Consider the following 72,089-nt stretch of genomic DNA (forward strand, 5'->3'; position numbering starts at 1 on the left):
TCCGGGCGAGGGGACCAAAGTCAAAGCCCAAAGGCTTCAGGGGGCCTGTATCCTGAGCTCCGAAGTCTAGATGTGTTTTTGTTTTATTTCAGGTTAGCTCATGTGCATTAGTTACTCCAAAGTGTTAACAAAATGGGGAGGGAGCAAACAAGAACGCCCATCTCTTTTGCAGTGAAAAACAAAGCCCTTGCTATGATAAGTTATGATGCTCAGACAGTCACTAATGGTTATTGCTCGTGCTTTTGGAAACAGGCTTGTAACCTTCTGTTGTCTTACCCTTCAACCGAGGTTAATCATTTCTGCATCAGTGTTGTTTATAAGGCAACAAGTCCAGAAGCATTCTTATTGATTGCCGCTCTAATGACTACGGGTGCAATCTTGTGGTTTTGAATCTTATAATGATTATGGTAATTAAAAAGTTGTGTTCTGTGGAAACAAAGTCAAGTTGGAGTAAATGGGGAAATGCTTATTATGTTGCACACAGATTTGTGCACATTGGTGCCCTTCATTTGAATACCCCTAAACTTTGGATACAGAGTTGGACAGACATAGGATCTCTGTAGCCCAGGCCTGTCTCCAATTTCAGCAACCAATTTGGAGGGACTACTTTCCTTCAGACTGCACAAACGTGCAGCGCTTACATTCTTGCAAACCCACAGTTTATGCAGAGATTATTTAATGTTTAGCTATCACTCTCTAGCAACTGGGGCCCAGCCAGCCACAGATCTATATAAACAACAGATTTTACACATTAGATAGTTCTTATGGAGCTCATTTAGCGCACGGTGCAGTGTAAATCTACCAATTGAGATCTAACCCCACCCCGATGACAATTTTTTTTTTTTTGCCAACAAAAGCAATGGGGTAACATTTAAACCAAAAAAATAGTGAAATCAAATCAGACGTGTATTCCTGTAAAGGAGGAGTCCTTAATATTATAAATGACTACCAGATGTGAAACAGCAAAATGCTTATTCTTCCACAAATAATAATTTGATTAATAATGCACTTTTTTTTTTTACTATGGAGTCCAGCTCTCTGTCACAGGGTACATACTTCAATTCTAATACGTAACACAGGGAAAAGTATGCAAATTTGAAAGTAGTATTGTTTGTTGTACATCAAAGGACGGGGGAAAGTCTTTGCATCCTAGGACATTGGGCCTCCATGTAATAAGCATTAGACAACTGTAGCTTGCCTTTCTTCTGGCAGAAAATAAACAGTAGTTTATTATATTGGTTTAAAAAATTGGACCAATTCATGGCCAGTCTGCCAGTATATCTTTGCCTTTAATCATTTCTTATATTCCAAGAGGCATCCTGGCAGAACATATATACATAAAGGAACATTATAAATTGTTTTAAGGATATTCATAATCACTTCACCCAGTATTAAATTTTTAGAGAAAAGTTTATATTTAAGAACAATCCAAAATAGAAATCATCCAGGGAGCCTGTTTACTGACATATAGCCAGGCACTTCCATGCTTGTGAACTGAAAACATATCAACTTGTAGCACTGTGTGTGGTTAAAACAATAATTAAAAATAGATAATCAAACACCATAAAAGATAACCATAAGAGTCTAATCAGCACAGTTTCTACAAAGGAAAATCATGCCTCTTAGAAGGAAGACATGGGTAGTGAGCGATCAGCTGTTGTGACCTGCTCAGAATATGCCATGTTTGTCTTTCTCCCAGAGGACAGAAGCAACTTCGTCTGTACGAAGTGCAAGCTGGTCTGCATATTGGAAGAGAAGGTTAGAGAACTGGAGAACCAGGTATCAACCCTGCATTGCATCGGAGAAAATGAAGATTTTCTGGATAGAAGTCAGTGTTTGGTTCTGGAAGCAAAACGTGCTATGGAATCAGAGAGTGTGGTGCAGAATGGGAAAGAGTATTAGCAGCAGGTGACCTCCAGAAGAAGAAGGAGGAGAACCTATGTACTCCCAATGCAGATGGAGGTGTGAAATCATTTTGAGACTCTCTCCACAGGTACTACTGTGGGGAAGGATTTGGAAGAGCCCTCTGAGTGAAAGGATCAGAAGGAGACCCCATCGGCCGAAAGGCATGGTATGCATTGTCCTAGGGATGGGGGTTCCATGACCACCACTCCCAAGAGGAGAAGACGGGTGGTGGAGGTCAAGGACTCCCTCCTAAGGGGGATGGAGTCATCCATCTGCCGACCAGACCGGGAGACTCAAGAAGTGTGCTGCTTGCCTGGAGCTAGAATCCAGGATGTGACTGAGTGTTTGCCAACACTGATCAAGACCCCGGACTGCTACCCCTTCCTACTTCTGCACGTGGGCACCAATGATACTGCCAAGAATGACCTTGAGCAGATCACTGCAGACTAGATGGCTCTGGGAAGAAGGATAAAGGAGTTTGAGGTGCAGGTCATGTTCTCATCCATCCTCCCTATTGAAGAAAAAGGCCCAGGTAGGGACCATCGAATTGTGGAGGTGAATGTGTGGTTACACACGTGGTGTCGGAGAGCAGGCTTTGGATTTTTCAACCATGGGATGTTATTCCGGGAAGAAGAATTGCTAGGAAGAGATGGGATCCACCTAAGGAAGAAAGGGAAGAGCATCTTCGCAGGAAGACTTGTTAACCTAGTGAGGAGGGCTTTAAACTAGGCTCGCCGGGGGATAGTGACCTAAGCCCAGAGGTAAGTGGGGGAGTGGGATACCGGGAAGAAACACAAGGAGGAGAGTACAAGACAGGAAGCCTCCTGATTCATACTGAGAAAGTAGGGCAATGGGCTAGTTATCCTAGGTGCATGTACACAAACACAAGAAGCCTGGGAAACAAGCAGGAAGAATTGGAAGTCCTGGCACAATCAAGGAACTATGATGTGATTGGAATAACAGAAACTTGGTGGGGCAGTTCACATGACTGGAACACTGTCATGGATGGTATAAACTGTTCAGGAAGGACATGTATCGGACGGAAGGTGGAGGAATTGCATTGTATGTAAGAGCAGTATGATTGCTCAAAGCTCCAGTTTGAAACTGGAGAAAAGCCTGTTGAGAGTCTTTGAGTTAAGTTTAGAGGTGAGAGCAACAAGGGTGATGTCATGGTGGGCGTGTGCTACAGACCATCAGATCAGAAGGAGGAGGTAGACAAAGCTTTCTTCAGACAACTAACTGAAATCTCCAGATCACAGGCCCTGGTTCTAACGGGGAACTTCAATCACCCTGACATCTGCTGGGAGAGCAATACAGCAGTGCACAGACAATCCAGGAAGTTTTTGGAGAGTGTTGCGGACAACTTCCTGGTACAAATGCTGGAGGAACTGACTAGGGGCCATGCTCCCCTCGACCTGCTGCTTGGAAACTGGGAAGAATTGGTAGGGGAAGTAGAAGTGGGTGGCAACCTAGGCAGTGACCATGAGATGGTTGAGTTCAGGATCCTGAAAAAAGGAAGAAAAGAGAGCAGCAAAATACGGATTCTGGATTTCAGAAAAGCAGACTTAGACTCCCTTAGGGAACTGATGGGCAGGATCCCCTGGGAGGCTTATATGAGGGGGAAAGGAGTCCAGGAGAGCTGGCTGCATTTTAAAGAAGCCTTATTGTGGGCGCAGGAGCAAACCATCAGAATAGCAAGTATGGCAGGTGACAAGCTTGGCTTACCAGTGAAATCTTTGGTGAGCTTAAACTCAAAAAAGAAGCTTACAAGAAGTGGAAATTTGGACAGATGACTAGGGAGGAGTATAAAAATATTGCTAGAGCATGCAGGGGTGTAATCAGGAAGGCCAAGGCACAATTGGAGTTACAGCTAGCAAGGAATATGAAGGGTAACAAAAAGGGTTTCTACACATGTTAGCAACAAGAAGAAGGTCGGGGAAAGTGTGGGACCCTTACTGAATGGGGGAGGCAACATAGTGACAGATGATGTGGAAAAAGCTGAAATACTCAATGCTTTTTTTGCCTCGATCTTCACAGACAGGCAGCTCCCAGACTGCTGCACTGGGCAACACAGCATGGGGAGTAGGTGAGCAGCCCTCAGTGGTGAAAGAACAGGTTAAGGACTATTTAGAAAAGCTGGACATGCACAAGTCCATGGGTCCAGATCTAAGGCATCCAAGAGTGCTGAGCGAGTTGGCTGACGTGATTGCAGAGCCATTGGCTATTATCTTTGAAAATTTGTGGCGATCGGGGGAGGTCCCGGACAATTGGAAAAAGGCAAATATAGTGCCCATATTTAAAAAGGGGAAAAAAGAAAACCCGGGAAACTACAGACCGGTCAGCCTCACTTCAGTCCCTGGCAAAATCATGGAGCAGGTCCTCAAGGAATCCATTTTGAAGCACTTGGAGGAGAGAAAGGTGATCAGGAACAGTCAACATGGATTCACCAAGAGCAAGTCATGCCTGACCAACCTGATTGCCTTCTGTGATGAGATTACTGACTCTGTGGATATGGGGAAAGCAGTGGATGTGATATATCTTGACTTTAGCAAAGCTTTTGATACAGTATCCCACAGTATTCTTGCCAACATGTTAAAAAAGTATGGATTGAATGAATGGACTATAAGGTGGATAGAAAGCTGGCTAGATTGTCGGGCTCAGCAGGTAGTGATCAACGGCTCAATGTCTAGTTGGCAGCCGGTATCAAGCAGAGTGCCACAGGTGTTGGTCCTGGGGCCAGTTTTGTTCAACATCTTTATTAATGATCTGGATGATGGGATTAATTGCACCCACAGCAAGTTTGCAGATGACACTAAGCTGGGGGGGAAGGTAGATACGATGGAGGGTAGGGATAGGGTCCAGAGTGACCTAGACAAATTGGAGGATTGGGCCAAAAGAAATCTGATGATGTTCAACAAGGACAAGTGAAGAGTTCTGCACTTAGGAAGGAAGAATCCCATGCACTGCTACAGGCTGGGGACTGACTGGCTAAGCAGCAGTTCTGTAGAAAAGGATCTGGGGATTACAGTGGATGAGAAGCTGGATATGAGTAATCAGTGTGTCCTTGTTGCCAAGAAGGCCAATGGTGTATTAGGCTGTATTAGTAGGAGCATTGCCAGCAGATCGAGGGAAGTGATTATTCCCCTCTATTTGGTACTGGTGAGGCCAGTTTTGGTCCTCCCACTACAGAAGGGATGTAGACAAATTGGAAAGAGTCCAGCGGAGGGCAACGAAAATGATTAGGGGGCTGGGGCACATGACTTACGAGGAGAGGCTGAGGGAACTGGGGTTATTTATTCTGCAGAAGAGAAGATTGAAGAGGGATTTGATAGCAGCCTTCAACAATCTGAAGGGGGTTCCAAAAAGGATGGAGCTAGGGAATTCTCAGTGGTGGCAGATGACAGAACAAGAAGCAATGGTCTCAAGGTGCAGTGGGATAGTAGGATACAAGGCTGGATACTAGGAAACACTATTTCACTAGGAGGGTGCTGAAGCACTGGAATGGGTTACCGAGGGAGGTGGTAGAATCTCCATCCTTAGAGGTTTTTAAGGCCTGGCTTGAGACAAAGCCTTGGCTGGAATGATTTAGTTGGTGTTGGTCCTGCTTTGAGCAGGGTATTGGACTAGATGACCTCCTGAGGTCTCTTCCAACCCTAGTATTCTATGATTCTATGAATATATATTAGTATATTTTGAATGAGTTTATAAAGTAGTGGATAAAGGAGAATTGGCTGATATAATTTATATAGACTTTCAAAAGGATTTTGAAAAGGACCATCCAAAGAAGCGACCGAAGAAAGTAGGTAGTCATAAAATGAGAGGCAATGTATTGTTCTGAATCAAAATGTCACAAAGAGTTGCGGGCAGGGAGGAAAGAGAAGGAATGAATGTTTAATTTTCATCATGGCATAATGTTAACAGCAGGGTGCCACAAGGTTCTGTGCTAGGACTGGAGTTTAATATATTTTGCAAGATGTGGTGAAGGAGATGAGCAGAGAGTTGGCAAAATTTGCAGATTATATTACATTACATAAATTAGTCAAATCCAGACAAGACTGTCAAGAATTGCAGAGGAACCTATCAAGGTAGGTTCAGGGATTGACACTCAGCATGCAGAAACTCAGGAAGAGAGAGAGAAAATATTGGGATTGTTTACTTTAGTGAGTAGAGAAATAAGAGAGTACATGATTAAAGTATGGAAAATAATGTAATGGTGTAGGCTGGGATGATAGATTGGGAACTTCTGTTTTCCCTGTCTCATAATGCAAGAGAACAAGAGAACAGTCACTGTAACTGAAAGGTGATGAATTCAAAATAATAATAATTTCACACAAACATGTAATTAGACTAGCTAACTTGTAGCCACAGCATGTCAAAGAGGCCAAGAATTTAGTAAGATTCAAAGAGGGATTTTACATTTATCTATATAAGAATATGGAATATCTGGAATATAATACCTTGAATGGATATAAAAGCATATGTATCAAGTTCTAAGCCAAAGCCTAAGTATTAGGGGCTAGGAGGAGATTTTCCTTGGGGATGGATTATACTAGATCTGCCTACTGTGGGGTTTATTGTACCTTTCTCTGAAATGTTTGAGCTGGCCACTCTCAGGAGACTGCACTAGATAGACCATAAGTCTGACCCAGTCTGGCAATTCCTTTGTAAATTTTCCTATGCTGTTATATCAACCTTCCACACGAAAATGAGTGAATGTGGAATAGAAGGCATCAAGACCAATCCTAAATTCTTATTCTGTCCTGCAGAAATAAATTAAGGTACAACAAACCGTGGATGGAGAGGATAATGGTGTTTCATAACTTGCTGTTTGCAGATGCAATATACATAAATATTTCAAAGGTTGTTGAAGCTTACAGGGGCCATGCAATTTTCTGTATGTCCCTGGATGCAATGGACTTTATCCTGAAAGCCTTAAAATGCCTCCTTATCCATTTTCTGAGTGTCTTTCACTGGGGTGCACACTTCCTAATAGGTTCGAACCTGCATTACTTGTTCTGGTCTCTCATATCAAAGTTTGGATTTACCTTAATTCCTGTAGATAATGGGGAATTCAGACCATCAGGGTTCTACCATTGCTGGGATGCCGGATAACATTAACAGTTCAGCTAGACTCAATAGTTAACTAGTATGCTAAGATCACCAGTTGATGATTTGGGGATTCATGAAAAGTTTCACCATTTTAGTGGCTTGCTTTCTATATTACTGTTACCTTCGGAGGTCAAATGATGTCAGGATGTGCCACATTTCTTAATAGTTTCTTATGAAAAGAGAGGGCCATGATAATCAAAGACTTGCCCTGGGACTCATCAGAGAGGGAATGTGGATTACATATTCTCCAATACCATACTAAATGTAGTGGTATTTCCTCTCCAATACCACACTAGCTGCTACAATTAGTCCTGAGAAGTCAGTTGCTAGCTGGTAGGCTGTATCCAGTGGCTGGAAAAGATCTGTGCCTACCTTCTGGAAGGTGTAACTGGCAGGGCAGATAGAAATAGTACTCATTTGAACAGAGATGTCACCTTTCTCAACCTGTTGGTTAATTGTTTGCTGGGTCTGAGCCACCAGATCAACTCTCTGGCTCATTTCCCTCACTGGGTAATGCTTTGGTGGTCCTGCCATTTGTAAAGGGCTTCATGCAGCAATGATTAATTCTGCAATAATTAACTCCTTCAGTCAATGATCTTGTGTGAAGAGTTCTGCTACAATTGCCAAAAATAATTTCACAGAGGTCTCAGGCTTTCCTTATTCCACCCAAGTGCTAAAAGCAGGTGACAATGTGCTGCCGCCCACCCCCCCCATTATAGTCTTGTGTTGCTGTGTGTGTGACAAAGGAAGTGTCATTGAGGGTTTGAATGCATGAGAATAACTGCCGACATTTTTGTTAATGTAACATTAAATGAATATGAACAATACTTCTAAAAGTATATGTAGAAATTGTGTTTCCAAACCAAAGCCATGTTGTCGCCGGCCTGGAGTGTGGCATGCTGCCACTGGTCTACACTGGGGCTATGTGCAAAGACTGTATGTATATCTAGCCCTCTTGTGGGACACATAGGAGTAGGGAGAAGGGCGTGGAAGATTCTTTGAACCCTGCTTTGTCTCTGACCCAGCTGTGCAAAGGTTAAAATGGTCCCTTAAGATGTTATTAGTTATACAGTGTCAGATATGCCCAACAAACAATTAAAAAAATGCAATCCCCTGCCCCTGCATAACTATTTAAATTACACATAATGTGGCCGGGAATGACAATATGTATGGGAGGAGTCTATTTCTTCTGGTAACCTATGGTTATGGCTATTTCAATGGCAAAGAGACATTACCCATATGTGCTTTGTTAAAATCAAGACCACTGTGAGTGTTCCTTTTTAATGGCATGTGATGGTAGGGCCAGTCAGAGGGGAGGCATGGAGGGCCATTTGGCCTGGGCCTCAAGCTCAAAGGGGGCCTCAAATTTAGACACTTGTTATTTTTTTGGCATTTGTGAAGTTTTGAAACTTGTTTTTATGTGCATCCCTATCGGACCAAAATGTGACACTCTCTCAGCTTAGAGCTTCAAATTTAAGCAAATAAGAGATGTGATTTGATAAAAGAAGTATTATTTTTTGTTAACTGATATAGATTTTGTCATATTAAAGTGTTAAAAATGTTCATAAATATTAATAAAAACATATTGGTTCTGATGGCACAAGATTAGACCATGTGTCATCATTTTTTATTTTTATTATGGCTAGGGGCCTCAAAAGCTGAAAGTGGCCTGCGCCTCTCTGGATCTCTGAGAGGGCCTGTGTGATGGTAGTACAGCCACAAAGTGAGGTAAGAAAGAATTGAGACTGCAGAGACTATCTGTATGGTGACAAAAAAATCAACTCCCTACTCAGACCTTCGGAGATCTGTGTATCTGGTTTCTATTCACTCTTCACCCCCATGTCTTTGTGTAGGTGTTCTTTCTTTTTATACTTACAGCACTGTATTAACAAATGACTGTAATGTAGTCTTCCTGTGCACTAATGAAATGGAGTACTTTGAATATTTAATATTTAATTACACCCAGTTATTTAATATTCCCTGTATGTGATTTTTTGATTGATGATGATAATAAAACTTTGCTCTTACATGATGCCCTTTGTCCAAGGACACAGCAGCCAGCCCAAGTAGCAAGTTGTATAATGTGCATCTCAGCATGAAGCCATAAGATAACAGTCCTCTTACCTCCAAATCATGCTGTGGCTTTGGATTCCTTCCACAGAGACTACATCAGTCTAACAACCCCAGCATATCTCATCTGGGGGCTGGGGGTTATGGACCCTGTAGTCCTGGCATTCCCTTGCTATGATCCCACCAAATCCCCAAGCACTGTTGCATACAGAGACCCGGAATGCTGGATTTTACATTGGCCAGTGGGTGCACCTCCCTTGTGTGGCCTCCCAAATCCATGGTCTCCCTTGCACAGTAGAACCATCCTAGTTCTGCCTTCCTTGCCTGTCACCCCACATCCTGGGGATTCCCTCTGCCTGTGGATTTTGAGTGTGGGTTTGCCTCTGACAACACTCATATGAATACATTTATTATCCAAGTCATTTTACAGATAGACTCTGTGTCTCCGTTTAACTGACTTGTCCAAGGTCATGTAAAGAATCAGTGTCAGAGTTGGGAAATGATCCCAGGAACTTGACTTTCGTTCAACATTGTAATTATTAGACCACTATCCTTGACACCTTCCTACTTCTAACAAGGGGAAATGGGCAGCCGCTGATTATAGTAGATCACTTCAGTATTCACTGTTTATCTCACTCTAGCAATTATGCTGGTCTTCCATGTGTTCTAATTATCCAAAGAACCTCCTGATCCAGTGTAAATTAAGAAATTGCTCATGAAAGAGGCTGTTGTTTTGGCAAAGCATTTCAGTGATTTAAAAAAAATATTCCAGTATGCTTAATGCATTACAACCTTTATGTGTGTTCCAACTTCTAAAAAACAGGAGAATTTTATTATGGCACTTTTTGTTTTGTTTTTTAAAGCTTGCTCATCTTTTCTTTGTCTTCAAAATATGTGCTTGTCACTTCTTCAGTGCGACGTTAATATGGGTATACTGTACAATGCCCATAAAAGATGCCTAAGTTTAGAATAGCATTTTGTAGTACTTCAGAAAAGCAATTGAAATTTAATATCCCACAGCATGAATCACATAGTGTTCTTATAGTTGGGTTGTACTGTATCAATAAGTCAGTCACAAAATGCATCGGTGACTTTCTTTATCTCATTAGGCTGTGCTACTCTGTATAGGCTGGAGGTGGGAAGTTTGTGAGATCTATCTTCCAGAATTAATTTTAGGACCAGTTTTGTTCATAAACAATGCAATCTATGTGGAAAAAACTGTTTTCTCTACAATTCAGTCTCTATTCTATATATTTTTACATTGATTCAGAATTTTTCTCATATTCTTGTTCCAAAAAACTCACTCAATAACACTATAAGAACATGACATGTCTGGCAATATTGAGTTACTTTCACCTGCTCCAAGACTAGTGGAAGACAGTAGAGTATATTTTAAAATATGGTGTAAAAAAATCCAAACTTCACCATTATATTGTTTTTGTTGGCCCATTTTTCCACTCTGTAAACACTATTCATTGTGCTTTCTAGTTCAGTAGAAAACAGATACTAGCATAATAATAATAATTCTGTAGTTTGGAAGGGTCAGGTTCTGACTTACACATCCTAGTTTCCTATTACCTGTGTAATGGATCAATATTATGGTTAAAGCATTAGGCTGAGACTCAGAAAATGTGGATTTGATTTCCAGCTCCGCCACAGACTTCTGTCACAATGGGCAAAATGCTTACTGTCTCTGTGCCTCAGTTCCCTAATGCTTCTGCTTTTCACCCTTTGACTGTTTTTTTTATTTACATTGTAAGCTCTTCAGAGCAGGGACTGTTTCTTATTATGCGTTTGTACTTAGTACAAAGGGTTCCTGGTCTCTGCTGAGGCCTGTAGAAAAAGAATGGCCAAAAAAAAGGCAAAAATTGTTTTGTGAAAATTTTCTCTAAAATTATATTTTTTTCAAAGAAATTCAAAATTGGTTAACCAGCTCTACTCTAAGTGCTATTGAAATACAGACAACAAATAGTTAAAACAATAACTTGTTAACCTCACGTATTAAGTCTCTTACTTAAAATGATGTAGAACTGTTTGTTTTTATGCTCTGTTCCTGGTCCTTCTAATCACTCTTGCATATTCGATTGTCTCATTGAAGCACTTGAAGATGTAACTGTAGAGCTATTTTCAATCAGTACCATGTTCTGGGTTTTCTTGAAAGCTCATTCCTGACCAGCTTTAACCTGCCTTGATAGTTTTAATTTATTAAAAGTTAATTGAACCGTAAAATATGGTGATAAAAGTTAGTATATCAGCTGGAACTCTGTTAAAGTGACTGATTGCCATGCAGGAAAAAGGCAATGTTATCCTAACAGGAGACAGAAGTGCCCTTTCATCACCTGCTTATTTTTAGTTGCTACATCAAAGAAGATGATGTTGTAGTCAATACCTGGATTTTCAATCTTTCTTTTATTAATTTGGCTATAAAATTGCCGTCCAACTGGCTTTGCTGCTGCCTCACACAAACACTGAAAAGCTCCCACCATAAGTTATAATAGAATTATAAAAATTAATGCCTTTTCTGTGGAACAGAATTTCAGGAATCCTCCCTGGGTCACCAAAAGGAAGAGAGAGAGACAATATTTTAGGATGGTTGGTGGGGCTAATGTCATATCAGTAGGAACATCTGGGGCCCACATGAAACTGTCGTGTTCCTTTCTGTTTGAAGTCAATGCTTTCAAACATATTAGCTATCCCAAACCTCTAACTTCTTCTCCTTCCCAGTCCCTAAAATGTATGATGTGAAGGCTCTTCTTACCTCTCCTTTTATTGTTGTTTAGTGGTCTCTCTTTACTCTCTTGGATCCTGTTTCTATAGAAGACAAAATAAGTTTTCAAACTGATGTGAATGGTAGGAAGAATGGATACAAAATATATAGGATGGAGAAGGTAAAAAATGCCAATTGTTATACATGAGAAATCTTGAAAAGAAGTTTTTTTCCTCAAAATTTCCTTTTTTTTCCAGTTTTCAAAGAAAAATGGAGACCAAAACAAAGCAAAATCCGCACTCCCGCTTCCTCTCCGTTATTCCCTAGAGGTCAATGGAGTGAATTATGGTCATGTTTACCATCAACATACATATTTGTTTTGTTTGTTTTTAAATTGAGAAAAGAAGTTGAGCTTGAGGGTCCTGGAGGCTCCCATGAAAGCCAAAGGGGCATGGTGTTTCAGGTTAATACTTGGGAGGGGTGCATCTATTCCAAATATTTATAGAAAAATGGAACTTAATATTGCAATCTAATGCATATGATCTCACCAACAGCACAAATCAGTGTCCTCTGCACATTACAAAATTCAAACCGTAACTATTGCTACTGATTGAAGTTTAATAGCAGATAAACTACCAAAAAGAAATGCCACTTATGTATTGGCACACTGGCCCCATGTTTCTTGGCATAGTACCCAAACTTTTCTCAGTTGGATGAGCAATATGATTTCAAAAGAAACCCAAGACCATTCCAAGTGGTCCCTAATATGGAAATACTGTACAGTGTCTAGCACAATGGGTAATATTAGCTAGTACTTAAGATAGCAGTAGAAAGCGGGTCCCAGCTAACATCCACACCAGTGCTCAATGGCCACAGGGGGACACAGTTTGGCACCTAGAGGGCACGACTAGGTCATCAGCTGATTATTACAAACAGCCCATGAGAGTGTGAACTAGTTAGTGGCACAAATTGCACCCAATTTAAACAGCAAACATAGCCCTCCTACCCTACATCAAGAGGGCATCTCTAGTGCTATGCATGTGGCTAGCACTGCTCTCCTCTTTCCTGCACTTGTAACTGCATGGGCACATGTCTTAAGGGCAGTATTTCAACCAAAATATGAGGAGAAGTCACTGTCTTCTCACTTCTCCTTTCCTGCCTTTTGGAAGCTTCTCCCACTCACAACATGTTTCCTATAAATGCCATTGCTCTAATTGGTTTGATGTGATTTTTTTCCTTCAACATGGTTCAGATGATTATTTTTTTTAATTTTGAGACCAGAGATTGCAGAGGGAACTTCAGCTGATCATTTTGGAAAGGAATTTAAATAATAAAGTATCAAAAGTATAGCTGTTTAAAGTATGCAAATACTTAAGTGTTCTAAATAGAAACTGCAATGTTAGGATACTAAAGAAGAAAAGGTAATAAACATACTATTATACACTTTACATATTATTCAACCTCCCCACTCCCATCCCAGCCTCCAAAACAGTATAAAAAATTATTGAGAAAGAAGACATTTTTTCAACACAACTCTTATGTCATTTGCAAATACTACTATATTCTATAAAAAGCGACAAAGAGTCCTGTGGCACCTTATAGTCTTAGTCTATAAGGTGCCACAGGACTCTTTGTCACTTTTTGCAGATCCAGACTAACACGGCTACCCCCTGATACTATATTCTATGTGGTTTGTTTCTACTTTCCTTCTTTTGAGAATGTGCATATTTGCAGATACCATTGACACTAGTGAACGTGCTTCCCGCAAAACATGTGTAGAGATAGGAATGTGTTTTTTTTCAAGTTAGCCAGATCAAAGCGTTGAAAATAAATGCACTTTTAAAGAATTTATACTCCCCCCACCACACACACCCAAATAGCTTCAAAGGAACAGGGATACTATGATCTTACTCTTAGCAGAGAAAGGTACAGTAACTTCACGACTGAGAGCTTTAAAGAGTAGAAATCTTCTCATTCCCAAGCTTTTTCAGCAGCTCTGATATTCTTTTCAAGATGTATCACATTTGACCTTAGCCACAAAGATGAGGCCTGTCTAGAATCTTTAAAAAATAGGGTGAAGTCATGCAGAGATGTCTAAATACTTGCTTTGAACAAAGCTCTTTTCATATCCACCTAAAAGCCATGGACCATAGAAAATAAGCTGAGGACAGGACCACTCAAGCCCAAACTGCCTAAAGGGCAGCATTTAGGATGACCTTTTCCAATCCCTTATCAATGATCTCCATGGTTGAGTCAATTGTCTAAGACCATCCTTGTGTGGCTAATTGTGAATAGTGAGGATACACTGTTTCAATAGCATTTTAATCTTTTTCCTGTGCAGAAGGGATTCAGAGGGTCCCTTCAGATGTTTTATTAATATTGCCCAAGGTTCCAGAATCTCTTTTCATTAAAACACAAAGTTTACAAAACTTTAAGGGTAGTGAATTTAAGGAAATTAATCCACTTAGTGGTGACTATTCCAAACAATACCAATACTGACTAAATATTTAAACTATGTTGATAATTTCAAATTATTTGTTCTTGTTTCTGTGAATCTAGAAATATTTTATTTTTCATGACAGAGAAACATTTTCCCATGAAAAGCTGTGATTTTACAAAAATTGCATTTTCTGTCAGAAAATCATTCCATTGGAAGATTCCCAGCCAGATCCACTTAAAAACCCCTTTTGAAGAGGGAAGTTGAAGCATACTGCAAAGTTGTTGTTGTCTGTATTATGGCAGAGCTTTGGGGATCCAACTGGTACTGTACAAACACAGAGAGAGAATTCATACTCCAAAGTGTGTACAATTGAAACAGACAAGACAGACAAAGGATGGGATAAAGAGAATATTAATTGGGTATAATGAAATATGATGAGCTGAGATACAAAGATTTAAGGCCTGAACTATAGCCCATTAAAGTATTTCAGTTTACTTCTATGAGCTTTCGATCAGGTCCTAAGGGACATATCTGAGGAAGTCAGTGGCAAAGCTAGGAAATGAATCCAGATCTCCTGAGGTCCGTCCCAGTGATGTAGTTATAGGGCATCCATCCTTGTAGTTATTTAATAAAGACACTTTATTAAATAAACATGCAACACAATGTATAGTGGTTTGATAATAAAGTCTGAGTGGAAGAAGAAAGGCCCAGACATCTTTAATATTTGGGATTTCAACTCATTGATGGGAAAAGATGAGGCTGGTGCTAAACATCTGTTGCAAGTTATTGTGTCTTAAATATCCCTGGCCTTGCTCATGTTTCCCCAGAGCGGGTTTGCTCAAACTGTAGTCCATAGACCTCTGATCATAGACCTCACACGTACTGTTGATCAGTGGAAAACTTGCTAATCACATGAAGTTGGTTGTAATCACTTTTATTTAATAAAATGCATTAAAAAGTATTTAAATGAATTACCTTCCTAATATTTTTGAATGTAAGCTATCATTGGAAAGTTAGGTGACCATACATGATAGATACTGTTCTTCACAATCGTAAATGGGAAATCAGGAGGTGAAGTTGGTCCAGAAGACCATCTTTGTTGTGAAGAGGGTTTCCATGCTGTGGGAGGGGAAAAAAAGAAAGAAAACCCATGTCCCAACTAGAGGAACCATCAGAGCTAAAAGTGCAGTACCTCCTCCCACTGGGAGATTAAAGTAAAAGATCCAAATCATACAGTAAATTTTTTTATACAATAAAATTCAGTCAATCTGTGTACTCTTGTGTATTGGGGTGATAGTTTCAGAGTGGCTGCTTAATAAAAGCAATCTAAGAAATAGTTATGCCTGAGATCAATAAAACTGTTATCAGCAAGACTCCAATTTAAATGCATAAACAAGTGCTTATTAAGGATTTGTGCAACATCATTGCTGAGTTTGAAGATTCTGAGTTCAGGACCCTGAACTCAGTCAGAGCTCCTCATGGCTGTGCAATTAAATTAGAGTGAAGGGCTTTACTGCTCCATTCTTTAAGAAAAATGGCAAACCAAAGTGCTGTAAACTATCTTACACGGTGGTTGGGGTAAATAGTAGAACTGGGTTTCTCCTCTTTTGTATCATAGAATGTGAGATTTTTAAAGAAATACCCATCATTATTTTAAATCTGCACCCATTGAAGTTAATGACAAAACTCCATTGACATCAGTGGAAGCAGAGTTGGTCTAGTACTCACTATTTTTAAACTCTGCTCTAACTGTCCAGGTTAATCTCTGTCTGTCAATCATATCACTGTTTTACTGGCACTGCTATAATTCAGAATCACATGCATATGATGTGGTGTTGGGATTGCGTAACATTGTGTCACTTTCCAAACACATTCAGCATTTAAATTATTGCACTGGGCTTTGTAAAAACAAACAAAAACCTTTCAGTACCATAGACTGAGGCCCTGATCTGCCATCTAGGTGTATCCTCCTCCTCCTCCTCCTCCTTTCTGTATCTCCTTTTTCAAATGCCAAAACTGGGTAGGGCCAAAATTATAAGCAGATTCCATCCTCTTCTGTTCTGAGACAGCATTTGAACATGTTGGGTTGCCTGGATGGTTTTATATATTATATTATGTCCATGACCTCTGTCTCCATGTACTCTTCCATACAGACTAAATGTAGGCAGTCAGAACAGAGTCTTTCTAGCAACAGGGCAAAATCATTATAGCTGGCACATTTAGATGATTGTAGTCCATCCACTGCACTTTCAGGCCTGGTCTACACTATGAGGTTACGTCAAGTTTAGCCATGTTAGGTCGATTTTATAATTACATTATTTTATAATGAATGCGTCTACACAACCAATCCTGTTCTGCTGACCTAAAGGGCTCTTAAAATTGACTGCTGTACTCCTCCCCGATGAGGGGAGTAGCACTAAAATTGACCTTCCTGGGTTGAATTTGGGGTAGTGTAGATGCAACACTGAACAATTTGATGGTATTGGCCTTTGGGAGCTATTCCAGAGTGCTCCAATGTGACCACTTTGGACAGCACTTTCAACTCTGCTGCACTAGCCAGGTACACATGAAAAGCCCTGGGAACTTTTGAATTTCATTTCCTATTTTGTCAGCGTGGCAAGCTCAGGAGATTAGGTGACCATGCAGTCTCAGAATCACAAATGAGCTCTAGCATGGAGCGAATGGGAGACACTGGATCTGATTGCTGTATGGGGAGAAGAATCTGTGCAGGCAGAACTCCGAACCAGCAGAAGAAATGCTGATGTATATGCCAAATCGCATAGGCATGGCAGAGAGAGGCTACATCAGGGACGCACAGCAGTGCCACGTGAAAATTAAGAAGCTCAGGCAAGCCTACCAAAAGACAAAGGAGGCAAACCGTCGCTCCGGGTCAGAGCCCCAGACATGCCGCTTCTATGATCAGCTGCATGCCATTCTAGGGGGGGACCCTACCAGTACCCCAACACTCTCTGTGGACACCTGCCAAGGTGCCAGCTTCAGGAACACGGATGAGGATTTTATGGGTGAGAAAGAGGAGGAGGAGGAGGATAATGCACAGCAAGCAAGTGGAGAATCTGTTCTCCCCAGCAGCCAGGACCTTTTCCTCACCCTGGAGCCAATACCCTCCCAGGGACTATTGTTCCCAGACCCTGATGGTGGAGAAGGCACCTCTGGTGAGTGCACATTTGTAATGACACTAAGGGGTTAAAAGCAACTGTGTTTAATGTTTGATTTGTCCTGAACAATTGGGATGCATTCACGGCCAGTACAGCTAATGGAAAAGTCTGTTTACCTGTCTGGGGATGGAGTGAGAATCTTCCAAGGACATCACCATGAAGCTCTCCTGGAGGTACTCTGAAAGCCTTTGCAGAAGGTTTCTAGGGAGGGCTAACTTATTTCGTCCTCCATGGTAGGACACTTTACCATGCCAAGCGAGTAGCAAGTAGTCTGGAATCATTGCAGCACAAAGCATGGCAGAGAATCGTTCTGGGTTTTGGTCACATTCATGCAACATTCAATCTTTATCTTTCTGGGTCAGCCTCAGGAGAGTGATATCATTCATGGTTACCTGGTTGAAACAGGGGAAGTTTTGTAAGGGAACAATAATCCCCTTTGTTTGGTGAGCCCCAACACATTAGATCCCAGGCATGCTGGGCTGTTTGCGCTTGGCTAAAAGGGCTCATCCCAGAGAATAGCCACGCTGTGACAGGAGGTGTGTGTGTGTGGAAGCCACGCTGACAGTGCATGTGCTGCACATCCACCCCAAAACAGCAGCCCATCCTTTTAAATGACAAACACAACCGACATTGGTTGCTATGGGAAAGGAGGGCGCTGCAGTTTGAAACCATTCCCACATGTTATGAACGCGGAAGAAGCCAACCCCATGTACCCTTTGGCTTACCATGGCTGCCTGCAAATTGAATTCTGTTGCCCAGCCGTGTCTCTTGTGTCACCATACTGCCAGGCACTCAATATAAAATGCGACCTTGGACATAAAACACATGTGCTGTCTGCTGTGAATTGCTTGATTCACTGAGAAAGAGTCTCCTTTTTGTTCTCAGAAATGTATCTTCTGTAAAGTCTACTCTCCCTTTCCCCTCCCTGTTTCTATGCTCCACGCATCAACTCCAGCCTTGAGGTTATCGCAGATTAGAAGGCGAAAAAAACGCATTTGTGATTACATGTTTTCAGAGCTCATGCAGTCCTCCCGCACTGATAGAGCACAGCTGAATACATGGAGGCATTCGGTGGCAGGCCCAGGAAAGCATACAGTGAGCATGATCGTAACATGCAGGAAGAGATGCTGAGGCTAATGGGGGGAGCAAATGGACACGATGAGGCATCTGGTGGAGCTAGGAAAGGCAACTAGAGTACAGACCCCCTCTGCAGCCATTGTGTAACCACCTGCCCTCACCAGGGTCCATATCCTCCTCACCCAGATGCCCAAGAATGCGGGGCGGTGAGGGGAGGCTCTGGGCACCCTGCCACTGAACTCCAGGGGATGGCCCAAGAAACAGAAGGCTGTCATTCAAACAGCTTTGATTTGTAGCGTGGCTACGATAAACAAGGTGTCATTGTCTTTCTCTCCTCCCGCACCATGAAATGTACTGTGGAAAGCCATTATCAAACTCTTTGTATACCTGGGCTTCCTTTTACTAGTCAGCATTGCCAGTGCTCTCAAGTTTTTTAAAATAAATAAAGAATGAATGGATTCAGAACAATAGGAACTTTATTTCCTGTGCCATCAGTGGTCGAAGGGGGGAGGGGAAGTACATTCACCAAAGGGGTTGGATTTGCATCAAGGACAAACACACACAACTGTCGCACCGTAGCCTGATCAGTCATGAAACTGTTTTTCAAAGCCTCTCTGATGTGCAGTGTGCCTCAGTGTGTTCTTTTAATTGCCCTGATGTCTGGCTGTTCAAAATTGGCTGCCAGGCAATTTGCCTAAACCTCCCACCCCGCCATAAATGTCTCCCCCGTACTCTCACAGATATTATGAAGCACACAGCAAGCAGCAATAACAATGGGAATATTGCTTTCACTGAGGTCTTACCTACTCAACAAACTGCGCCAGCGCCCTTTTAAATGCCCAAAGGCACATTCTACCACCATTCTGCACTTGCTCAGCCTATAGTTGAACTGTTCCTTACTGCTGTCCAGTCTGCCTGTGTACGGCTTCATGAGCCATGGGAGCAAGGGGTAGGCTGAGTCCTCAAGGATAACTATTGGTATCTCAACCCCCAATGGTAATTTTCTGATCGGGGAAGAAATTCCCTTCTTGTAGCTTTCTGTATAGCCTAGAGTTCCAAAAGATGTGAATGTCATGCACCTTTCCCGACCATCCCACGTTGATGTCAGTGAAACGGCTCTTGTGATCCACCAGTGCTTGCAACACCATTGAGAAGTACCCCTTATGGTTTAAGTACTCTTTGGCAAGGTGGTCTGGTGCCAAGTTAGGGATATGTGTTCCGTCTATCACCCCACCACAGTTAGGGAACCCCATTGAAGCAAAGCCATCCACTATGCCCTGCACATTTCCTAGAGTCACTACTCTTCTTAGCAGGGTACTTGCTACTTATCACTATGCCCTGGCTACTTATCACAGCAGCCCCCACGGTAGATTTGCCCACTCCAAATTGATTCCCGACTGACCACTAGCAGTCAGACGTTGCAAGTTTCCACAGGGCTATCGACACTCGCTTCTCAACTGTCAAGGCAGGTCTCATCTTGGTATTCCTGTGCTTCAGGGCGGGGGAAAGCAACTCACAAAGTTCCATGAAAGTGGCCTTACGCATGCGAAAGTTTTGCAGCCACTGGGAATCATCCCATACCTGCAATACTATGTGATCCCACCAGTCTGTGCTTGTTTCCTGGGCCCAGAATCAACGTTCCACTGTATCAAATGCCCCAATGATGCCATGATATCCCAATTACCACATCCCGTGCTTTCAGGAATGTCTGTGTCCATGTCTTCCTCACAATCTTCCTCGTGCTGGCAGCTCCTAGCTAGGCTCTGCGCATACTGCAGGATAATGCGTGAGGTGTTTGCAATGCTCACAAAAGTGGCTCCATGCTTGCCATGCTATGGTGCCTGCATGGATTATCCAGGAAAAAAAGGCGTGAAATGATTGCTTGCTGTTGCTTTCAAGGAAGGAGGGAGGGAGGGAGGAAGGGAGAATGATGACATGTACCCAAAACTGCCCATGATAATGTTTTTGCCCCATCAGGCATTGGGAGCTTAATCCAGAATTCCAATGGGCAGCGGGGACTGTGGGATAGCTACCTACAGTGCACCACTCCGTGAGTCAATGCTAGCCATGGTATTGAGGACACACTCTGCCAACCTAATGCACTTAGTGGGGACATGCACGATCAACTGTATAAAATTGGTTGCTAAAGATCAACTTCTATAAAATCGACCTAATTTCATAGTATAGACATGCCCTCAGTCTTCTATAGATGTTGTGAATTCCTAGTCTATCTAGCTCCCATGCCTTAGACTTTGCACAGGCACCTCACTTCAAATATTTTCAGCAAAAGCTGCAATGAAAACTAATGGTAGCCCCAGTTAAATTATCAAGACATCTGGTCATGAATCTTAAAAGTGGTAACTATACAAGACTGGTTTCTTTATTGGGGTGGGCTGCATGGAAACCGTTTGTTCTCAATACAGATTTATTGTACTTTTTTATAATACTTTATAGCACATTACAATCCTCTTTAAAAGTCACATATTTGACACAGTACACATTAATATGCCGAAACTAATAGCAAATCCCACACACATAGGACCTCATTATATAGCAATTCCAAGAAATACAACTGCATTGCAAAGAAGGCATGTTCCTTTTACTGATCGCTATAAGTAAAACACAAGGTCAAATTCTAAACTCTGGTAGTTTTATTCAACTTAAGCATGTACAAGAAATTTATTTTATAACATACATTTCTTAGATGGGTTTATTTTAACTGTTTGTTAAAAGTCTGAAGGCCATTTCCCGTATGTAAGTCATACTAGGATCACTGGGATTTACATAGAATCCTATTGATCAGAGCTCAGAAATAGAAGAAAATTATTTATATAGACATGTCAACATTTTACATTAATCTGCTTTATCCATCCTCCTGCCTCTTTTATGTTCACTTCCTCTGATTATCTGACTGAGTTTTAACATAAATGTTTGTGGAAAGTAAATGTTAAGGTCACATACGGTAGAATTTTAAGAAACTAAAATATTAAATTTCCACATGGAAACACTCACGATAGAGGTGCTTTCATGCTTATTAAATTATGGAACAAACAATACCATGTGACTTATCTGGCCAAACCTAACTTACTGAGATAACTTGCTTTTTAAACATTTGTGATCAATACAGTTTATTTTAAAACCCTTGACATTTAATAAATGAATGTTAATAACAAATATTTTGAATAACTCACAACCTGCTTGTAGGTATTCCATAAGGCTAAATTTCTAGAATAAATTATTTATTAATTATTTGCTCAACTCTACTGTTGACTTACTATAGCTTTAGTCCTACCAACATTTAGATTTATTTCTAACTAAACTAATACAGTAAATGATATCTACTTCCTGGCTGTGAAAAAAGTTCTGAAAGACTGCAGTGGTTCTAACAAATCTGTGTTATATTGATATAGGGTATTTCTCACCAACCATAAAGTCTTTCTTCAAGAGTTTTACCATTGATTTCAATGGCAGATCCAGATCCCAGCATAGAAAACAATGGCAGATGGTCTAAACAAGTTCAGCAATAGTCTAGAATCTCCAAATTCTGGATTGGGTAGTGTACGTAGTTGTGTGGGACGTGAAGCAAGCCAATAGCTTTTCATCACTGGCAAATATTTGGTGCTATCTTAAGCCTTATATATTTAAAACTTAAAGTCTATATGAATTCAGAGTCTTTGCTATGCAATCCAGTCGCCTTTATCTCTGAACATCCATAGACACTGAAGTGATCAAATGTTCACATGTGAACTAGAGATAGGACCCAGTCAACCCCCCAAAGCCAAACACCTTGATTCTTTGGGATTGGACCTTTGCACCTAGCCTCTACTGTTATAATGGATTGAATCAACTCTGGAGCCTAATGGCCGTGAACTGTAGAGAAGTTCACATCTAATCTGAATTTTGCATTTTAGACATATCTTTAATTTGAACCAGAACTACTACCACCCCTATGAGGCATTTAAAATTAATGAGGTCTTGAACATAAACCTCTGGTGGTTTTGATCCAATCCATTTATTTACTCTTCCATTTCTCTATGGAAATGCTCTGGCACTCTGTTTTGAAACAGTAGTACATCAAAGCATGCTGCAGAACTTTTAGTGTGAGTTAGCAGGGTCCACACGGCCATTTAGTGCACAGCAGGGTAGTACACTGTAGATTTACATCCAGACTTGCTGTTTACAAAGTCTCTGTGTAGACTAGTCTTTATGCAAGGAAGAAATTAAGGAAAATGTCATCCTATGGAATCTGCTTTTGGAACAAATGCTCTTTTTGGTGCAGTGATGTCCTCTGGGACATAGCAAATCTCCTATTCTTAATCCATGGCAGCAGATCAGTGAACTGTTCTAGAATTAATAGTCATATTTACAATCTTTCAGGACCACTTTATGTAATTCATTTTTATTTTTACAACATTGACCAGTGTTACAGAAAGGAAACCTTAGTAGTATGTTTCCCAAAGATGTTAGCCAGCTGCATTATGACTGGTTTTACAAGCAACAAAAAGTTATACAATTATGACATACCACTGTTTTATTTTGAATCTTTTATATTAGGCACTTGGAAAGCATCCACAAGAGTAGGATTCTAAAAACTGGTTGTAGTTAGAACCAAGCCAAACTGAATCTACCACCATAATAGCACTTTTAGGTTAATCCATCTTTAATCCAAATACAAATTATCCAGTCTATACCCCCAAAGCTCTGTTTTCCGATAACTGTATCTTTTAAAATCCTCAGGGCATAGAATAGAAGTTGCCACATAGGTAAATCACAAAAACCTTAAAGATGAGCCATTTAAGATCAGAGTTCATGTCAGTAGTGTCAATGAACTGATTCAATTTGTTCTTTGCACATAATTCCTTCAGGCAAGGAAGCTACTATTTTGAGCTCATCAGGAGACTGAAGACACTGTTTTAATTAGTCTAACTGAAGAAGTAAATGCAATAATGGCTGGTTTGGTGACAAATACCCAGAGGTGAAGCTAGAATAATTAGCTGGGGAGGGGGAGGGAGTGAAGGAGTGGTGAGGACCATTATTGGGGGAGCAAGGATTTTACAGCACATACTTTACAGAATGGGGATAAATAATGTTGGTTACAATCTATTTACCTTATTGAAGCGGAATGTGCCTTTTGTTGTGAACAGCAGCAAATCTGTTGACAACTCCCTTCAGAGCAAGGGAAGGACGAGGACAAGTTGGCCATAGGTGACAAGGTGAAAACTAGCAAATCTACCCTAAAAGTACAGTGAGTAAAATAAGAAGAGTTAAGAATACTGGTATTAAAGAAACTTGAGGGCAGAAAGCCAGTGATCTGGCAAAAAATACTGTTCTTGTGGCACGTTACTGATGTTCAGCCTTTGAAACACAAACCATCCCTGATTTCAACATCTATCTTTTCTTAATTGGCAAAACTATTATTTTGGGGCACTAAATTGCTCTCACACACATAAGGCTGAACTTCAGCTGAGCTTTTGCTTTGGAATACTCAACATTTAAGAATTTCAGGTGGGATCATTTATTATTATTTGTCTAGCTCACGAGAACTAAACGTTTTTGATCAGCCACTCAAAAATTCTTTCTTCATCTGGGTGTGAGCGAATCCTCCTGATGATGATGATGATGACTGTTAGATATAGGATCTGACGTGATTTTAAAAAATAGATTCTTCAAGGATGTATTATTAGAGAAATATTTATCACAGTTGTGGGTCCAGATATTTTATTTGAGGGAGCTGTAGTGGGTCTCTGAATGTGGTGGGGTATAGTTGTGGAAATGAGCTGATGATAGGCCTTCCCTTGGCAGCTGAGTGTGCAGTCTGCTTCACAAAGAGCTTCATTGTGATGGACCTTGTGTAGGTGCACAAGGGAATGAAGAGAATGCAAGGAACCTTCCATCCAGCTTGTGTGCATGGGCCATCAATGGACAGCAGCATCCTTCTGCTCTCTCGTGTAGCAAGGTGCTAATTAGTGAAGGGAGGATAATTAGAATCTGGCTCAATGTCAGCTGTGAATATTACAATAAAATATACAATTTAGGAAGAGGGGGACATAGGAGAATTCTTGCCAAATAGATTGTTTCCAAGTAACTGAAGCACAATTAGAAAAAAGCCTAGCTAAGTATGACTGAGAAACCAAATTTGTGGGATCTTTCAAGATTTCATGAATGTGACAAAGAAGAACTGACAAAAGCTGATAATGCTCTTAGGCTCAAATCCCTCATCAAGGCTTGAGCTAGTCTTAAGCTACTAGTCAATCATCAGCTGCTGGTCATTAAGACAGAAGTGCTCTACTGCTCTGTTCTTTAAGCAAGATGCCAATTCATGATTCAATCCACTGTGTTAGTGTGTTGTCTGCCTTATTCCATTAAAAGTGGTTTGATTTTGCAGACACAGCCCTTTTCATTAAAATAAGTTTTCTGGCATCCTGATATTTTATGAAGGCCTTTTATTTTATTTTTTATTTTTGAAGAAAAAAAAATTTCATTCCATCTCTTACCCTATGATGCTTCTTCTTGCCTTTCTTACAGATAAGTTTGGCAAACTGTTCTCCACCTCAGCATGTGAAATGCAATTCAGAGTCAGAGAAGGAAAGGAAAATGTCAGCATTCCATGGTAAAACAGAGGTAAGGAGCTGATATGTTTTTGGAAGGATTGTTAGAAAAAGCCCTCTGCCAATGTACACTTGTAATTAATTTCAGGTAAACTCCAAAATCCAGTCAGGGAATCAAGTGTTGCTATCATGTCTTGGCTATGTGTCTGACACATCTTTGGAATCCAGATTAGTCTGATAGGACTTGATCCTGCACAACTGAAATCAATGGGAGTTTATGAAAAAACTTGGATGGGCACAGGATCAGACCCTTAATTCAGAAGAATCTGTAACCTGAATTCGATCTGGGTGTTTGATTCAGCTTGCACCGGCCCTGCTTTGTTTACATGCTCAAGATATTTAGGAGCCCTGAAGACTCTTATTACCCTTTCTCCCTGTACCACCACACTTTTTGATCTTCACACAGTTCTCCCACTTCTATGCTTTGTGATGGGGTATGTACCCCACACAGTCTCTGAAAGGGTTAATGTGAGCCCGAGGGGCCAGTTTTGCTACCTGGCTGTATCTGGAGGGTGAGCTAGGTGTCATTAAAGATGAGTCCCAACTGCAAGAAGAGCTGGCTGGGTGGTATTTAAAGAGAAGAATTTTTGGAGCAGAAGGGAGCTATGGGGAGGAACTCTGCTATCGCTCTCTAAGATTAGAGTGGGAAGACCAGGCAGGCCAAGGAGGAATCCCAGAGGGAGAGTTGGATCCTAGGGAAGTCTGGAAAGAGGCCAGGAGTGATACAAAACAGCCTCTGAGGTAGAGCAGATGAGACATGGGAGTCATTTAATAGAGGTACTATATAAGGGGAATTCAAGTGTGATGACAGGTCAAGCCTGAGGAAGGCAGAACTTGAGTTAAGTTGTAGTTTTGGTTTGAGATTTATTGGGAGATTCCAGGGCAAGCCCTGAGATTCCTTGCCTTGAATGGAGGGGTGAGTTTGTGAAGACATGGCCTGGCAAAAGGCTGTGTGATGGGAAGAAGCCCAGGAAGGTAACAGAGACGATCTGCACCTCCACACATGAGCATAGACTATATCATGAATCACTTTGTGAGGTGCACATCTTAGCAATTTAGTTTAGTGGGAACCATTTCCAGAAGACTCTACTTCTGCAAATTGACTGAGTCAAAGATAATAGCAAAAAGGAAAATTACTGGGAGGAACAATTATGAATAAGAAAGTTTCTCTTTTATTCTCACTCAAACCACACTAGCCACTGTGGGCTTAAGTTCAGAGGTGATTTGCTTAACTTACCTACTTAATTTTACTTACCAGAACTGATCTGAAGGAACCTGAAATTAGGATGCCATCCCAAAGTGGTGTATTGCATGTTAATCTCAATCATCCTTTTTTTAAATTGCAGTCCTCTTTAGGTTATGGAGTGATAGAAGAACCAAGCTAAGAATACAATGCTTGATTTTTTTTCATACTTTTTACTTCAAAAGTGGCAAAACAAGAGAATTATTAACAAGAAAATAAGGTAGTGGGGGGGAGGGGGCACTAATTTAGACATTTCTATTTCTCCTCATGGGATCATATTACATACAGAGACCAAGGGAGATGTCTATTTTCTGAGTTTAGCTTTCTTCTGAGATTATAATAGGGATTTTAAGATGGTTTTCTCAATATGGCATCCAAAAACCTCAGAAAATGATATGAGTACATTTGAAGGGCACCAAAATGCCTCTCTACAGGTATTGTGAGAGTACTCTTGGAACACCATTTTAAAGCAGTTTGGGCCTGTTTTTATTCTCACATACACATCAGTGTAAACCAGGCTTATCTCTATTGAATTCAGTGGAATTTCATTTGTCATGAAACTTTTATCATCCAACTTTGTCCCACACTTCATGAACTTGTTTGACAATCATCTTCCCCAGCTGGACTCATCTCTCAAATTAAGAAACACTGCTTTACTTGCCAAAAAAATTGAACTGTAACCAATACAAATCTCTTCCTGCAGTAATAGCTTATAGGTTCCATACTGATGCCTTTTAAAGTTAACATTCTATTTCTGTAGTTGCTCTGGCTCAGATTTTTAAAGGTACTTAGATGTTGCTCCAGCAGTGTAAAGCCTAAATCACTTTTCAAAATTAAGAAAAAAAAATTGGGCCTAACCCTCTAATACCGCACTGTAATAAGTTGTAGTGACTGCTGGATACAAGTGCTTGTATAAATCTACCACAGAGGCTGGATTCTCCACTGCCTTGTATAGTCATTTACACCCATGCAAAGTCTGAACAGCAGCACTTGACACCATTTTTTCACAAGTTTAAATGATGCCACATGGTGCAAGACAGTGAAGTATCAGGCCCAGAAAGTGCTGTTTGTCATTTTTTAAAGGTGACTTATAGATACACCTATGCTAGGATGCTACAGCTTCACAGAAGTGGTGTTGTTTTTTCTGTCGATGTAGTGAACCCACCTCTCTGAAAGGTGTTCACTATGTTGATGGAAGAATTCTTCCATCAACCTAGCTGTGTCTACAGTGGGCGTTAGGTTGACGTAGCTATGCCACAAAGGGCATACCTAAGTGTTGTACCTAGGTTGATCACATTTTTAGGCACCACCACTTTTGTCTGTATAATTTATGCTGCTCAGGGGTGAGAAAAAAACACCTCCCAAGCGACATAAGTTACACCACCAGAAGTGCCATTCATGGAGGTGGTTTTGTTATGTCAGTGGGAGAGCTCTCTCCGGCCAGCATAGAGGGGCTAGATAAGTGATCTTTCAGTGGCTCGGCTGCATCATTACAGCTGTGCCACGGTAAGCTAGCTAGTGTAGATATGGCCTTATTCAAGGGAAAAGTGTGTGAAATTCCCTGACACCATTTTTATGTCACTTTACCAGTTAATATGCCCTCTGGCTTGTAATTAAATTTAACTTTAACTTTAGTACTTAATAAGATGGTTCTACATATCCACCCCCTTTAATCTCAAGCATAGCAATTCAACATTTTCAAACAATACAGATATTAATGCTTGGTAAGACCATTGTAGACAAAAAAAAATCTGATTCTCAAGTAACTATTAGGGGCCAATCCATGGTGCAAAGGGACCCAATGGAAGTAGTTACCCATGCCACTTCATGGCACATGGGAAGGATACAGAGAGTCTGTGCTGCTGTATCTGCATTGCAATATACCCTGCAGCTCTTGTTCTACAGGGATCCATCCATGTGACTATTGAAACTAAGAAATATCAGTTGTTTTCATGGGTTTTTCTTCCCACCCTCAGAATTTAGATTTGAAAAAAAAAGCACATTTTACACCATTTTTGTGACTAGTGTTCTCATTTTTCAACCAACTTGACTGAGCACAGATGGGTATTTTGGTGGTGGGTTAGGGAGAAGGACTGAAACTTGCCAGTGGATCCACTAGCCATCTCACCCCTGAATGGTTTTGAGGGCTACTGCAGGCCTGAAGCTATAGTAGTGGTGATGGAAAGACACTCTTGCTGCCCTGCAGCTCAGTGACTGGCCTCTTCAGTGTGCAGCTCGGTTACTTAGGCTGTGTACAAAGACTTGCCCGATATTACAGTTAAATACATCTTCTCATGAAAACAATCTGTGAGGTGTTTCTAAAGCACCTGCTATCTTCAGCATTCAGATATCATGATAGTTTGGGCAAATTTTGGTGTACCAAATTGGAAAATTTTTAAGCTCCCAGAATGTGTCAGACAGACCCACCAACAGCAATTCCGGGTCCTAGGGCAGAATAGTAAATGGGTGCTCTTCCAGCATGGCCAGGGCTTCCACATGGTCACCCATCTGCCTTCGCCGCTGCCAGTACCACCCTGTGCATGCCTAGGAGCCCTGTGGCCTACCCTGCAGCCTGGGGCCCTTTTAAATTGCCCCCCCGCATCGCTGGGCCTAGTGTCAGACATGGTGGAGAGAGACTTTGATGGGTTTCTCTTGAGCCTTTACCCAGCTATGATTTATTAGGGTCATACTGAGCTTGCCCAAGATATCCTAGACCCCCTAATAATGACCTATTCACTATGCCAAGTTTGTTTCAGAAGATTTCATTTAAGAAAGTTCATTCTGTAATCAGATAAATTAGTACACTGCAGATTTATTCCCTAGCATGTCTGCATTTGATATACACAACACTTTAAGTTTTTATACACTTAGCAAAGCATTTACTCTATTATCATGTAATCATTTCCAGTCTAAATACAGAATCTAGAGATTAATGTATAATAAATTTCTTCTTGGAACATTTTTATTGCTGTATTAGCTATTAAGTTTGTGTCATATTTCCAAAATAGGAAAGACAGATAAAAGATTTGCTTGCATTTAAATTGTAGTGGATATCCTTTACTGTGTTTAAGATTACATGGCTAAAGTGTACTGTTGTAATTAGAGCTGGTCACATTTTATCAAAGATGAAATTTTCAAAGTAGAAAAAACACTTTGACAAAATTTTGTCATTTGCTTTTTCACCACCTGACCCTCAATACCCCATGATTTTTGACCAGCTATAAAACTTGTCATTTTTTTTTCAAATTTTGAAACTTTGAATTTAAAAAAAAGTGTGGGTGGGGGGGGGGGGAAGCACACATTCCCTCATTCCCTCACCCCCTTTCTTCCCTCAACAGCTCTAATAACACTACTAATGACACCAAGACTAATACAATATTTTACATTTATAAAGAGTTTTATCTAGAAGGGTTTCTAAACTCTTCAACTCAAAGGATCCTAAGCAATACATATGTGGTAGAGGAATCACTTACCTACCACTGGAGTGTACCCATATCTGTGTGGCACTGGGCATCTGTTTAACACTGTATATTGCTATATGGTAGTTTAGGATAGGAAGTGAAGAATAGCAGAAAATCTTGGTCTTGTAAAAGACAGCCTCTTCAAACAGTACAGCCCCTATTAATCCATGGGTTCAGCAAGACCTATAAGGGAGAGTACCACCAGTTGACTCACTGTCACGGCTTAGTTCAGAAAATGGTTTCTCCAAGTAATCACTTAGACCTATTTGTACTTGGCTTAGGAGTGGATGAGGACTCAGCTCAGACTGTATGCATGCCTCGGGGAGATAAAACATATAAACCAGTATGAATGCTTGACTATTTTCCAACACTGTATTTTCTTGCCATGCAACAAATCTTTTATCTGTCGTTCCTCTTTTGGAAATATGATGCAAACTGACATTAACTAGTATAGTAATAAAACTGTTACATGGAGAAATATATTGTACAGATTTTGTAGTTAGACTATTACATAATAGTTGACCTGCTTTACTAAGTGAATAAAAACTTGAATTCTGTGTATAGCAAATGCAGACATGCAGTGCACTAACATAGATATGTTTACACCCACAAAAGTGGGACAGTTTTCTTTTGACCTTTTTACTATTGGGTTAACTATTACTAGTTTTAGTAGTATTTCCTATTGTAAGCCCGGGAAAAAACATCCAAATCTACTCTGTGTGCATGTGTTTGTGTGTGTGTGTGTGTATTTATAGCATTATATAAATATCCCACTTGTTCACAGGCCTCACTAAGTAGGAGGATTTCCAGGACAAGTGTGGCCAATCACATCAACTTCTGCAGAAGCCAGAATTTCATTTTTTTTAAAGTAAATTTCTAGCCTATTTAAAAATGTGAATTGAATGTGAAGCAAGGCACCATGAGGAGCTTCTGCTGTTACTCTGGCAGGCCTGTAGGGGAGTGCCACTTATTGCCGCAGTTCAGTTCAGCACTCTACAACCAGGGCCAGCTCCAGGCACCAGCCAAGCAAGCTTGTGCTTGGGGCGTCAGATTCTAAGGGCGGCTTCTGCCCAATCCTAAGGCGGCACAACTGCCCTCTTCTCTTTTTTTGTTTGTTTTTTTTGCTTTGCCTCTGGATCCAGCCGCCCTGCAACCGGGATTTTGGGGGTTTTTTTGCTTTGCCTCCAGGTCAGGCCGCCCTGCGCCCTGTTTGTTTGTTTTTTGTTTTTTTTTCCTTGGGGCGGCAAAAAAGTGAGAGCCAGCCCTGTCTACAAAACAAAGCTACCCATGGTGCCTGTCTAAGAGCCCACCCATTGAAGCCAATAGAAAGACTCCTGTTGATTTCAGTGGGAGCTGGATTGGGTCATAAAAGAACAGACAAAACAATACAGGGTTATGGCTCAGTCTGCAGTTGAAACGTTAGCTGCCTGTTAAAAGTTTAAGGCTCTTTTGGCTACTGGAAAAATACAAATGAGCCAAAGAATGGGCTGGGATCTGGCCCACAGACTGCTCTGTCTGAGCAGAGGGAGATTGTCTAGAGGACATTGGAATCTGTAGTTTCGTTAATAGATGTTTAACACCATTTTTAGCTTAGGCAGGTTATTTGCTGTTTTGGTCAAGTAGTTGTTCTCTGCATCTCTTCCTTGTATTCTCTCCCATCTCTCTATTGCCTGCTAGCCTCATCCACATCCTTTTTATTCTTTTCAGTTTTTAAATGCACATTACCACTTCTGCCAGGCCACTTGTCCCCTGCCACACTGAATCAGTGTTTCCACAATGCGCACTTCCTCTAAACTTGGATCTATCACATACAAAGGAGAGAGGAGCTGTTTTCTGGTGATTCAGTGCAGCAGGGGACAGATGCTGAAACGGCATTTGTTCATCAAGGAGAAACAAATAGAACTTTCACACTGTAGCCTGGCCAGTCATGAAACTGGTTTTCAAAGCTTCTCTGATGCGCACCGCACCCTCCTGTACTCTGCTAACCGCCCTGGTGTCTAGCTGCGTGTAATCAGTAGCCAGTGTGATGGGGCAAGGCCAGATGGCTACAGTAAAGTAGTAAGGAACAGGTATGTTAGCCCCAGGCTAACCAAATCCCTAGTACCATGGTAACCAAATGGCAGTTGCTCCAGGTTAATCAAGACACCTGGGGCCAATTAAGATCTTTCTAGAAGGCAGTGGAGATAGCTACATTGATTGGGCCACCTGAAGCCAATCAAGGGCTGGCTGGAACTAGTTAAAAGCCTCCCAGTTAGTCAGTGAGATTCGTGTGTGAGGAGCTGAGAGCAAGAGGTGCAAGGAGCTGAGAGTGAGAGAGTGTACTGATTGAGGAGTACAAGCATTATCAGACACCAGGAGGAAGGTCCTGTGGTGAGGCTAAATAAGGTGTTTGGAGGAGGCCATGGGGAAGTAACCCAGGGAGTTGTAGCTGTCATGCAGCTGTTACAGGTGGCACTATAGACAGCTGCGATCCACAGGGCCCTAGGCTGGAACCCGGAGTAGAGGGCGGGCCTGGGTTCCCCCCAAGCCTCCCAACTCCTGATCAGACACAGGAGGAGTTGACCCAGACTGTGGGTTCCACAAGAGGGGAAGATCACTGAGGTGAGCAAATCCACCAATAAGCGCAGGACCCACCAAGGTAGAGGAGGAACTTTGTCACACCAGGCAATTTGCCTCAACCTCCCACCCTGCCATAAACGTCTCCCCCTTACTCTCACAGATATTATGGAGTGCACAGCAAGCAGTAATAACAAGGGGAATATTGGTTTCGCTGAGGTCTATCCGAGTCAGTAAACTGTGCCAGTGCACTTTTAAATGTCCAAATGCACATTCTACCACCATTCTGCACTTGCTCAGCCTATAGTTGAACAGCTCCTGACTACTGTCCAAGCTGCCTGTGTATGGCTTCATAAGCCATGGCATTAAGGGGTAGGCTGGGTCCCCAAGGATAACTTTAGGCATTTCAACATTCCCAACGGTTATTTTCTGGTCTGGAAAGTAAGTCCCTTGCTGCAGCCGTTCACACAGACCAGAGTTCCTAAAGATGTGAGCGTCATGTACCTTTCCCAGCCATCCCACACTGATGTTGGTGAAACATCCCTTGTGATCCACCAGTGCTTGCAGCACCATTGAAAGGTACCCCTTGTGGTTTATGTACTGGCTGCCTTGGTGGTCCGGTCCCAAGATAGGGATATGGGTTCGATATATCACCCCACCACAGTTAGGGAATCCCATTGCATCAAAGCCATCCACTATGACCTGCACACACCCAGAGTCACTACCCCTGATAGCAGCAGCTCTTTGATTGCATTGGCTACTTGGGTCACAGCAGCCCCACAGTAGATTTGCCCACTCCAAATTGATGCCCAACTGACCGGTAGCTGTCTGGCGTTGCAAGCTTCCACAGGGCTAATGCCACTCGTTTGTGAACGGTGAGGGTTGCTCTCATCTTGGCATTCATGCGGTTCAGAACAGGGGAAAGGAAGTCACAAAGTTCCATGAAAGTGCCCTTACGCGTGTGAAAGTTTTGCAGCCACTGGGAATCGTCCAAGACATGCAACACTATGTGGTCCCACCAGTCTGTGTTTGTTTCCTGGGCCCAGAATCGGCATTCCACGGCATGAACATGCCCCATTAACACCATGATGTCCACATTGTCCATGTCTTCATCACTCTCGTCACTGTGCTGCTGTCACCTCCTCACCTGGTTTTGCTTTTGCGGGTTCTGGTTCTGCATATAGTGCAGGATAATGCCTGTGGTGTTTACAGTGCTCATAATTGCCACAGTGATCTGAATGGGCTCCATGCTTGCCGTGCTATGGTGTCTTCCCCCAAAAAAGGTGTGAAACGATTATCTGCCATTGATCTGATGGAGGGAGGGGTGACTGATGACATGGCTTACAGGGAATTAAAATCAACAAAGGGGGTGAGTTTGCATCAAGGAGAAACACACACCATGACCCCCTCAAGGATTGAACTTGAAACCATGGGTTTAGCAAGCCAATGGTCAAACCACTGAGCTATCCCCCCACCCCACTATTCACAGAGAGAGGGAGGGGGGAGCAAATGAGTACAAATGAATACAAAACAAATCTGGTCTCTTTCTTGTTTTGATCTACTCCATCTCTCTTATACATGTTAGGTTAGCAGCAGACGGTGCAGTATGACTGCTAGCCATTGTCATCTCCTGGGTGCTCGCCAGAAGACGGTGCAGTACGACTGCTAGCCATTGTCGTCTCCTGGCTGCTCGCCATAAGACAGTGCAGTATGACTACAGGCAGAACTGAATCTCCATGAGATGAAACTTAAAAAGAGAATGACCTGTAGTCACTCCCATTTATGTCCAGGCGCCCCTGACAGACCTCACCGAGGTCGGCTAAAAGAGCACCCAGGAGATGACAACAATGGCTACCAATCGTAATGCACCATCTGCTGCCAAAAGGCAATGAGCTGCTGCTGTGTAGCAATGCAGTCCCACGTCTGCCAGCACCCAGGAGACGTATGGTGATGGTGAGCTGAGCGGGTAACCCAGGAAAAAAGGCTCAAAACGATTGTCTGCCATTGATTTCATGGGGGGGAGGGCTGATGACATTTACCCAGAACCACCTGCAACAATGTTTTTGACCCATCAGGCATTGGGATCTCAACCCAGAATTCCAATGGGTGGCGGGAACTGTGGGATAGCTACCCACAGTGCAATGCTCTGGAAGTCAACGCTAGCCTCAGTACTGTGGACGCACTCTGCCGAGTTAATGGTCTTAATGGTCTTAAGTAGGGACACACACAATCGACTATATAAAATAGATTTCTAAAAAAATCAACTTCTATAAATTTGACCTAATTTCATAGTGTAGACATACCCTCAGTCTGGTGTTGTAACCCATGCATCATAATGCCTCACAATACACTTTGTGCAATATGGAAGAATTTAATGTCAAGACTTAAGTCACACATGAGTTGGGAAATTTAACTCTGCCATACTGTGTATGCATTGCAAATAGGGTCTTTGATTGAAAGTGGCCTATATGTCATCAGCTGGTCATTCCTTCTCCAAAGGATTACTTTTAAATGATCTCACAGGCACATTTTCAAAGCAAAGCAGTGGTGACATACAGAGTCTGTCTCCATATAGTATTTATCTTAAACCAAAATTTACTTCTGTTGAACACAAATCCTCTGTTATTCCACTCTTTATCATTGTACCCATCACAAACACCCTATTGTGAAACTAAGGTCTGTAGAAATTCACATTAGACCCTTTTATGCTTCCTTCAGTGTTATTTTTGGTTCTGTACCTTTGTTGTCACGTATTTGGAAGGCAAGTGTCATGTATGCCTCTTGTAACCACCTTTTCCAATGGGACAAGGATGTTGTTATTGCTGTTCAGCTCCTACAAATGTGGAAGGCACAATCCCCCCTTGAGGAGCTCAGTCTAGAGAATCCATTCCTTTCTGGAAGTGATCAGTTTGGCCAGGCTTAATTCTGAAGATGATTATGCACAGTACAATATGTTTTATTCAATAAAGGTGTGCTCTTATCTAATATGAGTCTGCCTCTGCAAGTGTCTCTTGAATGTCTATTATAATTTGTGTTATGCTCTCAAGACTCTGTGTTTAAAATAGATACTTATGATAAGCACCTTCTATTCAGGTAAGCACTCCAAACACACTCTATGAATAAGATCAAGGACTGAAAACACACTCAGAACATTTTGAATAATTCCTTTCCCTTGCAGAAATGCTCTTGAGAAACACTGAAACCTTCAGAATAATGTGCCATGCATTTCAGACACTACAAAGGCATCTAACTGTCAGCATCATTTCAGAAAAACTGGATGTAAAATGTAAGGGTAAAAGACCTTTTAATCTATGGTTTCAGAGTAGCAGCCGTGTTAGTCTGTATCCGCAAAAAGAACAGGAGTACTTGTGGCACCTTAGGCCTGGTCTACACTGGGGGGTGGGGGTCGAACTAAGGTACGCAAGTTCAGCTACGCGAATAGTGTAGCTGAAGTCGAACTACCTTAGTTCGAACTGCCTACCTGTCCAGACGCCGCGGGATCGAAGTCCGCGGCTCCCCCGTCGACTCCGCCACCGCCGTTCGCGGTGGTGGAGTTCTGGAGTCAACGGGAGCGCATTTGGAGTTCGAACTATCGCGTCTAGATTAGACGCGATAGTTCGAACTCCGAGAAGTCGAACTCTACGTGTTGACCTGGTGGGTAAGTATAGACCTACCCTTAGAGACTAACAAATTTATTTGAGCATAAGCTTTCATGGGCTACAGCCCACTTCTTTGGATGTATCTGAAGAAGTGGGCTGTAGCCCACGAAAGCTTATGCTCAAATAAATTTGTTAGTCTCTAAGGTGCCACAAGTACTCCTGTTCTTTTTAATCTGTGGGTCACTCAGGAAAATGGGCAGTTGCTTGGCAGAGGCCGGACGGTGGGGATGTCTTCTTCACCAGTTTCATTATTACATTTAATAATCTCCTAAGGGCTCTCAGTGAAGAGGACTGGCTGGCATCTGATACTTGACTTCAGTCTTTTAAAAGACTGAAGTTTAATCTGAAGCTAACGGTTTATTTTTACATTATTTCTTCTGACACAAAGCTCCCACCATTTTGTCTCTCTCAAAATTCCATTGGGTTTACCCATTCTTATTTTATTGTCTTGTTTTTTCTTTTTATACTATACTGTAGCTATCGCATCATTGGACTATTTGAGTACTGTTTCCTATTATAGGTATAGATTGCACCATTTGTGTATTTATTTTGAAAAATAATAAAGGAAGGAAGAAAATCTGAAAAAAAATCTTTTAATAGGAATTTAGTGTTGGTGAAAGTTATTGGATTTAGAGCTCTGGAGAATGAAGTACTCTGTTTATCCATATAGCTGGTATAGCACATGCATTGGCAGCTTTTTCCATAGCAATCCACCAACGTGCCTCAGTCCTGAGTTGTAGAGATGGACACTTGAGGTAAGAGAGCGAGGTTTGCTCTTCAGCTAATGCCAATGGAGCTAGGTCAATTTACTTCAGTGTAGCTATGACAATTTAACCAGTTGAGTGGTCAGCCTCTTTGGTATATGGTTCTCCTGACTTTGTTCTTTGGCAACAAGTGTAGTAACTAGTGCTAATTGTGAAGTGTTTAAACATGTGAGTACATACAATGTTCAAATGTGGAATTTACTATAATTGATTTCAATAAGGAAAGACAGAGATGTTGCTGTGAACAGTCCTTACACTTTTTTCCCTTCCAAAGACAGATGCAACTAACTTCCTGTTAAAGATTCCAAGTAATGTAGTCCAGTAATGAAGCAATTTCCTATATGAATAAATAGTATAATTGGAACTACCACTAGAGGGCATTGAAAATGATTCAGGCCAAATCTTGCTCTCCATCACAATGATTTCAATGTGGAGTGACAGCCAGAAACTTTGGTGGAATTCCTCCAAATTTAAAATGCTGTAACTGAAAGTTGAATCTGAAGATTGCTATTTGAAAGATTAGCACGTCAGTTTAAAATAAAATGTGACAGACAGATTAGAGTAACTTTTTGAAACAAAATGAAGTGTGCAGTTAAAAACAAATGTGCAAATGTATCAGTAAGATTTGAGGATGCTCTCCTTCCACCTTGCCTAGAGTGCTTTTGAAAATCCCGCTTTTAATTGCAAAGACCACAGTAGATATTCAAAGTAGTTCACAGGTTGTCTTTTTAGTGCTTTATGCTGGGGCTGTGTACTAACAGTCATAATCTTGGTATTGATACTATGCAAAAATAACATGGTAAATGCATAGATGGATATTCAAATAGACAAAAGCAAGACTTCCACATTCATCCAATAATACTTAACACTTTGGGTAAATCTTCAAAGAGCTGAGCTAATAGCAATTAATTTAATCTTCAAACTACCTGAGTGAGTATGTCTTAACATCCTTATTTAACTGAGACTCAGAGCAATGCAAAGTAGTAGGGAAGAACACAAAGGCAGGCCTTCACTTTAACTTACCCCTCACCAGTAAGAAGTGCATTACTAGGTTTAGTCCTATATAGTGGAGCTAGGTATCCTGGTATGCCTGCTCTTGAGGGAGGATGAGTGGTGGGAAAGACACACAAAAGTACTGACACCTCCCATTTCCTAGAGCACAGGTTCTGCATTAAGATCTACACTTAGGTCAGGCCAGAGCTAGGGAGAAAGAACCAAACTTGGTTTCCTTTGGGGCCTAGAGCTCAGGTGCCTCTAGGATGGCTTTATAAAAGATGGACAAACAAGCAGTGCAGACCCAGACTTCACTCTCTTACCTCACTGAAGTTCTCAGGAGCCCCATTTCTCTCAGTCTCCTCTATATACTTTGTAACTGAGGCCAGCCCATCTGCAGCACTGTGTTGCAAAGGCTCCCTTGTGGGATCTCTGCTGTCCTAGTTTTGTCTTCCCTTAGCTTTTCCTCCACTTCCTGAAGAATCTCTGAGGAAAAAGCACAGGAAAATCACACCTCCCTTTGGCAGCATGTCACAGTAGTGCTTTAGATTGTCTCAACTGGAAAAGTCAGTGCAGTGCTGGAGCCTGCACCAGTGAGTAATGAGGGAGCTATAGGGCCTTATTTCAGCAGCTGAACTATTAGTAGCTGTGGCTGTAATATCACTCCACTCAGTGGTGGATTAAAGCTAAATGAGGCCCATATCCACCAAAATCATAGGGCCTCTATTCCGGCTTCTCTCTCCACTGGCCCTTCCCCCAGAGGGATGTTTGTCTTTCTCCCCTTCCTCAGTGCTTGAACTTCTTTCCAAGTGAGGAAATCCAGCCATTCCTTAGGCTGCCCTGCGGCTGCTTGACCATCTGCCAATCAGCTGTATTTTGTAGAACTGCCTGCTGCTCTGGTCCTGACTAGCTGCTATCTCCCTCTCTCTGTGACTGCAGGAACTGCATCCCAAGGATCCTATCTCAAGTCCCCTCTGCTTCCCTGTAGCATAGTTGTGGGTAAGCTTGGGTAAGCTGAGTTTACCCACTTCTCATTAGTGTAGGATAGTTTGTTTTGTTTTTTTTTAACCACTCCACCACAGCTGCTTCCTCTCTCCACAACCACATATCTAGATATGATGGTGCTGGCACCTGATTTGGTTTTAGTCCATTGATTTTTGATCTTCACACAGTTCTCACACTTTTATGCTTTGTGATTGGGTATGTACACAGTCTCTGAAAGGGTTAATGTGAGCCCAAGGGGCCAATTTTGCTACCTGTCTGTATCTATCTGTATCTGGGGGGGTGAGCTAAGTGTCATTAAAGATGGAAGGATTGTTAGAAAAAGCCCTCTGCCAAGGTACACTTGTAATTAATTTCAGGTAAACTCCCAAATTCAGCCAGGGAATTAGGGGTTGCTATCATGTTTTGGCTATGTTTCTGACACATCTTTGGAATCCAGATTAGTCTGATAGGACTTGATCCTGCACAATTGCAGTCAATGGGAGTTTATGAAAAAACTTGGATGGGCACAGGATCAGACCCTTAATTCAGAAGAATCTGTAACCTGAATTCGATTTGGGTGTTTGATTCAGCTTGCACCAGCACTGCTTTGTTTACATGCTAAAGATATTTAGGAGCCCTGAAGACTCTTATTACTCTTTCTCCCTGTACCACCACACTTTTTGATCTTCACACAGTTCTCCCACTTTTATGCTTTGTGATGGGGTATGTACCCCACACAGTCTCTGAAACGGTTAATGTGAGCCCAAGGGCCCAGTTTTGCTACTTGGCTGTATCTGTAGGGTGAGCTAGGTGTCATTAAAGATGAGTCCTAGCTGAAAGAAGAGCTGGATGGGTGGTATTTAAAGAGAGGACATTTTGGAGCAGAAGGGAGCTATGGGGAGGAACTCTGCTATCACTCTCTTGGGTTAGCATTGGAAGACCAAGAGGGCCAAGGAGGAATTCCAGAGGGAGAGTTGGGTCCTGGGATCCTTTCTGGAACAGGGAAGTCTGGAAAGAGGCCATGAATGATACAAAACAGCCTCTGAGGTAGAGCAGATGAGCCCTGGGAGTCATTTAATTGAGGAACTATATAAGGGAAATTCAAGTGTGATGACAGGTCAAGCCTGAGGAAGGCAGAACTTGGGTTAAGTTGTAGTTTTGGTTTGAGATTTATTGGGAGATTCCAGGGGAGAGCCTTGAATGGAGGGGTGAGTTTGTGAAGACATGGCCTGGCAAAAGGCTGTGTGATGGGAAGAAGCCCTGCAAAGTAAGAGACAATCTGAATAGACAGATTTCGACTGCTTGCTACACGGCTGGGCTGTAACGCAATTTGGAGAATGGGCCTGGGTTACCCTACCAGCCACCTGAGAAGGTGGTGAGAATCCCCCTGCTTTCCCTCACCCTGAAATAAGGTGATGAGGACACTGGAAAGCCCTGAGACAAGGAGCTGTAAGGACTTTGGACTTATTTCTTGGATTTTATTACCCTGTAAGTGGTGGGACTCGATTGTTACCTGGCCAGATGGCTGAGTTATGGGAAGACAGACCACTGCAGATCCAGACTAACTGTCAGATGGGGGTGCTAGATGGGGAAAGCGCCTGCTATGAACTACCCAGCCAGGAGAGGGTGAGCGTATCCTCCTAACCACATTCTGACCCAGCTTATCCTCAGAACATCTCATATGAACTGAATCAATGGCTTCATCTTGGAAGCATGGGAGCTCTCTTTTTACCTTTTTCCATCATGCTCGCTTCCCACTGTTGATTGCTAGATTAGGAGGTTTGGGTCACTATAAAATGAAAAAAAAAATGCAGACAAGAAATAAAGAGAGAGATAGGGCAGAGAGTTCAGGCCAACATATAAAGGAACAATAAATTCACCTCAAATATTCAGAGTCCAGCTCCTGACTGGATGCTTGTCTGAATTAGTCAAACATTTTCATGTGTTTCTGTGACTAAAACTGTGTGAAACAACTGAGGTTTTTGGCTCCAAGAGGGATTCTGAGTTCAGCTGCCTCTAAGTTTAGCTTCAGGTTTGAGTTTGCAGCTAAAAGCAAAACTTAGAAAAAAATGTGTTGGTTGGCTTTGGTTTGGGCCTATGCAAAACAACATTTTTTTCATCTTTATTTTAGTGGGGTGAGGGAGAAGATCCCTGGCATTCCCTGTCACCCAGACAAACTATTGGCGTAAGACTTGAGACCACATACTCCCATCTAGAATTACCTCTCCCTCCCCACAACAGGTTGTCTGGATAAGTCTCAATAACTGTTTTCTCTCTCTCTCTCTCTCTCTCTCTCTCTCTCTCTCTCTCACTCACACACACACATACACACGATTTTGTCATGAGTCTCATACTTATTATTGAGACTCATGTTGCCCCTGGAATCATGATTTCAGCCTTCATTCTTGAAGAAAAAGTAAGTTTCTAGCACTTGTGGCTGTGGAGACAGCTTTAAAATGTGACTCCAGTTTGCCGTAAAGGCTCAAAAAGCAGAAGGCAAATAAAAAGAACACCAAATCTATTATTTTTACATAATCTCATGATTTTAAAGCTAATCTCATGATTTTGAACATTTGAGGTTGGCACTATTACACACACCACATCCCTCTGAAGTCGGTGGCCAGTGCACTTCCCCAAACTTCTTTTGAGTAGTGTTGCCAAACTAGGCCCACTTCTCCCTATGTTATATCCCACAGCTGGCATGGGGCACAGCTTGCTTACCCATTGTTTTTTAAAGTAGCGAGACACAAAGGGCTCCACCTGATCTTGCTGCTACATGTCTACTTTAGTTCATGTTGGGTCCTGAGATGCAAAATACCCACCCATCCTCAAGAAGAACCTTATTTGGAATCTTATGAAAAATCTGACCTACCTGCAGTTGCATTCTTCCCACCTTCTCTCAAAACACAACCTATGTTGTACAAAATGGTGATTCCTGGAGCAATGTCAGCCAATCTGCGTTAGCTCATGGCATGATCTCAACTCTCCTGCAAATCCTATTTTAGGCTAATCAAAACTGAGCAAGCCTGTGCTTGTGCCAGTTTTGCACGTCCTACCTGTCTATTACTTATCTTCCCAGAGCATTAGCCTTGTACTGAAATAGCAATGATAGCCAGTTGTAAGGCCACAAGGAACCTTTGAAAGGAAGGGGTGTAACATGATCGTGGAATGCTCAGAAATGTATTCATTGTGATGCCTTTGTCTTTGTAAATCTTTTCAACATTCTGCAGGGTAGCCATGCCGTGGCTGCTAGCTATTAGGGCTGCACACTGCTTTTCAGATTTACAGCTGTGTGCTTGTCATTTCCAGATGCAGTTTTACTAAGACAGTCACTCAGGAAACATTGTAAGAAGCAGCAGGTTTCCAGTAAAACATGCCCATAAACACCATGGTTGCTGGCAAAATAAGGCTTACACCCAGATGCTTTATACAAAAATACAGTCTATGCTTTGTTCACTCTTACCCTAAGGGTTTCACTCAGCTCCATAAATATATACAATGGAACAACCCATCCAGCTGAGTGTATGGGATACATAATATCCTATCTGCAGATATGATTGCTGTTTATTGCACGCTTTGACTTGAGTTAAGATTAGTTGGTGAGATCAGTTCAGAAAGAAGTGAAGAAAGTGCTATGTGGGTATTACCATTCCTTTGTCATTGGGTGTGTTAGATACAGCAAAGTCAAAACTGGTTATGAATAGGTGAAGGAATAGTCATGTGGTGTCAAATGTGGCAAATTCAAGTAGTGACAGATTCACATAACTCTCTCATAAGATCCAACCCAAATTGCTGAACTCTGAGGCAGTTTGCGTGTAGTTGGGCCCCAGCCTAGCTCAATAAGGGGACAAACCAGAATCCTGTGGACTCGGTTGGCACCCTGTGTAGTATTGTCAGCCCTGGGCAGAGTCTGGGTGGGACACTGTAACGCTTGCATTATGAAAGCCACTTGGAACTGGACACAGAATAAAGCTGAGCTCTTGCAAGCACCTGAAGTACTGAGTGATCACTGAACATCATCACACTTTGCAAAGTGCCCTGAATAAGAGGCAATGTACATTTGTGTTGCCCTACATGCAAGTTATTGATCAAGTTGGGGCTTAGTCACAATTAGGTCCATGCTTCCCCTTGCTCCATGGGGGGAAGTAAACTGTGCCAATGCTATTCCTGGAGCCTTATTTCCTTTTCCATATTGATCTAGTTGTGCTGGCCAGCCTTTGTGTGGGGCAGAGTCAAGGCTCTGCTCACTCCCGAGCCTGTCTACATGGGAGGCCAAGTAGCAGTCCATTAACAGCTGCTCTCCCCATGCACTAGCGACCCATGGTGTGGGTAGTACATGCATGGGAATAAGGAAGTGCCTTATAGTGCTTAGTCTCCTCTGTGACTACATTAACCCATACTACAATAGAGCCCTGAATGCATTTATCCCCCATACTTTGGGATGGTTTCCATTCAGACATGATTTTGGATCCAAATCTCATCTCTTCGCCTATTTCCTGATCACAATTTAAAGACCAATCTCAGATCAAGTTCCTCTGTAAATAAACTTAGTATCCATCATGTAAATAAGCTTAGAATCCATCATGATATTGATGTATCCTGTTCTCATTTCCTTTCTTTAAAAAACAAAAACAAAAAAATGTCAATGTGTTGACAAATACTTTTCCCTTTAAAGGAGCGTGGTCTACTTTAGAAAAGTAGAGATTGGCTATTGGCACTTGTGTTTTTTTCCCCTTGTTTAGGGTAGGAGAGGTAGCGTATGTTTGAACTCAGATACCACAGCTGAAATTGAGTACTTTATCTTTCCTCATCATCTTTGTGATTTGAGCAGCATATATTTTTTCCCTGGCAAATTTTGCCTGTTCCTTTTTAGCCTCTGTAGCACAGTAATCATTATAGTTCCTTTTACAGAGTAGAAGGAAAGGAGATGTATTCATTACTGGAACACCCCGGGCATTTTTTGTCTAAAGTATAGAGACGTACTGGATGAAAGATACCTACTGCCAGCTTGTCAGCCAGTACATGGGTCTGCGCATTCCTAGAAGAAAGTGCTTTTGTGTCATGGCTCCTGCCTGCTACCCTATGATTTTTTTTTAAAGTGGCTAGCAACCAAAAACAATAGTGACAAATTGAAATATAGGAGTGATACTCCAGGACAGTTCCCACCCACACACACATAGTAGACTATGATCTTGGCCCTTGGGATTGAAGTTTATTTGGTGAACTTCTTTTGGTAAGAAAAAGAAATATCTATCCTTCAAAGTTAATGAAGAAAATAATAGCATTAGCTTCACATTGCTAATCCTGTAATGAAAAAATGATGCATCCACTGTATGTTGACTGGAGTTGACAGTTATTGTGAAAAATTATATTTCCCTGTGGATTGGGGAAGAAAATGACTTGGTGAAATAAAATGCTCAGCATCGCACACTGAGGCTGAATGCCCCGACTTGATGTCATATTTTCTATTTAAAGGCTCTTTTTAGTTCAAATCAAAATTTTCATTGTCTCAGTAACTCTTGCTTTCTGCTCTCCCCCTCCCTTGTAAATCCCTTCGCTTTTCTTTTCTTTTGGGTTGCTCAGAGGAGTTGGTTTCTATATATATATATATATATATATATATTGCAAAAAAAGAAACCCTTTTGAAACTTCAAAGTCCCATTAATTCTGCATTTTGAAATGGAACAGCGTTTCTGAAATTTAATAACTGATAACCTACAATTTTTTGATTTGGTGTTTTGATATACGTGTATTCCATTTTCCCACTGAATGAAATAGACTGAATGATTTCTAGTGGAGGGAGGGTGGCACAGAAGGACTTGGTTGTGGTGTTTTACTTCAATTTTCCTTTTGCCTCTCTAACTTCTTAAAACTTTACAGAGGGAAAGATACTAAATAGTCCCAAAATTCTGATTTCAACAAAAATATTTTAAAATGTTGAATTTTTGTGTAAGCTTTAATTGTTTGTCATTTTTTTTCAATCAAACATTCCGAAAAAAATTTTTGGACCAGCTCCAGTGCCGAGGTACAACTTTCCTTTTTGCCTACCTCAAAACTGCAGTAGGAGCCATAGTTTCTTACTGAGCCACAGCAAATGACACCTTCAAAACTCTGATGCACCTCATGATTCTGTGCATCGGCTGCTACACCATTTCAGAGGAAGCTTGGTATGTAAGATCTTTGAGATTGAGAGTCTTGAAGACTGCATACTGAAGCAATGTTGCGCAATGTTTCACATTTGTCACTACATGTAGACACAGCTCCTAAGCTGTGGTTTGCCCCACTTTCTCAAGTACCCATAGTGCGGCACTGTTGAATAACAATAAACAATTATTAGTAGAGATCAGCTGGAAATACACAGTTCAGATCTAGATCTGAAATTCCCCAAAGTTTAAGGTCTGTTCATATCTGGGATGCTGAACTTGGTTCATATATTGAGCCTGTCTTGACAAGATTGTCTCAATGTTTCTATCTATGCATGTTCCCTTATTTAGGTACTCATGCAGGTAGGGAGCTATAGTTTGGAGAGAAAGATAAAACACAATTCAATTCCCCACGTTTTATTTTCATGAGTTAGGCTGATTACATCGTTCAGGAGTGGCAGAGTGACACACACACAGGTCAGTTGTTAGGTCACCCTAATGAGGGCAAATAAAATGTGTTTCTTCCAAAGAGATGGAGTGCCTTTTTAATTAGACATTTGTGGCATGCTATTATTTTTTTTATGCCTTGGTTTTATGGAGGTTGTTTTCCTGTGAATCTGCATTTATGGTGGTAAGTTTTATACAATGTGTTTTCATGTCATGTCTGAAAGTGTAAGTATTAATGTAATTGTTCTAAAATGGAGGTAAATATATATTCTCTGTACCTAGTTTTTGGACATCAGCATCCTAATTTTTATCACGTATAGTGTTAGAAATAATGAGCTTTTTATATATACTATCTCACACATGACATATATGCACCATATTTGGTTATGCACTGCAGTTTCATAGCCCTAACACTGGAGTAAAGAGCTTTATCAAAATTGCCTTATAATTAATTGTAATGGGTAAACCTTTTCTGTGAAAACCATCAAACCTCCTAAAAGAAACAAGTTTCAAGATAGTGACATCTTACAGATTTCAAACACCTCTCCCATTTCATAGAATCATAGATTAGGGTTGGAAGAGACCTCAGAGGTCATCTAGTCCAATCCCCTGCTCAAAGCAGGACCAACCCCAACTAAATCATCCCAGCCATGGCTTTGTCAAGCCAGGTCTTAAAAACCTCTAAGGATGGAGATTCCACCACCTCCCTAGGTAACCCATTCCAGTGCTTCACCATCCTCCTAGTTAAATAGTTTTTCCTAATATCCAACCTCCCTCACTGCTTGAGAACATTGCTCCTTGTTCTGCCATCTACCACTGAGGACAGCTCCATCCGAGGTACTAATACATCTTTCAGAATCTTAATTCTATTATGACTAAACTAAAGAGCCTAAGTCACTCTCCTTTCAAAAGAAAAAGTGGAGTTCCTTGATCACCTTACTCCATGTGGAGGGTAATACCATGCTTGGCTGATTGCATTGGGTATTTTCGCCTAGTATTCCAGCTTGCTGTTATACCACTACATTTTATTGGTCACTGAATTATTTTCATTCCCAGTGCCACTACACTTCTGAAACTGACTGTGGACATGTGTAGGTCAAGGGGAAGGAAAATTAAGGGTCATCTTAAGTTTATACAGTGGTGCTCTTTCATTTTCTATAAAGCTAACTACATTTAGGCTCCCTGTTGGGTAAGCTTTTTTCCTGTCTATTATTTTCAAAGGAGAGAGTGCATATGACAGTCTGAGAATCACACCAGCCTGAACACAGATGGTGGGGATTACACCACACTGAGCCTTGACCTTCAAAAGCCTGCCGTTTCTTTTCAAGGTTTCTCTTCTTTGACAGCTAGACTGGCTTTTGTCAATTAATTTTATTAATGCCAATTTTTTTTCTTATGATCAATTACCTGTGCTTTTAGATCATGACTCAAAATCACAGAAATATTCAAAGCAAGTTCCAGGTTGAAAGACTGAAACAATTCCCCCACCCCACTCCCCAAAGCCACTATGAAATACTGGAATATTTAACTCATCATGATGAAACACAGTCCAGGTTCTACTCAACTTTTTCAGCAACTCCCTGTGCTAACAGATTTCAACCAGTACGAAAGAGGAGGAAGGAGTTTGGCTATATGTACATCAGGGTTGTAGTGAACTCTATTTATGTAAAATAAGGGGGAAAAGAAATGGATTTTTGAGATGGCTACAAAGTGTAAAAGATCTCAGCAAAAAAAACAACAACAACAACACACCTTTATTTTATAATAAAAGGCAACTATATGTAGGGCCAGCTGTTGCAGATATGACATATGATGAATAGTCCCTTTCCCTATTCTTTGAATAGTCCCATTGGAATTAGTGGGGCTACTTGAGGAGTTACAGGGCTACTCAGTGTGATCAAGGTTGGCAGATAATGCTAAAATAATGACTTATGCCTTCAATTATATTTTGTTAAATGGTGACGGCATACTGTCTGCTAACCGCGTTAAATATCCCATTGACTGCAACGTGACGTTACTATGGAAAAATACATGAAGGCCTGTAAATGTAAACAGTGATTCAAATTCTCCTATGTTATATCAGTGTAACCTCAATGAAGTTAATGGGGAGGCACCAGTATGATAGAAAGTAGAATTTAGTCTGTGGTCTTTATTGTATACTATGATGAGCAAACCAAAAGTTGAAATGCTTATTGAAAGCTTTCCTAACTTACCTGAACTACATGAGTCTTCAAAATTTGGGCTTTGAATCTAAGCAGAATAGGTTTTCTTGTGAGATTTATGCTATTTCTTCTTTGGGACCCAGCTGGAAACACAAGAGCAGTTTTTCTCTCAGTACTTCAGCACTTCCTGCCCTAGTCACAGAAGAGAGTTCAGCAACATTTAAATAGGACACTTACAAGTTAGCTTTGCAGTTCAGAACCTTAAAAATGATCTGGTTTGAATTTGTTTCTAAAACTGGATGACTGATCAAGGGCATTCTGACTTCATATGAAACATCCATCCCTAACCACAGAGCTATGGGATTAAAACTATCTTTGCAGCAGAACTAGTAAAAGCAAGTTTACTAGGGGCCAGGTTCACAGCCTGGGCCTATGCGGCCATGCAGCAAAATAAGGAGAGTAGGTCAGTCCCCCACCCTATGCATCCACTATGTATCTCCCCTTCCTGCATACCCAATACCTCTCTTCTCCTTTCCATGGGTGGGCAGAAAGGGACTTGGCCTTTATCTTGGTCCTTTGTCCTTGCCCTAGTACACCAGCCTGCTGACGATAGTAATCTGCTACTGGTATAGGGCAGTAGCAGATGACATCCCAAGAGCAAGAAGAAGTAGGGAAGTAATTGTCACAATACAGCGGTACTGTACCGGGCAGTACAGCTAAATACTCCCCCTTATACATAGCTAAAGTCACAATCTAACCCTAAATGAAAACTTTACAGGTGTTAACATATAAGACAACTACGGGGGTACAAACTCTTTGTGATACACAGGGGAGCTATGCAATTAATTCTCATTAATATTAATAGGAGTTACCAATATAAATCCTGTTTCCTGGGAAGTACAGAGCAAAGTTAAAAACCCTAATAAATCTGACTCAAATATAGTGATATTTATTCAAACCACAGTATAATCACTATAACAACATCATGGTGCTGTAACGCATGTTGAAATATAGTGTTACATCATGTGCACATATTATTTGTTCCTATAATTTTACTACAATGAATTATAGTTCAACCATTGGTTTAGGATAAAAAATATAGTTTTAATATGGCACTTGTTAGTTTGCATAATTTTCAGAATCCAGTACAGGTAAGGTTTTTAATCGAAAACGAATAGGTGATAAAAATGCCATGAAGGGGTTGCTTGGATTTTAAAACTTCATTAAAAAGAGATTTATGATTAGCACAACATATGAGTGGGAGAAAAAATAACTAATTAGAAATGAGACCCCTCCATACATTCACTCTGCTTTTGCCAAGTACTTACGTAATATTTTGCAAAAATCAAGAACAATAGGACTGCAGTTCAAAGAGCAAAAAACAAATGTGACCCATTTTCAAAAGAAATAATGATAGCTTAAAGAAAAGCATGCTAGTTATTCTGTAAACTGACAAGCCACAAGTATGACTTCCTGTTCTCTCTCCAGTCTCCCCCTCCAGAAAACGATCACAGCCTTACTTTTATCATGCCTCCCTAGTGAACTGATCCTACCCTGATGAAATAAATGAAAGTTTTGCCATAGTTGGAAATAGGCTGATGAAACTTGTTACAGTTGAGGACTGGAATATCTAAACAAAACTTGTCCAGGAAACTGAAGTTTTGTCAGTCTGGGGGACAGGAGGAGCATATTGTGCACTTGAGCAATTCAACTTTCTGGATAGGTTTTGTTCAGGGCAAATCTTCTAAGAACTGAATCAAAACCTCCACATTAAGTCCTATTTTGTAGGTCTGATAGCTGACTTTTTAATCATTTCAAAGGTAAAGTTGCCTATTTGGGGGAGACTATTACATTTACAGCCTCTTGCTGTTGATATCATACCTTTTGAAACATGCATTGCAAAACTTTGCAATTTCAAAAGATGCAGATAATTTTAATCCCTGCAATAGCTGTATCTCACATCTGAATTAGTAAGGTCCTTGTCTGTGCAAGGGATATGACTATTGTGTTACCTTTTACTTTTTACACAATAACTGTATGAAGAAATCACACTGACACAGTTGGGCTCAAATAACCATATTTACTAAATATGACTGTGAGGCCTGGCTACAAACACACTGCTGCTCTGACTGGTTTCTGGTAGTTTCTAAAGCATAAAATGCAGTGAGTCCCACTAGAGGCCTCACAAATTATTTAAAGGGATACTACTCTATTCGTATACATATAGTAAGACTGCTCTATTTTCAAAATGCTCTAATAGTTGCAGTACCACAGTGATAAAAACTAAAGTGATTTGTTCATTATAACATTTTCTGTTGTGTTTCACAGTGACAATGAACTTTCACATAGCTAGTTCTATTATACACTGCCAGATATTACTAGAGGTAACCAATCCTTTTTCTTCTTGTTTTGTTATCAAACAGCATTTTCCCATTATGATCTGATTACTGAAGACTTTTTTGATAAAATAGAACAAAAGTACATCAAAGAGAAAACACACAATATAGTAACAAAATACATAAAAAGATCAAAAGCTCAGGCTTTGACTTGACAATGTACACTGTTTCATCCTGTACAAGTAAAATAGACAAAATTCAGCAATTATTCAAAATCCCTACAGTGTTGCAATGAATTAGGAAATAAAGCCTGTTTCTATGTGGAACACTATTTTTATTTTATTTGTGTGTCACAGGCAAAATTTCATTGGCATTATTTCTTCTAGTTGTATATCTGTAGTAGCTCCTGAATGGATCAATCTTGGCTAATATTTTACTATTTACCAGTTCCTATTTCTTCTATAAACACTGATGTTCAAGTATAGAAAACACATAGCAATATTGTCTATTTCTACTAAGAAATATTTGGATGTAATTGAATCTTACGTAAAATTGCAAGCTTATAAAATTAAAATTTTTGCAGAGGAGTTCTTGGGTATGATAGTTTCTACTCATATTTCACACTGGAATAGAAATAAATGCTAACCATTCAGCTAGATAAATATCCTCTGGGGTTTACTTAGAAAAAGTGTCTTCAAACTATGGGCCCAATCATTGACTCAGCAAACTTCCCATGTAAGTGGACGTTGTGCTTTGGAATTCTGTTGAGGTAAGAGGGACAAAGCGACAGGAAACACAATTCTCCCTACAGGCTAAATGCTCCATGGTTGCTTGTACAGAGTCAGAGCTCCTGTGCATGAAGGTGATGGTGTTACATTTGCAAACCTTCCCACATGTACAACATACCTTCAAGCATACTGACCGGTAAAAAGCAGAAGGACACTGCTTCCCCTGCATGTTGGCCATTCTGGACCTGAACAGCTGGGAAGGAATTAGGATTTGCCCCTAGAATATTATTCTGTCAGCAGGAAAACACAAAGGGTTGGATTCACCAGCATTTGTCCTATTTGATGCAAAGCATCTGTAAACCTGGCTGAACCACCCTACTAAGTGAACTTTATGACTACTTTGCATCACCCGAGTGGTGCAAAGCATCTGGAATGTACCAGGAAAGACTCTGAGCCAGAGTTAAGTGTTACTTTCCCCAAAATACTGTTTCTGTACCATGTAATATTATGGGCATGACTGGAACACACATCAATCCCTGCTTTTCCTGAAAGTGACGTTTTCAAGTAGAGCTGGTCAAAATGATACTTGCTGTGAAGTGAGCCCCTTTTATCTGATTATAAATCATTCTCAAACAGACGTTGCTTTTCACTGATCTGCTTGCTACTCTTAATTATCAGCTTATGCAAACAAATCTCAGGCTTTGGTTGATCTGTGAACTCTTTAAATTGACTGTTCACTGTTCATTGTTTGTTGGCAGACTTAGTTGGGAAATGTTTTGTTCCTGTGAATCTTTTTTGACAAAGCTTATGGCAATATTTTTCTTCAGGTTTTTTTGTGTTTTTTTTTAAAGAGGGTTTTTTACATGAAAAACTGACATTTTGTCAAAAACTGAGTCTTTTCACAGAAATTTCCAATTTGACAAAAATCATTTTTCACTGAAAAATGTTTTGAACTAAAACTTTCTACCAGCTCTAGTTTGTAGTATGTGGTTATTTGCCATTGGTTTTGGTCTATATCTGGTGCACCAATCAAGAAAACCCTAAGTCCATGTCCATGCTACCGTACACACACTTGTGGTAGTTTGATGAGAGCTAATGCAAGTAGAAATAGTAGTGTAGCCACAGTAGCAGGGGCAGTGGTGGCACAGATTATCCGTGCAAGATACATAACCACTGGTTTCAGGCAGGTTTGTACTCGATGCAGCTGCCACTGCGTATATTACTATTTATACTTGCACTATCTCTCATCAAGTATATGCATGCGAGCTATAGTTTAGACAGTCACACCCTGAGCTTGTAGTGTAGACATGGCCTTAAACATGTGCTTCCCTTTAAGCCCATAATTAGATTTTATTGAAGTCATTCCCAAAGACTTCAGTGGGAGCCAGGTATTTGCTTAACCTTAACCACATGCTCAAGTTATCTGCTAAACTCGGGATCTGAACAACCGCAACATTGATAAATGTCAGAATAAAAAATTAATTACAACTATTTAAAAAAAAATCTTGTTCACAAGGTGGATGAAGTACATATAGTCTTGTCTCTCACCCAATATCCTGCGACCGACATGGCTATAACTACACTGCATACAATCTTGTTCACACACAGCTAGCTTTATTTGGGTTCACGTGGGTGTCTGTGGAAAAAAGTAGCCATTCCCCAAACTTTTAAGGAAGCAAAAACCCATTTGTACAAATGTTCAAAAATAGTGAACAGCAGTCCAGAACTTTAAATTAGTATTTGTAGCATTCTAATTAAAAAGTGTATCATGATTATAACTAGATGAAATTTTTCAGACAAACCGTTTTTTTGATGAATAATGCAGATGCATCCTGATGGAAACATTTCTCAAAGCCATGTTGAATTCACCAAATTGTTTCACTCAAAACTAAAAAAAAAAATCTGAAAAAATCAGAATGTTTAATTTGGACATTTTGTGAATGAAAGTTTGATTTTTTTTCTATTCAAAATTGTTCTTTTTGTTTTAAATATTACTTCAGTTTTATTTTTTTTAAAATATCCTGTTAAAACAAAGTTTAATTTTGTGTTTTGTTTGACCCCCATTTTTTTAAATTTATTTGTTTATTTTTGGGTGGGTCAGCAAACCAAAAATTCAGGTATTTGTACAGCTCTAAAAATATTTTAATTGTAATATATGTTTGTATTGGAAGGGACGGGAAATGATCCCAACACTTTGTGCATGCTTTTTTAGTTAGTAAACTCTTAAATATGTAAGATTTTTGTTAACTTTCTCTGCAGTAAGATGATCTCTTATAAGAATAACATTTATTAATTATGCAATTGTTACAATGTACCACTATAAAATTACTTTGTGTCTAATTAATATGTAGGCAATGATTAATTAATGTAACAAACAATTTTGACTAACTTTTTAACTAATAATAATTACTTTCATAAAAAACTTCCTGAAAACCCTCAAGTAATTTTGAGTGCCCCCTGCTGTAATCTAATAATTCTGTAATTAGCAATTAATAATTTCATGAAAAGATCCATGTTTAAATGAAAACAAGTGTTGTATGTGTGTGTGTATGTGTGTTTATTTTAAGGAAAATTATATCAATGTTTGTTGCTGAAATGTGATCACTGGTGAGTACATCTGTATCCACAGAGTCTTTTATTGCACCTATTAAATCTTACTTGGGTGCTGGATCTGGCCTAGAACTCACATTAACTTCTTGTTCCATTTGGCATGTCTTCACTTGTTAACAAGTCACCATGTGTAAGAGGGAGAGAGGATGAGGTCCAATCTTTGCCCCAGCTAACAAGGTTGTTTGGGGTGCAGATGGGTAAAAAGAGAACCAGAAGGCGAGAAGACAGCAGAGCTGGATGGAAGGGAGATTGATGCTGGAAAGATGTATGAGCTTGAAACTGGGACAAGGCAACTGCCAGGAATCTTACGTGATGGAAGGACCATGAAATAGAGGGAAGGAACACAGGGCTAGGATTGGGGAATAAGGCTAGAACAAGTATCAATGAACCAGGCAAGAAGAGAATAGACCTGGATAAAGGAGATGGGGAGCTGGTGGGATGTGAGAGCACTAACCTAAGAGAGGAAGTAATATGGGATCTGCTGTGAGAAGAGAGGAGAAAGGTTGTGGGTGTGATTGGTGTGGGATGGGAAGGAACTAAAACTTGATAGTCACTGAAGTGGGCAGGAGGAATCCAGTAGTACTAATAGGGCAATGAAGTTTTGTGTGTATGTGTGTGTGTGTGTGTGTGTGTGTGTGAGAGAGAGAGAGAGAGAGAGAGAGAGAGAGATTAAGTTGATTTTGGATTTGAGGAATGGAGCAGGGGTTTACAATGAAATGGGAGAGGGATAAGTAAATTCTTTTTGTGTATGGTTCTTACCATTTTTTGCATGTACACATACAAATTATTGACCACCTTATTTGCAAAAAATGACAATGATTGTTGGAGAAATGTTGTGGCCACAGAAATTGGAGTATGATTTGGAGGGAAGGTGGCTCTTGAGATGACCTATTTATGAAGAGCTGATCTGTACTATGAAAATTTGAGAATCCCTGATACCATTTATAAATCCAGGACATATCACTCTAAAATACAGGTCTATAATTTAAAAGGTTATTTGCTACCATGTTTTATGTACATTAATACCCATCTGTATCAGTAAATCTTTTTCTAAAAGATTCATGGTTAAAATTTAAAAGTAAAATTTAATTTCCTTTCCATATCAAATACTGTGCTTCAGCACCACATTCATGCTTCAAGTTCAGCTACACTAAGGAGTTTTTTTCATCTTCTGTATTTTACATTGGTCCCTTTATGTCAGTTATTTATACATTCGGTATCTCTTCTCCTGACCTTACCTTCCTGCTGATTCAGAGATACCATTTGCTGCTACACCTACTTATGTCTGCCTCTTGTGAAATGCTTTTGCAATGATTTGTCACCAATACAGATCTTTCAAAACACAGACACAAGGCTGTTCATCTCTGAATATTGCCAACCCCCTTTCTTACAGTAGATAGTGTGTGTGCTAGGTGAAAGTGTATATGGACAAATTATGGGTAGCCAATAGGAGTGTGCTAAATCAGAGGGAAGACATGGGGAGTTCCGATTAGAGCCAATCAAATTTTTTTTCAACAGAACATTTTTTTTGTCAAGGGAAACATTTTGAGGAACTAAAAGTCTTTGTCAAAAAGTCATTTAGCAATGAAAATTGGAAAGAGCATTTTGATAAGGTTGAAACATTCCATTTTGACCTTTTCAGAATAGAAAATTTTGATTTTCTTTTCAGAAAGATTTTTTCATTTCATGTTCTTAATTTTGTATGACAAAAATATAAAATGACAAGAAGTCTCAACTGGAATGAAACATTTCAATTTTGCGGAAGAACTATGTTGCCTGATCTATTGATTAGGTATTATCCGGATCTCCCAATTTAACATCACGTGTTTTGGCAGTGGTCAGCTGCCACTACATCAAGCCACCGTACTGCAGTTAATTTGAGAGTGAGGACCCCAGTGTATGCGGGAGAGACATACACACTTAGGGGAAGACCATCTGAATTTATAATAGTTTTATCTGCACAATCCATAATAACACAAACACTACAAAACAGCAAAGTAGGTTGTGCATCATCTCTATGTCCAGCATTTGCAAGCTCCCATTATTCTTTGCCGGGGAGCACTGTAGTTGTTAAGATGAACAACACGAGGTCCTTGGCCTGGCAAATTCCAGGAAATCTCCCGAGAGTGCAGCATGAGCTGAGTGCCACCTTTTATCATAGGCTGAGCAAATGCTTATACATATGCAATAAAGGTGTCAGTCCCTTTTTCTTATCTATACTCTCTCATTCTTCTCTCATAGGTTACTGGGCCTTTTACCTCAATCTTATTAGCATATACATCAATTAGTTACTATGGCATTATTGTGGTTGAATATCTGTTGATGGTCCTATCTTAAAATATCTGAAGCTGATATAAACTGGCATTCTGTGGTTCCCTATGAGCAGTTTAGCATCACTTGTTTGTGACAGCAGCCTCTCTTGTAACATCTAGTGATACAGGGTCAACTACTGGTTAGTTGCTTATGTCAAGTCTTTAGGCTTCAGTTAGTTTGGCTAAGCTATTGTTTTACAGGTCTGTAGCTTTTTTTTTTGCATTACCACCATACTCCATACCTATACCTTACCAACATATATCTATGTATTTATAGCAAAATAGCTGGGTACATTTGAAACAAACTATTTTGGTTGACCTGAAATCCAGGGTTTTGGGGAATTCCAGTGTGCAGAAAATTTTGAAATTTGTTAGTTGCAATCCAGATCAGAAGAAATGTTGGCATTGTGAAACTCCCCTCTGAAATGAAAAATCCCACCCAGCTGCAGTCTCTATATCATCCCCATGTTTGAATCTAGGCAACAGCCATAAATTACGTATAAAAACACTGGAGTGCAGTGGCTGCTGCCAAGGCCCTGATCCTCCTGCATATCACTTGGGTTTTGCCAGTGGAAATGTGCAAACTATGTTGTTTTAAAGGCGAATGAAAATTTGCTCTTTACTGTATTATTCACTTACACAAACCTAATGGGCCTATTCTGAACTCACTTCATTATTCTCACATTGGTATAACTTCAGTGTGAATTCAGGGTACTCAGCACCAGTCTAGGTTTATATAGGGGCTTAAATACGGTTCCAGGTACCTAATTTTAGGCATCTAGACTCAAAGAATTTTACCACTATTTTTTAATCTAAATAAATCACTAAATAGAACCCATGTTTTTAACTTCCACTCTGGAATTCAGAAAATTCCCTTTTCCCAATCCGTCTCTAAATTTCTCCCTATATAAAAACAGTTTAGAAAAGGTGAAAAATGCTCTCACAGATAAATTCCAGTTTGAAGCATCATACCAGTAGCCAATATTGGACATGGTAATATATTCATCTCACATGCAGATTCTCAAAAGTCAGTCATCTGCTTACATTGGTAAGTGCTGCAGGATTGGGCCCAATATGTACTGTATATGCAGACACACCAAATGTAACACACAAACCCAATCTTGTGAGGTGCTTAGAACCCTCAGCTAGCAAAGCCTTTAATGGAAGTTGAGGGAATTTTGCAAGATGCAGCTAGCATCTGTCAGAATAAGGCCTTTAGCCCTCTTATCTGTGTTTTTTTGCTATTGCACTGAGCTGTAAAATCTCCTATACATTAATAAAGAGAGTAAATACAATCAGAATCCCAGCCTAAAGTTAATGTCAAGAGACATTTGTCAAACCTTTTAATGTTAAAATTTGGCCCAAATCATGTTAGGCTAGATTCCAGAAAGCAACCACCAAGCTGTTGTTTGTGCTCTGTATTGGGTTTCAGAAAAGCCTTATTTGGAAATTCATTATTGTCTCTCTCATAAAATGACATCCATGGTTTCATTTCACTAGCTTGTGACATATTCACAGAAATCAGATAAGGATTAGTTGACTGTAATACCAAACATATTAGAACAATCCCTTTGTATTAGACAGATCTGACCCTATAAGCCGTAGACTTACTACGGCTGTACTGTTGAAACATTCAACAACCTGTCATTAGTTACTGTTCCCTTGGATAGAAAATATAAGTCATCTAATTATTTAAAGTTACAGTAAAGGACCCTGCGGTTTGCAACAAGAACTGTGGAAGATTCCCACTGAACTTAATAGCAATTTAATGAGCACTGTGAGTACTACACTACCCGCCCTCCCTACACATACACGTTCCTGGGGTACTCCAGTTTTCAGTGGTCAGTGCTGTGCTTTGTTATAAGAAAATGGAATATGCTTCACTATTTATAATCATTCCCAGAACTTGGTAAAGCATCTAAAAACGCAAGTACAGAACAATCACTTAGGGCCAGGTTCTGCCATGCTAACTCATGGTGAGGAGTACCTTACTCTGTGAGTAGTGCCACTAATTTTTGAGGGATTACTCCTGGGGTAAGGTACTACACAACGTGAGTAAAGGTGGTAGAATCAAGGCCTTAAATTATAATGGCCTACTAGGTTATCGTAACCCAAAAGTATGACTCATGCATGTAAAGTAATCAGCTCTAAAACTATGTAATCACTTGGAGAAGCCATTTATAAGCTGAGTAATAGCTCAGACAGCCTGGAACATTAACCTGTTTCAGTGAGAAAGGGAAGATCGTTTAGAAAAATAAATTGTGTTCTGTTTGTTTAAAATAAAAAAGCTATATGTTCTAGTCCAGTCAAGCTGTGCGTAGTGGAGGACTGGGAGAAAAGTGCTACTGGAGGGCTCTATGAAAGAGATGTCTGTGTATATGTTAATATTTAATTAATAGGAAGTGTGTCTGTAGTTGACTCTCCAGAAAATGCAGAATCCTACACAAGGTTTGTAGAACGTGTAAAGGTGGTTGTGGTTATGCACTGCAAATGGCTTCCAGTGTGAGGCTCTTTATATGAAGCTCTTACCCAGAAGGTGCTGAAATGGCCACTCCCCATTTTTTCTGGGAATGCCTGCTGGTGGCATAGCACCAGTGCATCAGCTCCACAAAATCCTAGGATTTCTCGCCTACAGGGAGAATCCTAAAGTTGCCCATGGAGACAGCTTTTTCTGTTGCTTTTCATATCCAAATTAGTGACTTTATGCAATACTGAGGGGCTGTGCCTAAACCTGACACAAATCTTCTCTAATGTGCTGAGCATGCTCATCTCCCACAATTTTTAGTTGAAGCTCAGGAACTAGGTGGCCTGAGTCCATAATCTGTGATAAGAGCAGAAGAAACTTTCCAATGCCATTACATTGTATATACACCTCTGAGGCTTTACTTAAACTATACCTCTGGGGATATAAGAGGTGACTCCAACAGTTGTAACTTATTTATTGTACGAGTTTTATGTTCTGAAACATAGGTGTATTGTATTTGTATTATATATAGGTTATGTACCATACTGCCAAATTATAAATAAATACGTTTCTAAGGATAACTGAAATATATAGACAAAGACTTTGTATCTTTAAGGACAATCCATCACATTTCCCTCCCCTCCCTCTCTCCGTTCTGCTCACCAAAAGCAAAGAGAACGTGTAGGGATAAAATCCTTGTCACTTGTGCTTTGGACAAGTGAATGAGATATGAGGTTAACCAATTTGGGAGTGGGGCTTTTGTGCCTTTCCCAAAATCATGGACTTCCTGCACAGCCATTCTTTTAATGGCCACCCTGCAAAGCTTTGACACAATGGCCACGCAATACTCCAACAGCCCACCCACAAACACAGTAAGCCCTGGCATGCTGAGAGCCTCCCTTCTGGCATTGCTCTGCTGTGCTTGGAGGAGTGGAGAATGTGGATTACCCTTTATGCATGGTCCCCACCCCATGTCCTCTACATCCTGCTACCCACTATGCAACTGAGCCCCATTTGTTCTGAGTTATTTCAGTCTTTGTGTATTCAGTCAGAGAGAAAGGATTTCCTCCTAAGGGAGAGGATACCTTCAAATGTTCAGTGGATGCAGGCAGGGGCGGCTCCAGGATTTGCGCCGCCCCAAGCAGGGCAGCACGCCGCAGGGGGCGCTCTGGCAGTCGCCGGTCCCGCGGCTCCAGTGGACCTCCTGCAGACGTGCCTGCGGAGGGTCCGCTGGTCCCGCGGCTCCAGTGGAGCTCCCGCAGGCATGTCTGCAGATGCTCCACCGGAGCCGTGGGACCAGTGGACCCTCCGCAGGCATGTCTGCAGGAGGTCCACCGGAGCTGCGGGACCAGCGGACCCTCCGCCTGCCGCCCTCCCGCGGGACGCTGCCCCAAGCGCGCGCTTGGCACGCTGGGGTCTGGAACCGGCCCTGGATGCAGGCATAGACTTGGATATTAGAATCACAGAACCATAGGATTAGAAGGGACAGCAAGAATCATCTAGTCCAGGGGTTCTCAGACTTCATTGCACCACGACCCCCCTTCTGACAATAAAAATTAATACACAACCTCAGGAGAGGGGACCGAAGCATGAGCCCACCCGAACCCTGCAGCCCCGGGGGAGGCGCGAAAGCCAAAGCCCAAGGGCTTCAGCCCTGAGTAAGAGGCCTGTAAACTGCTTTGGCCCCAGACCCCAGCAAGTCTAAGCCAGCCCATGTGGTCATGACCCACTTTGGGCTTCCAACCCACAGTTTGAGAACCGCTGACAGTCTAATCCCTGCCAAGATGCAAGATTTTTGGTGTTTAAACCATCCAAGCAGCCTCCTTTTGAAAACCTCCAGTGAAGGCGTTTCCATGACCTCCCGAGGCAGTCTTTTCCAGTCCTACAGTTAGGAAGTTTTTCTGAGCTTTAAACCTATTGACTACTGACTGTTAGTTGTCTCAGTGTGAATATTAGGACAGTATACATTCATCAGTAAAGAGTTACACAAATTGAATATTACACAGGGACTAATTTATTAATAAAAATCATTGCAATGAGATAGCAAAAATGTCTGCATGACTTTAACACAGTAAATAATCATGGCTGCAACCTTCCCCTTTGTTGCCCACAAATAAACTAAAAGCTATTGGCTAAAGAATGTGGCTTTGACATCAAATGAAGTGACGGCGTACACTTGTGGACATATCTAGCTGTCTGGCATTAGAAGAATTATCAAATATGCCTGGCTCACGCTAACTTTGCACTACAAGATGTTAAGTATTTATTTTTTCTTTGAATTTAATATTTTAGTTATTGATCTCAATTTATTGTCATCCAGAGAATTCCATCTCGTGATAAAAACACAGGCATTGTAGAGGATAGATAGACTTGTTTTTGCATTTCAGGAAGTTTAGATCCCTTGCAGAATATTTCTAATGTCCATGTAAAAGGAAAGCTGTCTCCCCCGAAATCCCTCCTCCTTTCTAAGATGCCCCCTTACAACTCTTACCTTCCTTTAGGGAAGGGGCTCCCTGTTCAAAACTTTCCTTGAGGGAGTATTGTGTTCCTTGCATCCTGCTAGATCCATTATCATTCATTAGAGCAGGTAAGCAGATGTGCATGTTGCATATGTGTGGAAGCTCTTATAAAGGAATAAATGAAAAGAATAGAGCATATTTATTAATTTCTACACATGCTGGACTTGTCCAAATACATTAGGTGTAATAGTTTCCCTTCCCAGAGATCTCTGAAGCATGTTGTGGTAAACCAGAAGGTCAGGAGAAGGGCTAATTGCAAGAGCAGCTGTCATCAACCAAAGGAGTTAGTTGAAAAAGGCCTTCTGCTTTTTCATAACATCCCTCCAAGTAATCTAGTGGTGCATGTTCACAGTATTTGTAAGGAGTCAACCACAAACATTTCTTAAACACAATTTGTTCTCTTACATTAAGCAGTGGCTAAAACAAAGGGCCAGATACTCGGATGGCATAAGTCAGTGTCAATGGAGGTATGCGGATTTACACCATCTTAGGTTCTGGCCCACAACACAATAATATATAGGAACATTTTTTTTTAATCTGAGTGAAACTAGTACAAATCCAGACCAACTCCACTGAGGTTGAATGGACTTACTCTGAATTTACATTGATGTCACAAAGATCAGAATTAGGCCACTTGTGTTGATTAGAGATAGATCAAAGCTGGAATCTCAAATCTGAACCACTTTGAACTTCAGGGCAGTTCTGGATCCCTGGGTTCAAACCTGTAATTTATTTATTTAGATGTATGGTTTGATACAAATTGGAAGAGTTCAGTTTACTGGATATAACTAAAATCTCATGAGAACATTCATCATATAACTTCTGCCCAAGATCTCAGAAATCTTCTGAAAATAGCTGATCTTGTGAGAATACCATTATTCAGCATGGTTGGAACTGTGCACAGCAAGCTGATGTAGTGAGAATTCCATGGTCTCTGCTTTGGTCAATGAGTTCCTCCTTGTGATGTATAATGAGCAGGTGTAACAATAGATCCAGACTCCTGCCATGTGACAGGAGCGCCGATATACCCTGAGCCAGGACGGGTGTCTGGGCCAGAAAATAAAATGGAGTTGTCTCTCCCTAGCCTCTTCTGTCACACTTTTACTACATACTCTAGTGTAAGAAGTAAACTGAATTTCACAAAAATGGAGCAAATTAAGCCTCCTGAACCTGTTAGTCTGTGAGGGATCCTAGAAAGAGACTTGATACTGACAATGAAAAAACACCACGTGCAGCAACCACAAGCTCCAGATTGTGGATCCAGCTCAGCAGAAGGGACCATTCTGAAAACAAGTGGTCACATCAACAGAATGCCATCACAGTTCAGAGAATAGTTATTGATTGATGTTTTAATAAGAGACAGAATAATCCTCCCATCTGTCAAGGGTTCAGATTGTCCCCATTCTAGATGGTTTTCATTGTTTTACTGATTGGGTGAATTAGTTTGTGGTTGTTAGTTTTGGTTGATATTTGAAGGGAGAAGTCAAGATTTAACAGTAGCCACTAGCTAGAGTCAGTATATACTGATCCCTAGTATCCCATGATGGGGTATTAATCTTTTGTAATCTTGACTGGGCCCAGCAAATAAAGTTCAGTCTCTTTCCAAAACTGTTGTGCACCACACCTTTATTACAAGTGGGAGGATCCACACTGCAGCAGATGCTACAGCTCTATTGATTATTACTCCACTCTCATTTCACCTTGTGCATCAAATCTTTCTTCCCTTGCACAGAAAACTAGGTCCAATTCCAGTGCAGTTACAAAAGCAGAATTTGCCCCATAGGTGCCAAGACTGTAGCAACTCTTACGGGTTATAGAATGGAGCAGGAAAGAATAATGATGAGGTAAGCAGTCAGATGTACAGGTGTTCTGTTGCATGAACACTTTCTTCCAAAAATCCAGGTTTTCCTCTCATTTCTCTCACTTTTATTTGGCTTTTACACATTGGATCAACCTATCTGCTATTCAATTAGTATCAATGGGCTCCCTGAAGCCCTGCATATTTATTTTATTTTGCACTGACACATTTAAATTACCATATTTGAGCTGAAAAGCAAAGATCCCCAAATGCTTGCTTCTCACAGGAAGTACATTATGCAGAATTATGTTGCCAGTTTGTAACATCTTAAATTCCTGTTGTTACAAAAACATTTTCTTTTGTTCCTTCAATTGCTAATCAAGAATTCTGTTGTCCATTTTCTCAGTCATCATTACAGTCCTGGAAAAATCTATCTATATCTATGTTTAATTACAGCATCCTCTCATTTGCTTGAGCATAGATCGGAGCAAAAGAAACTAAATGCTCCAAAGCATTTTATCATCTTTTGCCCTTCATAAAGAGGCTAGATGCTAGCAAACTTCCTGAGCTATCTATAGCCCATAATTACATATTGAGAAAAGTTATAAGATATCTATCATGAATACAAATAAAATAGCTTGAAATACACGCATATAAGCAATGCTGGTCTTAATTTTATCTGACTTACACCAACATAATGCTGCTGACTTTAGCAGAATTAATCTTGATTTACACTGATGTGAAGGATCACAATCAAGCCCTGAATTCATGTGATTCAATGCTTGGGGCTCTGCTGAATGGAACGTATGCCAAGATTGGAAGGCCACAGATTTGGGCTGTGCTGCAGGCTCCGATTCCTAATGCTCTCTTTACACTTCCAGCCCCCTGAGACTGGATTCCATGCACCATTCTGTGCTAGAGAACTAGATGTGGGATAACCAGGGGGTGCAGCCTCATTGGAGGTTATTTTTTATATTTCCTAGGCATAGCTTTCTTGTTTGGTTTCTTTAGTTTGTCTCTTCTACCCATAGTAGCAGATAAGTTATTTGGGGCGGTGGCGTACTGATCATAATATGAGGAGAAGGAACTATGTACTTCTAAGCCCCATCTTTTCTTCCTGGTGGAGCTTTGGGCAGAAGAGAAGGATTCTTAGGACTGCCTAGCTGTTCTGCACAGAGTATCCCTAAAGCAGGGTGAGCAGACAGCAAGGGTGAAAAATCATGACACGGTGGGGGATAATAGAAACCTATATAAGAAAAATAAACCAAAATCGGGACCATCTATAAAATTAGGACATCTGGTCACTCTACCCGAAAAGCCCTTTGCTGGGCTTTTTAGATATAGGATCTGGGAAAGGCATATTGTTAAACCTGTTCTATTGATGATATTGTTCCATCTGTTTTCAAACACAATTCCCCACTGAAATCAACGGGGATTTCTGTTTGCAAGCTGATGACACAATATAGTGCTATATTACACTATAGTCTACATGCATTATTTTTATTATGAGTCTCGCAATACTTGTTTTCTCCAAGCCCATTTCTTGGAGAGATGTGATTATGTGAGAATCTCAGCTGTGTTTTTTTTAAAACATTCTAGTTCACATGGTTGCAGAGAGAAGCTTGCAAATGTGACCAGAATGCACCCTATACGCTCAAAAGATAGAAGAGAAAGCAGAAGAACCCAACGCTTGTTGTATTTAAAAATCATGTGATTTTTTTAAAGCCATTCTCAAGATTTTTGAACACTTGGGATTGGCAATACTGCATATAACTGCAATATACATTTACATATGGAAAAGCTCACTTATTTTAAATGATTAAAATTGTATTTTCATGTCTGTCCTCTTGTGTGGCTTCCTGTGTGTTATAACAAATCAGTGCTTTCCATCTGCTTAGGGAAATGATGCAATTGCTTTGTACTTGTAAATGTAAAACATAAGTAACGCTGAACTTTTTGCTCTTTGCAGAGTCTTTTTAAATATTGCTTGCCAATTTAGTATCTCATCAAGCCAAAATTAGCACTTACATATAGCTTGAGAGAGGTTTTTTTTAAGTTACTTTAAATTCATAGAGGAAATAATTCCAGGTATTCACTAATATTCTTTCCTCATATCCTTATTTTGACTGCCATGGCAGAATCCAAAGACTCTCTCCAACAAATACAGACCAAAGATAATATATTAAAATATAGTTCCCAGAGACCTTGAAGGACTATGACAGTAATAGACATTTTTTGACTGGATCTTTTAGCAATGTCTCCTGTAACTTTAATTGTGGTTAAAGAAATCCTCTCATGAAGGTATCAGGGTGACAGCCAGAACTACAGTATGTTTAGAACTCAAGTAAGTGTTTTGTTTTTACTCTTCTTAAATCCTTTATAAGCAGCCAGAACTTCAATTCCAATTATTTGTTGTTGATATCTCTATTTCAGTAATATACCGAAGGATCCAAACATTCAGTTTCATGGGTATCTCAAAGTGTTCTAACTTAAACCATACCAGCCATCTGCAATAAAAATCTTTCTCGTTTTAGTTACTGGGAACGTTGTTGAACTCACAGACTAAACATTTAACAGTTGTAAGCAGTCAGCAGCTTTATTACTTCTTACTGTTCTTGTGGATTCATCCTGGATTCAATTTGTCTTTGTACATCAAAGAATTTTAATGCTGAAATACCCCTAGCATTTTGGCCTGTTTAAAGATTATTTGTCTTCTGAAAAGGCTGAATGTAAACTAAACTAAAAATTGTCTTGATGATTTTATTCTGTTTTAAATAACTGTCACATAATTTCCCTTGTGCTTGGAAAATGCCCCTCAAGCTTAAACTTATGTTTCCTTCTTTAAAGTAATGCTAAGCATGTCAGTTTCAAGTTACATAGTCAACTGGGTTTCCTTTATTTTCCTAGTTTTCCCTTCCCATACAAAGTTCAATGAATTAAACACTTACTAATGTCATCAATTTGTCTCAAATTCCTTATTTCTTTCAAAGTCTCAGAGTTTTTTTAATACTGGACAACAAATGAGTACATACATAACTGATCGATCATGTTAAATTAATCCATGTCTAGTCTCAGACTAAAAACTGCATGAACATTTGAGCTGCTTGAGTAGTATTGACCAAGCACAAAACTGGATAAAGTTTGGTTTTTCTGGCACGGTGAAGTTTTCACCTAACAGTCCTGATGTTTGCAAATATATTCATTATTCAGAAACATTCAAAAAATACCTAAGTGAACAATGGTAGCATGTGAATTATTCACCAAGTCTCTTTGGTTGGTATTTGAGCTTCAAAACTAGTCATTCAGGTCACTAGTGGGTGAAATATGCATACGTTCACAATCAAATGCATGTAGTGGCATCAAGCACATATTTTCGACTTAATCAGAGACCAGGTTCTAATCTTCATGAATTTTTGGAATATTAAAGGGCCTGAACACAGCTATATTGAGCCAAAGCCCTCGTATTTGTAAAATAAATTATGAATGTTAGTCAAGACTGGGGAAGACTCTGAAGAAGTCAGAAAGACCAAACAAAGCTAGATAAATGGGCAACAAAATAGCAGATGAAATTCAGTGTTGATAAATGCAAGACAATACCCATAGAAGGAATAATGTGAACTACTCACATGCCTTACTTAGTTAAAAATAATAGTGACAACTCATTAAAAAGCTTACTGTCTAAATAGACAAGCTAGACAGACCTTATCAGGCAGATAACATAAGAAAACTGTTAAGAGGTACAAAACTTGGTAGTTAGTGGGTTGACTGGATTTTGGTTGGTTTTTGCATCATTCCTGTGTCCACCTACCCTTTCTACATGTGCCCCAAAAAACTTGTACCCCACATTTCTGACCACAGCCAGCTCCCAAACATTCTAAAATAAGCTGCTTGAAGTAACTGAGGGTATCACCTTTCCTTCTACCTACCTTGCCATAGCTGTTTCAGTAGCAGCCAGCACGAGGCTTCAACTTCTCAGGATTTGGCCCCTACCAATGTGAATTGGGAAAGAAAAGTTCCTGCTCTATGAAGTGCCTTTCAGAAGTGAGTGATGGGCTGCTGGGACAGTTCATTGTTTAAAAAGCAAACAAAATATTAAAATAAATGAGTTGGGAAATATTAGTGAAAATATGATTCAATTACATAAATGAATGTTGTGCCCTCACCTAGAAAACTGTGTTCAGTTCTGAGCAACCTACCTCAAAAAGGCTAGGACAGAGATAAAGAGGTTTCAGAGATAAGTGCTGAAAATAATTAGTGGCATGGGGAAAACACTCATATGAACAGATATTGAAAAGAATAGGTAGAATTATTTAGTCTAAAGAGGAGATAATAAGAGGGGATGATAGAGGTATGAAAAAATGATGGAATACTATAGGGTGAGTAGACTGAGTGCTTTTATTTACTCTCTCCCATATTATGAAAAAAGAGAACATACAATCAAATGGAAAGGCAGCAAATATAAAACTGATTGATGGAAATATTTTTAGCCTGTGGAAGCCATTGCCAGGAGATAGTGATACAAAGAGCTAAGCAGGATTCAAAAAAAAGTGGCTGTTTACATAGATGAGAATAGCCATACTTACATTAGACAGGATTAAAAGAGGTATATAAAACCTCACGTCTCAGGGCTTAACCAGCCACTAACTGTCTGAGCCCTGGTCTATACTATGAGGTTACGTCTACACTATGGGATTATTCCGAATTTACAGAAACCGGTTTAGTAAAACAGATTGTATAAAATCGAGTGCACGCGGCCACACTAAGCACATTAATTCGGTGGTGTGCGTCCACGGTCCGAGGCTAGCGTCGATTTCTGGAGCATTGCACTGTGGGTAGCTATTCCGTAGCTATCACATAGTTCCCGCAGCCTCCCCCGCCCCTTGGAATTCTGGGTTGAGTTCCCAGTGGTTGATGGGAAAAAAATCATTGCCGCGGGTGGTTCTGGGTACAGCCTCACCCTCCCTCCCTGAAAGCAGCAGACAACCGTTTCGCGCCTTTTTTCCTGGGTGAAATGTGCAGACGCCATAACACAGCAAGCATGGACCCTGCTCAGCTCAATACTGCAATCGTGGATGTTTTAAACACCTCGCGCACTCGCGTGCAGTATATGGTGAACCAGGACCTTCAAACCGAGGCGAGGAGGAGGCGGATATGGCAGCGCGGCGATGACAGTGATGAGGACGTGGACACAGAATTCTCTCAAACCGCGGGCCCCTGCGCTTTGGAGCTCCTGATGGTAATGGGGCAGATTCTATCCATTGAACGCCGATTTTGGGCCCGGGAAACAAGCACTGACTGGTGGGACCGCATTGTGTTGCAGGTTTGGGACGATTCCCAGTGGCTGCGAAACTTTCGCATGCGTAAGGGCACTTTCATGGAACTTTGTGACTTGCTTGCCTGAAATGCCATAATATCAAGATGAGAGCAGCCCTCACAGTAGAGAAGCGAGTGGCGATAGCCCTGTGGAAGCTTGCAACGCCAGACAGCTACCGGTCAGTCGGGAATCAATTTGGAGTTGGAAAATCTACTGTGGGGGCTGCTGTGATGCAAGTAGCCAAAGCAATCACTAAGCTGCTGCTATGAAAGGTTGTGACTCTGGGAAATGTGCAGGCCATAGTGGATGGCTTTGCTGCACTGGGATTCCCTAACTGTGGGGGGGCGATAGATGGAACCCATATCCCTATCTTGGCACCGGAGCACCAGGGCACCCAGTACGTAAACTGGAAGGGGTACTTTTCAATGGTGCTGCAAGCACTGGTGGATCACAAGGGACGTTTCACCAACATCCATGTGGGATGGCCAGGGAGGGTTCATGACGCTCGTGTCTTCAGAAGCACTACTCTGTTTAAACGGCTGCAGCAAGGGAATTACTTCCCAGACCAGAAAATAACAGTTGGGGATGTTGAAATGCCTGTCGTTATCCTGGGGGACCCAGCCTACCCCTTGATGCCATGGCTTATGAAGCCATACACAGGCAGCCTGGACAGTGGTCAGGATCTGTTAAATTACAGGCTGAGCAAGTGCAGAATGGTGGTAGAATGTGCATTTGGCCATTTAAAGGCGCGCTGGCGCACATTACTGACTCGCTCAGACCTCAGCCAAACCAATGTCCCCTATGTTATTGCTGCTTGCTGTATTCTCCACAATCTCTGTGAGAGTAAGGGGGAGACCTTTATGGCGGGGTGGGAGGCTGAGGCAAATCATCTGGCCGCTGATTATGCGCAGCCAGACACCAGGGAGGTTAGAAGAGCACACCAGGAAGCGGTGCGCATCAGAGAAGCTTTGAAAACAAGCTTCATCACTGGCCAGGGTAGGGTGTGACTGCTGTGTTTGTTTCCCCTTGATGACCCCCCAACCCCCTTGATTGACTCATTCACTGTAAGCAACCCACCCTCCCCCTTCGAGTACAGCTTACTTATGCAAATAAAGTCACTCTCATTTCAAAATCATGTATTCTTTATTAATTCATTATAAAAAGAGGGAGAGAAGTAAGGGTGTGGTTTGGGAGGAGGATAGGAGGGATGGAGAAGGCCACTTAAAAAATTTCACAGTAATGACAGCCTTCTGGTTGGGCTGTCCACGGGGGTGGAGTGGGCGGGTGCACGGAGCCTCCCCCCACGCGTTCTTACACGTCTGGGTGAGGAGGATGTGGAACATGGTGAGGGTTGAGGTTGGTTATACAGGGGCTGCAGCGGCACTCTGTGATCCTGCTGCCATTCCTGAAGCTCCACCAGACGCCGGAGCATGTCAGTTTGATCACGCAGCAGCCCCAGAGTTGCATCCCGCCACCGCTGATTTTCCTGCCGGTCTTCCTGCCGCCACCTCTCATCTCGGGTGTCCCTCCTGTCCTCACGTTCACTGGCATCTTTCCTGTAATTTGATACCACGTCCTTCCACTCATTCAGATGAGCTCTTTCCTTGCGTGTAACTTCCATAATATCCGAGAACATTTCATCTCGCATCTTCTTTTTCCTCCGCCTTATCTGGGCTAGCCTTTGGGATGGAGCAGGGAGGCTTGAAAAATTTGCAGCTGCATGAGGGAGAGAAGTATTTTAAAAGATACATTTTACAGAACAATGGTTATACTCTTTCACAGTGAACAGCACTATTCACCTTACATAGCACATGTGATTTCCCTACAAGGTCGCATTTTTCATCTTAATACTGAGTGCCTGCAGCTCTGGGGTTACAGATCTCACAGACACAGGTCCAGGCATCAGAATTCAGCTTGCATGCGGCCATGGTAAGCCACTGTCTTTCGGCTTCTGCGGTGATTTACCCCTCCCCCCAGCGCATGGCTAATACCATGCTAGCTCCCTGCTAATCAACACCCTTCCCCCCCCCACTGCATGGCTGGTAGCTTGGGGAAGATCCCCGCTGACCAAACATGAAAAAGATCATCGGCATTTCACTCCTCCCCTCCCCCCACTTGGCTACGTGCAGGAAAGGATTTTTTTTAAGCTGCTGCAGTCCACGAACCCAGTAGGAAAATGGCCATCCCCCTTACTTAAATTCCTGATTTTCAACCAGGTTACCCTGAACAATATCACTTTGCTGAGGATAACACAGCGAGATAAAGAACAGATGCTTCTTGAATGCCAGCAATCACCGGGACCATATGAAGCTATGCTTTGCCATGCAATGATACCTGATTACTTGCTACATGCATGGCGTGGTAAAGTGTCCTACCATGGTGGACGGAACAAGGCTGCCTTGCCCAGAAACCTTCTGCAAAGGCTTCTGGAGTACCTACAGGAGCGCTTCATCGAGATGTCCCTGGAGGATTTCTGCTCAATCCCCAGACATGTTAACAAACTTTTCTAAGTAACTATGCTGTCTGCGAATACATCCCAAGTCCTCAGGGCAAATCAATCATTAAAAAACGCTTGCTTAAAAAACAATGTTTGATATTTGCAAAGGCACACTCACCAGAGGTCCCTTCCATGGCTTCATTGTCTGGGGTAGTGGCTTGGGAGGGTAATTCTGTCAGGGTGAGAAAAAGCTCCTGGCTGTTGGGGCTCACGGAGTTCTGTGTGCTGTCTGCTAGCTCGTCCTCCTCTTCTTCATCGTCATCTTCCCCGTTCACATAATCCTCAGCCATGGCAGAGATTACAACCCCCACCTCAGAATCCACGGACAGGGGTGGGGTACTTGTGGCGCAGCCTCCTAAAATTGCATGCAGCTCAGCGTAGAAGCGGCATGTTTTTGGCCCTGCCCCGGACCTTCCATTTGCTTCTTTTGTTTTCTGGTAGGCTTGTCTGAGCTCCTTAACTTTCACTCTGCACTGCAGTGAGTCCCTGCTGTGGCCTTTATCCGTCATAGCCTTAGAAGTTCTTTCAAATACTTTTTCATTTTGTCTTTTGGAATGCAGTTCTGTTAGCACTGAATCCTCTCCCCATATAGCGATCAGATCCAGTACCTCCCGTGCAGTCCATGCTGGGGCTCTTTTTCGATTCTCAGGAGACTGCATTGTTACCTGTGCAGATGAGCTGTGCGTGGTTACCTGTGCTGATGAGCTCTCCACGCTGGGGAAGCAGGAAATGAATTTCAAAAGTTCTCAGGGCTTTTCCTGTCTACCTGGCCAGTGCATCAGAGTTCAGAATGCTGTCCAGAGCGGTCAGTGGTGCACTGTGGGATACCGCCCGGAGGCCAATACCGTCGATTTGCAGCCACACTAACCCTATTCCGATATGTTAATCCCGATATTAGCGCTACTCCTCTCGTCGGGGAGGAGTACAGAAACCAATTTAAAGAGCCATTAAAATCAATATAAGGGGCCTCTTAGTGTGGACGAGTGTGGCGTTAAATCGGTTTAACACTCCTAAAACCGGTTTAAACGCGTAGTGTAGACCAGGCCTCAGTTTAGGTCAAATTTAGCAGCATTACATCGATTTAACTCTGCACCCGTCCACACAACAAAGCCATTTTTGTTGACTTAAATCAATTTCTGCACTCCTCTCCGACGAGGGGATTAGCGCTGAAATCGACCTTGCTGGGTCAAATTTGGGGTAGTGTGGACGCAATTCGATAATATTGGCCTCTGGGAGCTATCCCACAGTGCTCCATTGTGACCGCTCTGGACAGAACTCTCAACTCAGATGCACTGGCCAGGTAGACAGGAAAAGCCCCGTGAACTTTTGAATTTCATTTCCTGTTTGGCCAGCATGGCGAGCTGATCAGCACAGGTGACCATGCAGAGCTCATCAGCACAAGTGACCATGGAGTCCCAGAATTGCAAAAGAGCTCCAGCATTGACCGAATGGGTGGTACTGGATCTGATCGCTGTATGGGGAGATGAATCCATGCTATCAGAACTCCGTTTCAAAAGACGAAATGCCCAAATATTTGAAAAAATCTCCAAGGGCATGAAGGACAGAGGCTATAACAGGGACCCGCAGCAGTGCTGCATGAAACTTAAGGAGCTCAGGCAAGCCTACCAAAGAATCAAAGAGGCAAATGGCTGCTCCAGGTCACAGCCCCAGACATGCCACTTCTATGATAAGCTGCATGCCATTCTAGGGGGTGACCCTACAACTACCCCACCCCTATGCGTGGACTCCATCAATGGATTCTCACACAACAGGGATGCGGATTTTGGGGACAAGGAAGATGATGATGAGGAGGTTGAAGATAGCACACAGCAAGCAAGCGGAGAAACTGTTTTCCCCGACAGCCAGGAACTGTTTATCACCCTGGAGCCAATACTCTCCCAACCCACCCAACTCAGGCTCCCGGACCTTGAAAGGGGACAAGGGACCTCTGGTGAATATAATACCTTTGTAAATATAATACATGGTTTAAAAGCAAGAGTGCTTAAT

General features: G+C 41.2%; 1 long non-coding RNA gene across 1 annotated transcript; it reads right to left on the reverse strand.

Annotated features, from left to right (window-relative positions):
* Nucleotides 1-11,123: 11,123 nt before the first annotated feature.
* LOC120372683 lies at nucleotides 11,124-41,822 on the reverse strand. The gene is made up of 5 exons (XR_005585108.1): nucleotides 41,625-41,822; nucleotides 40,485-40,541; nucleotides 38,092-38,254; nucleotides 11,843-11,895; nucleotides 11,124-11,271 (listed from the first exon to the last, which is right to left on the reverse strand). It is a non-coding gene; the product is annotated as an uncharacterized LOC120372683 (long non-coding RNA).
* Between the last annotated feature and the right edge of the window lie 30,267 nt (nucleotides 41,823-72,089).

The sequence above is a fragment of the Mauremys reevesii genome, linkage group 9 (genome assembly GCF_016161935.1).
Source record: "Mauremys reevesii isolate NIE-2019 linkage group 9, ASM1616193v1, whole genome shotgun sequence".
NCBI classification, from domain to species: domain Eukaryota; kingdom Metazoa; phylum Chordata; order Testudines; family Geoemydidae; genus Mauremys; species Mauremys reevesii.